Raw genomic sequence first — 60,948 nt, 5'->3', positions numbered from 1 at the left:
TATGTTCATAAGGAAGTTCCACCATGACCCTGTATATCTTCCCCCCACAAATTCTACCATAGCAGATCTATGGTATTTCGTCCCCCTCCAAATTCATAGATTCGCTTGTCTATCGGTAGGATGACGTTTTACATCAGTGTCATCAGTGTACTTTATTCCCCCGGAAATTCTACCATAGCAGACCTATGGTATTTCGTTCCCCATCCAAATTTGTAATCAAGGGATCCAGGGTTCAATATACAGTGAAGTCTCATAGTTGTTTGGATCCCACTTTAGACTCTAGGCCTAGATCCGATTACCCTATCTGTACATAAAAAGGATTTAGCAACAATATTTTCAAAGTGAGTTTTTCGCAGTGTGGTGTTTCCGGAATTGAGATAGAACGTGAACAAAACAGTTAAGTCTCACATAATTCCATCGTTTAGAAGTACTGTAATCAAGGGGTCCCGGGTTCGATAGTGGTTCGGATTCCACTTTAAACTGTAGGTCCAGTCCCGATTAGCATTACTGTGCATAAAGTAGACTTAAAACACCAAATCAATCCAATAAAATCGTTTAAACTGAATGACAATAGATAACTTCGTTCGGGCGATTCTTGAAAATGTAGGAGGGCCATTTTTCTTGTAGTGACAACACTGTTGGTATATTTTCTTTTATGCCGACATTTAGGGTTACCTCAAACCCCTACAAAACTGGAAAGAAGAACATGCAATGTTCATTCGAAAAGCTGAAATTCAGTTCAAATTTATAATTTTATTCTTTCGATCATTAGCTACATCGCAATAAATATATTATCGAAAGCTTGCAGGCTATATTTACTGAAGTTGCACTACACATAAGAAGTGAAAAAAATAAGCCGACTTGAACCATGTTTTTTGCTCGGTATGCCCCGAAGCATAGATTGAGCTGGAACTTTCTGTACCTAAAAATAAAATAAATATAAATTATATTTTTAATAAGCAGTATATATTTTTAAAAACGTTTTCAGAGTAAATGATAGTTTGAACACAGAAGGATTTGTACACACACACACACACACACACACACACACACACACACACACACACACACACACACACACACACACACACCACACACACACACACACACACACACACTTGTCGGGCTGATGTGGGTTTTTGTCCGTTTTCCCATCCTACCACACCACTCTATTCTAAAACTCATGTGAGTTAATAAATCTGCGAAGCAACATTACACATCACACTAACAACAGCCACGGCTGCAAGGCATCCCGGATTTTAAGGGACAATCCCTCATTTAAGTAATATCCCCAATGACTATATTTCCGAGGATATGAAGTGTCCTGTTTCTGAACAGATAGATCATCAACTTCATTTGACCACTTGCTTGTGACTACAGCTCAACCAAAATGACGGGTTCGAATCCCACTCGGGCTTGGTTGTTTGTGAATGTTCATTCATCAATTTCATCATTTCATCACTCATCCCCATCTTCGCAAATTAGCCAAGAGGCACAAAACGCGAAGTAAAATAAACTAACTCAATCAATCAATCAACCAAAATGAGAAGAACCAGCCCAGTCAGGCAGGTAATCTTTTTTTTTCAGTCTTAATCCTCATTAGATGGGCCACAAAAAAAAATTCTGTTTAATTTTTCGATAATGTCGGTGGTTCTGCCGTAATTTATAAAAATAATCTTCAAAAAGTGAAATTTTTCTAGTACTTTTTAAAGTTTTTGCCTTTTAACTTTTGAACAAATTAAATGACCAAGTAATTGTTTCGAACAAAAGTTGTAGCCTATTTTATAAGCTTTAAAACTATATAAGTTTTAATGTATTTTAATGAAGGGTACACCATAAAATGTGTCCCCAAATGGAGGATAGTTCCAAAAAAATGTCTCTTTATCACAATCCGGCCGTTAAGTCCGGAATCATTGACTTTTTAATAAAAGCAAGAGACTTGGTAGAATTAATTGAAGACTAAAATTGGTAAACGCTGTAAGTGCCACAATAATTCAAACATCGTTTTCCACGTTAAACTGTGAAATGTGCCATGCTTTATAATGTGATAATAGTGAAATGTGGCTGGTAGCCCTCTAAGTAGTTCAAAGGGCATGCAAAGAGGTCAATAGTGTGCAAGTTCTTACGGGCTGATGTGCGGAACGATGCGATTTCCTAACACTTTCGCTTTTGGCACTTACAACGTTTACCACTTTTAGTCCTCAATTGTAGTACCACCTAAGATATGGTTAGTCGAGTAGCCATGGTGTACCCTTCATTGAAGGCATTAGGTTCTGAGGCAATCAGTTACATACCATGTTCGTTAGCAAGATGAATTGGTCATCTATGCAGGACATATCTGTGAAAATGTACAAGAGAGATTATCAATCAGTATTGATACTATCGTATGTCTCTACAGTTAGTTATAACTAGAGTCTCTGCATATGTGTGTGTATATAATGTGTAATATTTAATAATATTTGGAGTAGATGAAACAATTATAATTGAAATTCTAATTACAACAATTATATTATTATTTACTTACACTGTCTTTATAATTCCAACTAATAAAAATCCTTAAATTATTGACATCTTAAAAATGTTGAATGACGGTCAGTAAACTAATATGTTTTCACATCTTAACTGTAAGAGTTTAAAGCACAGTGTCAGTAGCCTATGTCTTGAAATAACGTTACATTAACAAAAATTGAGGACTAAAAGTGGTAAACGTTGTAAATGCCAAAAGCGAAAGTGTTGGGAAATCGCATCGTTCTGCAAATCAGCCCATAAGAACGTGCACACTAGTGACCTCTTTACACGCCCTTTGAACTACTTAGAGGGCTACCAGCCACATTTCACGTTTACCACATCATAAAGCATGGCACATTTCACAGTTTAACGTGGAAAACGGTGTTTGAATTATTGTGGCACTTACAGCGTTTACCAATTTTAGTCTTCAATTCATTGAAGTGTGAGTCAGTGGAGAGAGTTGTTATTAGTAAACCAATGCATTCCCACAATAAGATAATTTTTTAAATCAGTAATGCAGCTGCATTCTCGTCTTTCCGAGAGTTGCAAAAGTTTGCAAGTTGAATTTTTTTAATCAGGACCCCCGGGTTCGAATTCTGGTCTGGCCATGGATGTTCTAGGTAAAAATTATGTAAAATTTTATTTTGTGGACATCAGTTTCCAATGAAAGAACATATGTAATGACTAGGGCTATGATTTTCATGACTTACCATATTTTTTTGGTGTAAGGGTGATGTGCTCCCTAAACATATAGAAATTCATATTGTGAAGAAATGAATTAAATTAAGGTGCTTTTTAAGGGAATATTTTGGCATATTTGGCCATTTCTGCGTGTTAGAGCATATTTTGATGGATTTTCGGTCATATTCAGCAAATTTTTGCATTTTCAAGAAATATACAGTCATTTTCGAAGTGTGTTCTTACTCCCGTGTTTACTCGAGAGTTGTAATCTATTTCATTTTTATTTGAAAATTTAGAGTAAGTATTCATTGTGCATTGCAACTCAGGACCCATAAAGTGAACTTAAAGAAAGTACGTATGTGAAAATATCTCAGCATTCAGATATTGATGTTTGAAACAGTCTAGTTATAAGAGCATATTTTTCAAATTATAGTGCATATTTTGTAAACTTTTAGGTCATAACCGCATATTTTATTTTGCATATTTTGGTGATTTTTAGGTCAAAAAAATCCTAGCGCTAGTAATGACCAAACAAAATTCACTTCTATTACATTAACTCTTGCATATATACGTGAAATATTTAGGCCGGAGGTTTATGTTTAAAAAATCCTAATTAGAGAAGTATGGCTAGTCTAATTCAATGATGCTTATAAATTAGTCTTACGCTCAGCCTGTGTCATAAATGTGAAAAGAACACTACTCTACTAAAACACCAATACTAACCTTGTTCATATCCCGTCCCATACACAAGGCTAGCTTTTTGGAGAACAAACAACTCTGCTCCTCGTCATCTACAAGATGATAACATAATAAGTTATAGGTATTATATCAACGATTAATCGCATGCTTACATTGACAAAGTTTCACACACCATATAGTATTGAAGTGATTTGACAAATCAAGGTCGAAGAACCTTTCTAGCCCTTTTACACCTTACTTGTAGGGCAGTCTGTAGGACTACAGAGGGTTACCCAAACTGGGGTTACCCAGAGTTCCAAAACTGAGAGGGGCAAGGACAGTTTACTTTCCCTTCCTGGATACCCCCCCCCAAATCGCCGCCACTGCCCAAAAACATGAACTTGTCCAGTCTGTGAGAAGAGGCTCTAAAAGTATCTGCGTGCTAGAGATAACGACACTCTTCAATAGTCACAATATAACAAAGCAAAAACACAAAAGCTGAGTTTAACGCAACTAGTCTATTAAGTTACTCTGCCTGGTGACGTCACCTGAAAATGAGTAACAATATGAACATGATTTGTTTCATTTTAATGTATGATCATCACCTTATTAGTGATTTGAAGTTGCCAACCCACGGCTCTGACGTCACTAGACGTTTACTTCCTTCTGTGGACAGGGAAAGGTTGCAATATCACCCTGGTCGTCGTGCAGCTAACAGACCGAGTCCGGTCAGTGAATTTTTTTTTTTACCGCTTAGCTCAGCCTACCCCTGGATCGGACCAGGTAGCACTGCTTCCACTGCACATCCTAGACTCTCTGGTTCTGAATGGTATCTAGGTTCCCCGTAACTTATGAGCGGTAATAGTTCCCTTGGAACACGATCTACAGTTGGCATCCGTCGGCTAACTGAGCTGAGTTTAAGAACCCTTTTCGAGCAAGCCTCATCTCGAGGAAGCTATCAACTCGGGTCAAGCCTCAGCACCCGACCTATTGAATGAGAACTTGTCTCCATAGCACGTCTGTATTTTGCAACGTCCTCCAGTTGGACACCAGTCGTTCCAAAGTTAGTCCGCTGCTACTTTAGTCGGGAACATGAGAACATGAGAACACTATACTGCAAATCATACTGCTGGGTAGAAAAGAAACACAACACTGTTTTCAAAGTTAAAAAAAGTTTTATAATCGCTTATATTTCCTAATCACTTACCAATAAAACACTAGAACATTCAATACTAACGTTGGGCAATTCACTCACATATAACGAACGTCAAATGACATAATTAATTGTTTACTTTGAACTTATCGGCAAAAAGAAAACTCGAAAACCAAAATCTATACTTCAATTCTCTCCGTTTCCAAGTTTTTATTATTCTTCACCTTCACCTGTTTTTCAAACTCAGCCTGTCGTCAGGTGAGGAACATTCAGGTGGGTTCACTTCCTCGGCTGAGATGAGAAAGTGACGTCAACACGAACAGATTTTGACGTATTTATAAACATATATAAAAGTTCCAACTACAACTGTATCAGTCTAACTATAACTGTCTGTGACAACTTGCACATTATTTGAAGTAACAAACATTTTAAAAATCTTAACTTCTTACAAATATAAAATCTTAAACTCTCAGGTTCGTTACAATTTGTATGACTGGAACAATAGAACATGAAGGTAGCCAACATGGGCGATAGCCCTTTACGAAGTCATTTTTGAAAGAACAGTGTGTTTTTTTTTTAGAACATTGAGTTAGATTTCTTTGTGAAGCTAGAATGTTTGTAAAAAAAATGAGTATTACCACGAGTTCCTGACTCTGCAATATCGGGAATCTGGCTTCAAAATAAACGAAATCTGATAAAGCTGTTTGGCGGTGAAGACTGTGTTGATCAAAGGATCGGTTCTGAAAATTTGCAAGTGCATCTACCAACACATGTTGGTTGCCCGTGGGAAAAAATAAGAAACGGAAAATTACACGGCCATGGCTTGATGTATCTAGTGACGAAGTTACACATACATAATCTTCCAACATCACTGATTTAAAACACATGGGGCGAGTTGGAAGGTGGTATCCGGAAATATTTTTCGGTTTCAGCATGCGTTGTCAAGTTGGTAGTTATGTAATTTTGCATTTATAAAATATCGTAACTAAGAATACAGAAGAATCGATATTGAATTCATTCTCTTGATCAGTTCCATAACAACAATTGATCATGAAATTACGTACACAATGATGGGTGTTAAATATTAGTGGTAATCGCTATTGTCTTGTATTCAAGGAGTCCCGGAGTAATTAGGCGTAACTTGTCCACCTAACGAATTTTCAGGAATAACAAGCTCATGGAATTTGTTTCATACTTAGGAAAATATTTTTGAAAAATTTAATTTTCACAAATACTGATGTTAAGCCTCTCCACCAAGGTCAGCAAACGATCTTGTGCCGCCATTGGCACAAATAACAACGACATGCTTCAGCTCACTTGGCATGCGGTGGAGTACCTACTCTATATGCTTCGCACCACTAATGATAGTCAAGTGGAAGTTTATTAATGTGTTGGGAGAAACTGTTTTCAGTTGCTCTTTGTGATAGAATTCGCTAAATACGTGTTCGTTCATTTTTATTTTCATATCATTTCAAAACTCCAGAAGTTCATCGTGCATGTGTATGTGTGTCTATTGATAACTGAAATAAAAGTGTTTGATAGAACATCCGAAAATAAATTAAGTCTTACCGTTTCTGAGCACATTGAAACATTTCTGGACTATCTTAACTGCCTCTGCTCTCGCAGCTTCGTCTTCTATGGAGTCTTGACACATTTTAACGAGCATAGATTCGTTAGGAAAGCCCAGATGATCTACCTGCACAGAAAAGAAAACCACATTTCACCGACACCTTAAATATTGTGCACTGACTGAACAAGTTGCACGAATGGGGGAGGAAGGAAGAGTTTACAGGATTCTTGTTGGGAAACCTGATGGCAAGAGACCTGTAGCAAGACCAAGACGAAGATGGAGGGATTACGTTGAGATGTACCTAAAGGAAATCGGTAAGGATGGAAAAGATTGGATTGATCTTGCCCAGGATAGGGACAGATGGAAGGCTTGTTTTGCTGCAGCCAGGCACGTAGCCAGGGAGAGGGCTAGGGGGGCTAAAGCCCCCCCGAAATCCTTCAAATGTCTAATTTAAATAGTGTATAGTGGTAATGAATTTAACTTCCTTAGGATTAAACATTAGATCGAAAAAAGTTTAGTGTATAATAGAGGAACGAGGTTATATTTATATATTCTACCAAATGGGTCCACAGCTCCCAAAATTTATAGTTTTCTTTGTAAGAGGTCACACAATATAAACTTTATGACTAAATTTTGGTCCAAACTTTTAAAGCCTTTTTTTGAACGAAATGTGTGAAAGTTAATAACAAACTACAATAACTTTGAATTTCACTACAGTAACTGAACAAAATGTAAAAAAATAATAAATAACAGCTGTGTTGGATATTCACTCATATGGTGGATCGAGTAGCGAAGTAATAATAATATTAACAACAACAACAATAAATTTGGATTAAAATTGGTTTATTTCCAATAACTTATAATAATTAGCATTGTACAATGACAATTATAACCGTGGTAATAATTATTTTTGCCTTATTATTTCTACTAATCAAGTTTTATCAGTGACCGACCCCCTCTATAAATATTTCTGGCAACGCCAGTGCAGATAAGGGATCAGCCCCCCCCCCTCGAAATAAAATCCTGGCTACGGGTCTGGCTGCAGCCATAAACCTTCGAGTTTAAGAAGGCTAGAGATATTTATTTAAATTTTTAGTCAATGTGCTAGGCAATTTCAAATACTCATATTACATGAAGAAAGATGCTTGGAAACCTTGTCACCGCAAATTGGTGAATGTAAGTAAGAAAGAAAAGTAAAAACATATAACTTTGATTTATATAAACAAATAAAAGTAAAAATAATAGTACATCTTACCGCATTAACCTTTGAGAAGATACATTGAATTGTACACTGCAAGAAATAGAAAGAAGATTAATAGCTTTCATCATGAATACACGCAATTAAGATGTTACTGCTAATCAACTCATTGTCACAAAGATTATGTAGAAAATGATATTTTAATGGATATGGTGAATGCATGAGCACATTTCTGATGCCGAAAAACGGCGCTGGGGCATATTGGCTTATCCACTGGGGCCCTGCTAAAATGGGCCATGTCAGGCCCCTACTTAAATTCCGAATTAACTGTGTGTATCAGTTAACAGTCACATATTGACACACAGTTTCAGAAAAAGATGTGAACATAAAGGAAGGCTTTTTGCTCCTTCATTTATCCAGGAAGTAGGAGCTGAACTGTTTTCGAAAGTTCATATACTGGGTGAGTCTGTTAAAAGAGGCCCCGTAGAAAATGTGCTCCTTGCATGTAGGCAACCTAAGTACACCGAAGAGAAGAGCGGGGTAGAGAACAGTCCAGGATATCGGTGCCAAGCAGTTTCGACAACATGACATAGAGGGGGATTGAAAAGAAAGTGCAGTAGTGATCTTGAGGCAGGCAGCTTTCAGGTCAGTTGAGCGGCGAGGAAAGTTGTGAGTGTGGTTCGGTGGGTCAGCATGGTGTTAACGGTGCAGCAGCGTATTTTTGTTGTAGAGACGTATGCACGCCTCGGTTCTTGGAAACAGTGTGCAGATTTGTTTACGACGGAGTTCGCGGAGAATGGAGTTCCAGCGAAGGTCCCAACCAAATCAGTAATGCAAAAACTGATTGCAAAATGGAGGGAAACTGGATCCGTGCTGAATAGGCCAAAAGTGCGTCCAAAGACTGTCCGCGCTGAGGCAAAGGCGGGCGACGCAGCGCAGCTAATGATACGCAGTCCACGAAAATCAGCTCGGCGTTTGGCACAACAGTTGTAGGTGTCCCAGTCAACCGCTATGTGGATCCTGAAGCATTACTTGAACTTGCACGCATTCAAAGTTACCGTGATGCATCAGGTGCGGGATGTGGACAAGGCATCTCGCGTGCAGTTTTGTGAGTGGTTTCTGTCCAATATTGCTCCTGAAGTGCTGCAGTATGGTTACTTGTTCATTTCCGATTAAGCATGGTTCCATCTGTCAGGCTACATAAACTCCCAGAACACGCGACACTGGTCAGGTGACAATCCACACGTGTTCATGGAGGTTCCACTGCACGCCCATAAACTCGATGTCTGGTACGCCGTGTCGTCACGCCGAATCATCCCCGTGTTCTTCCATGAGACTGTGAACTCGGCTCGTTACATCAGTAACATATTCAACGTGTTTGTTGAACAACTGACTGAGGATGAGCGAAGGAAAGCTTACTTTCAGCAGGATGGAGTCACGGCGCATACAGCATGTGCAACGATCACACGCATTGAGTCATCAGCCATGGTACGAACCAACCTTGGCCACCTCGTTCTCCAGATTTATCACCCTGTGATTTCTTCTTGTGGGGAGCTCTAAAGGGACAGGTGTATAGCAACAACCCTCACACACTCGAAGAACTCCAGAACAACATTATCACAGTCATCCAGGCCATCCCGTAGGATGTCCTCGCCCGTGCTTTTCAGAACATGTGGTATCGTCTGCGCACGTGCCTCGAGGCGAACGGAGGACATTTCCAGCACCTCCTCTAGGTAGGTTGTTGTCACACTGTATATTTACAGAAGAGATGTTTCATTTATTTACGTTTATGTCAAGTTGTCTAAACTGCTTGGCACCGATATCCTGGACTGTTCTCTACCCCGCTCTTCTCTTCGATGTATCAGGGTTGCTTACATGCAAGGGGCACATTTTCCAAGGGGCCTCTTTTAATTAACAGACTCACCCAGTATAATGAAGTGCTCGAGCAAATACTAAAGGAATTTAGATGTTAAATCCATAAAAACAGCTTTCATGTCTAACAATTTTTCAAAATGGAATAATATATGTGTATAATATATAATAATGGATGAAAAAATACTGTATATAAAAAATGAATGCAGCCAGCAGCTGAGCAGTGAATATTCAGGAAAGACATTGGGGTGAGAACATGAATGATTTGTTACGAAGTCATTAACTACTGTTTTTCTCTAGTCACAGTTAATAATAATAATGTACAGTGAAATGCAGGAATCCCCCTTCATTCCTCTCTTGAAACGCAACCTTCTAATGTAACAGGCAGAGAGACCATTTTGTCAGCTTAGCCCTTTTAGGCTTCATTTCACTTTTGTTGTCGATTTTTACTTACAGCTGGCAAATATTCTTCCGTTCCAAAAATTTGCCTGGGGATTCTGGACTTCTGAGTTATCAAATTGGAAATGATCCTGGTTCCTGTTTTCGCGTTTAACTTTTTGGAGTTGAACGTAATGCTGCCTTGACCACCAGTACTGCTGTTGTAGTGTTGATTGTTTTTGTTCTGGCTTCTTCCCATGGAGGTGGTGTTGGTGCAGTCTCTGGTGAACTTGGATCCGTCATTGTCCATCCGAGTTATTCCTCTATTTCTGGAATTGTCTGCAATTATAACACTTCTGCCTGAGAAAGGAATAGCATGTAGGCTAGGTTTACTCTTCGTCCACGGAAGAGGTGACTACCTCGAGTGGACGATACGAAACGCGAAAAGGGGAACTGATAGACGCATGCGCGAAAATACGCCGTGGGTCTCAGATGATTTGTCACTTGTATGAATTCGGTTGTTTATTTCCGCTCGTTTTTATGTGTTTTTTATAGTAGCCGTTGTTACAACTCGTAACAAACTCTTTAGAAGTGAAACAAATACGATTATCACGGAATATGCTTCCTGTCTCTGAGTTCCACTTGAAGCCAGCGCCCCTTACTTGCCACTGAACTCGTCCAGTCAGCGCTTGCGCACTTGCGTCGATGGCCATGACGAAACCAGGTTAACTGTAAATGATCAAAACGAAGCATTTAAATTGATCGGGTCATGCTAAAATGTGAGTATAGTCTCAACGAACTAAATGTTCTTTTTAACACGATATTAATAAAAAGCCAATTTGGAATAATATTTAGGAAAGCAGGACGTAGTCAGTGAGAGAATCACTTCACGAAACAACTTGCAAAGCGATGCTAAAACTTGTATACAAGACCCACCTCGATTGTCTTATCCCGATGCGTAGATTCCAGACATCTGAATCTTTCGTCAGAATCAAATTTTTACTCAGTCGTATCAGAAAACGAAAGGGTTCAGCCAGTGGAGTAAATAATACCCCCGCAACCCCCTCGGTGCGAGGGGGTGCACGAGCTTCGGGGGCGCAGTAAGAATGATAAATTAAGAAAGACCGATAGTTCACAAACATATTATATTTTTATGCCCCTACAACTGCAAACAGAAATTGTTAATCACTAGAAATGAAGAAAATGAATTACCAGATTAGAAAAACATTCATTAGCTGAATAGTTCAAGTCATCGAAGAGTAGGTGACAGGCAAGAAAATGCGCTGGCAATGCTGACTTTTAACCTGAAAACTAGATTTGCAAATAATTTTACATGTAGACTAAGACAAAATCCGATATTACCACTTCGTTTTCAATACCTTGCCTTTCTACCATTTTGCGTATAGTTTGTTCATTTCCCGTTGGTCTACTGGACGCGTTCCTCGCTTCGATTTAGAGCACATAATGTGGTTAGTAGTTTGTCATTTTTCACAAAATTTGTGTGTTCCTTAGAACGCTGCCGTGCTCTGTTTCACAGCAAAAATGACGTCACAGATGCGATCTTGGGTTGCCATCATGCAAGCAGCAAAACGGGCTTTTTTGAACGACTGTAGTGCCGAAATTGCACATCAACGACAAAAATGTTACGGATGAAAATTGTTTGTTTTGATATCCTCTATGTTTCTGTGGTCCGTGGACCCCATTAAAATGTCACCCTATATAATTTTTTACAGTTTGTTGTATTAACTTTTAGTACCAGTTTTTACATAGATTCAAATTAACGTATATTTTTTCATATTTGTATGTAAATGTAGGCGTATAGAAACGAAAGCTTTCTTTAAACGAGTAGCGGCGCACAACTGAAACTTGCGGAAGGGGAGGCCGGGGGGGGGGGGGGGGCGGGCGCAGAAGTATTGCCTACGCTACTGGATTCAGGACTAGATTAAGCAGAAATTTTATGATTATCATTATTGATAACAAGAAGTCATAATTACTTATAATTTTTGGATTTCGTTCAAAAAATGGTGAATTGTAAAACTGAATTTACTTTGTAACTAACTTTCTATAAAGAATGTTGTTCATTTATTCCGTTGACAAATAACAATGCAGGCTTCTATCCAAAAATTATTATTTAATGTGATTGGTCTTACCTAGGAACACATTTCAAATTTTCTTGTCAGCAAGAGTATGAACCGAACCTTGCGTCATGTTCAGTTTCTTTGTATTATTCCTTTGAAGAAAATGTCAATATGTTGTTAGGATCCCCATCATAACAGGACTGTTATGAATTTGGTGCAGTTTGGAATCTGGCCAATAAGTCTGACTTTGATCGCGACCAGTGATTGAAATTGCCGAGACTACAAAGTTTGCAGCTAATGTGTACAATTCTGTAAGTTAAAATTTTAAATTAATAATAAGCTTATACCAGTACGTAATTTCCTTCTGATTCTGTGTCACTTAGAATAATATTTACTATCGAAAATAGTGAACATACTCCATAACTTTTAAATAAGTCTGGTTTTCATACAGCACTAAGTGGAACACGTTGCCTAGCCTGAGAGGTTCTTGATTCTATAATGTGCCGCGTCAGTCGGAAGTTAGAATATTTTTTATTTTTTATTTATCGGCTTTTGTACATGGCGAACTTAAGGATTTAATTAATGCATTTTCTTAATATCCTCAGGTTTCGTCAAAGACAAACTAAGGGTCCCGCTTTCACAGATGATGGCATAAATTGGCACGTACCAAGCTGCAGATGGAGGGAAAACAAAAGGTTTCAGAGTCCAGAGGCCTTTGGGCTTCCCGGTTTATCGATTAAGTCATCATCTTCCACATTGACGTGCCTTATGAGGTGTTTGTGGAGATTATATCCTACACCATTGGCTCGGACTTCATTACAAAAAAGAAAGCTAGATAGGTGGAACACTAACACTGACTTAAAAAGATCCCTCTCAATATCACAGCTACGTACTTTTGCAAAATCTCTCTAGGTCATCTCCTGACATTGAATCCTGGATTCAGTACCTAACCACAGCCGGTCCCAGGTTCGAGCCCTGGGCATATTGGCGTTTCTTTATACTGTTTTTTTCTCAATCAAACTCATCCTTATCGCAGCCATTAGCCTAAAGACCATAAAGCGATGTATAATAAGAAAAATAAAATTCAAAATTGCTCGATACACCACTGATCTTCCGTCAAGGGTTTGCCGTCGTGTTCGGTTTCAGCTAACGGCTCAAACGGTTTGATATCCTCTCAAAATTGTAGTCACAGCTCGGGTTAGCCATTGCGCACTTAAAAATAAACTTTTCCTATCTTATTGACGATTCAGGGTCATAAATTTCAAGCTCTTCTGACGCCAACATTTTATTTTCCTTGCACGATCACCAGTGGCGTCTCCGTGATATTTGGTCTGGGAACTCCAGAGTAGCTCTGCTTCTGAGTTTGTTGCTACTAAGATTCTTCCTTTCTTTCGTGGGGTGTAAGGGTGAAGACATCCAAATGTCAACTTCCCTTACTTAGTACACCCTGGACTGCATTTTGCATACTATTTAGGCTCTGTCGTCTGGACTCAAAGCCAGTATAATCCCTTGGGGCTCGTCCTCATCTTCTGTTTCTCCATCTACTTTTATCTTTCAGCCTTTCTTCAGCTCTTTTTCTTTCTCCGTTTATCAATCTTTTTCTTTCTCCTCTGCTCATCTATCTCTTCTGTCACAATGTATGTATTTCTGTGATACTATTCTTGTTCTTTCTCTCTTCCCTTCATCTTCACTTTATCGTCTTCTTGTCATCATCAGCCTTTTTCCTTCATCTGTTTCTATCTCAATTCACAATATCTGTATTTATTTTTTATTTTCCTATTTCCTTGTTATTCCTTTCTTTGAATATCTCTCTCTCTGTGTGCGTGTGTGTCACTGACAATTTCTCATATAATTGGCCTAGGTTGAGCAGGGATTATTTATTTCATTGTGGGCTAGAGCTCACCCTTGCCCACTTGATGGAAATATGCCCCTGGTGGAAGATAATCTCTTTCTGCATATTTTTCTCAAATGTGCCGATTTCATTTTCCTCAGGCACAGTTCTAACATTTTCAACGATTTGTAATGCTGATAACAGTGTTTTAGTAAATATTTTTAGTTTTTTTCAAGAGAGCGGACCTTTTACTCTATTTCTGAGGAAGTTTTTAGACTACTCTTAACTTTTTGTAATGCTGTGTTTGTCCTGTGCAGGTCCCTTTAAAACTTGCATTTCTAATCTTTCTCTAGGGGCTCTTACATTATTTTTTAAAAATATTAAGGTAAAGGTTTTATACAAGGACATTTTTCCTCGTGTACTTAGGAGGGTGCAAATTAGCCGTATATTCAGAAGCACCTAAAAATTACAAATCAATCAATATTAACAATAGAACTCCGGAGTACTGAACAGTATGTGTTTGAGTGAATTGTTTGTTACTTTACCGTTCGCCCCTTTAACGGTTTGATGACCTTCGAGACTGGAGCATTCCTCGAGAGCGCTGCTGAATTTGAGTTGGGCCGTGCTGTTCACATCACATCGTAAACCCTGATGGACAGAAAAAGAACGAAAAGTTTGCACGAATCATGTAAATTCAACAACAAATTAAGATACATAGGGCTGGCATATTACTTACCTCAACGTTCTTATTAGTAACGGTTTCTGTCTGTGATTTTTGACCTGAAGAACTTTTAAAAAAATGCATTTAAGCCCCAACATTACCAAAAATATGACAAAGACTAAGAGTACAAATTAGAAATATTGTTAAAATTGAAAAGCACAAAAATTTTTCAGTCTATTACAAAATCATTAGTTCTTTTTGCAGGGAAGTGTCCTTTACAACAACGGATTTTTGTCCTGAAGGTATGCAACCACGCCGCACACTATCACAGTTGCCACAAATGAATTGACTTCAAAACGTATTCCTGTCTATAAATAATCAGGTAGATATTAGCTTTGTATGTCTGAATAAGTTGCGCTAGTGAAGTAATTTTAATGGGTAGTCATTTTAAATCATACATTAGAGTTTATTAAAATGTAGATGGTCAGTTCTCGTTCTCGCCTCGCGGTATCATCCACATGCGCCATCCTGCATTTCGCACGGTGTAGAGTGCTTACAGGAGAGAAGCTATATTACCAACTTCTTGCTGTGAACAGAATTTTCAAAGGATGTACGTACATAACTCACTCATTTCTATCAATAATTTGTGACCAAAAATTTGGTGCAATGTCATAGAAACATTTCTGAATTGGGGTGCAAAGTTCGACTTCCTGTGTGCGTGTGTGCACATACACACAATATATATATGCAGGGTCTTTCTGTGACGGTGTGACAGACTTGCAGGGATGATGGAAGTGAACGAACGCAAGAAAATGAGATAGGGAACCCTGGTCTGGAAATGCCCCAGTCAAAAGTTACGAAACAAAACCTTCGAAGAGCAGGCAACCACGCACGACGCAGGGAGGAACCATAAAAGATGTCTGGAGAAGTGGAAAACAATGACAGAATAATCACTATAGTGACTTTAATGAGTAGTAACTGCAGCCATCATTTCAGCAGCTGTTCAAGTGACACGCCCTGCCTCGATACAGGCATGACAGCGTCACAATAAGCTCTGTCGCATCCGCTGTAATAGCCCAGGAGTCGTTCGGACCAGATCACAAGAGTTCCTCTACTCTACATTGCTGACAGGTGTCTCATATACAATACTTTTGACATGGCCCCACAAAAAAAAATCAAGTGGGTCAGATCAGTTGAACAGGTAGGCCAAGCAACAGGTTTGCCTCTCCCTATCCACCGCTGAGGAAATGTCTGCGTCAGAATATCGCTACGAAGTGGGCTGGGGGCTCCATCATGCTGAAACCACTTGCGTTGACTAACGAGAAGTGGGACATGTCCAATAACTCTGGGAGGATGTCTAAAAAAGACAGTGAACACTGATCCAGTTAATCGTGGCGGTAAAGATACGGACTACAGGGCAGGGTGCATTCTTTCCCCTTTCTTTTATGGTTCGCCTCCGCGTTGTGCGTGGTTGCCTGCTCTTCGAAGGTTTTTGGCTTGCAACTTTTTACTGGAGCATTCCGGACCAGGGTTCGCTATCTGATTTTGTTGTGTTTGTTCCCTTCCATCAACCCTTCAAATCTGTAACACGGTCACAGAAATACCCTGTATATACATATATATACTTACATACACACACACCGGACCCCGTGGCCGAGTGGTTAGCACATCGCGCTGCGACACCAAGGGTCCCAGGTTCGAATCCCGCTCGGCTTGGTTGTTTGTAAATGTCCATTCATCAATTTCAACATTTCATCACTCATCCCCATCTTCGCAAATTAGCCAAGAGGCACAAAACGCGAAGTAAAATAAACTAAATCAATCAACATACACACGCAATGAATATACGTATATACTGAATGTAACAGAAAACCATACGCACATATATTGATATTGATATACGAGGGCGGGCTGAAAAGTAATGCCTCCTTTTTTTTCTTAACGGTGTAAAGACATTTTGGATTTTGAGCAACCATGCATCGTACTCTTCAGACTTTCCCCTTTTTCCATTCCAAGTTTCAAACTTCTATCACCAGGGGTTGCTGAACTAGAGCGAGGAAAATGGCAGCATGTAACCAGACTATGTCGGTGCACCAGAAACTGTGTGTGGTGACTGAGTTTCTAACTGCAGAAAATGTGTCCCCCAATTGACATTCATCAGAGAATGAAGGCTTTTTATGGCAATGAATGTGTAACGTCAGTACTGTATGATGTTGGGCTGTTCATGCTCACAATGAAAACCCCTGCCGAGGAACTCTCAACGTGTGCGACAAAGAACTTCTTGATAGTTGAGAGTTCTTCAGCAGGGGTTTTCATGTGCTTACTTTCCAGTAAGCACATAAATGTCAACCTCTCTTACTGCATTCTGGCAGACTAATGAAGCTCTGCTGTCTGGACTCATAGCCAGTATAATCCTCTGTGGGACATGTGATGTGCCTAGTTCATGTCTATTTTCGTGATTGTTCCTTCATCCATTTGATCTTGTCACAAAATATACCCATCTTCGTATTAGTCAAAAGTGGCAGGAAAGTGAAGCGAAATAAAGCAAATCAATCATATCCGTCCATCCATGTCAACAATCGGTGCCTTAGTAACTACCAGTGCTATAAAGATGAATTTTGCTGGACTGATAGACCTAACAAATAGTAGTTCACAACGCGACATATATTAACTAGATTTATTGTCTGTCTGGTCGTGAGGAACAACAATGCGAAAAATCTAAAATTTTCTCAAGCTAAAGATTCTGTAAATACTAGCTTAACACTATGTAAATTATTTCGATTACCCTGGCTGTCAGTCTATTAAAAAGAATAATTTTATTCTACATCTTGAAGTCTTTATGAATCAAGAAATTATCATAAGAATTCATGAGCACGATAACACTGAAAGATAAAAATACTGTGCGGATGAGCACGAAAATCGGATTTTGCGGATGTGCACGTATTCTTCATTTAAACTCCATGGGCCAACAGTACTAGAAGGGTCAGTGCGTACCAAGCGGCTTCTTTCATTGAGTGACGTATGGTCAGCGCATCGAGTCCCATCGCCGACGCCTTGTAGCTTTCGAGATCGGTGTCAGCTACTTCTTCTTTTTAAGTATCCCTCCCAATTGTCCTCACCGAAATTTTGCGGATTTCCACTGGCAATCGGATCCGAGACCGTTCGCACCAAACCGGAGAGCGCTAACTTTGGTCCACGTTCTTCATTTCAGGAATTTGAATCCCTATCTTTCTGATGTTATTTCAAAATTTCCCAGGGCGCACTTGTAAATTAGTTATTGCATCCCGGAGTACTGTAGCGTACATCTTAGGGAATACCAAGTTAAACTATTAAGACATGTAATGGGGACTAGTGATAACTCACCTGTGACGTAGTCAGCCAAACACTGAGAACATAGAGAAAAGTTGCACTTCCAATACCCTCCGACACTTGAAACAATTTCATACTGACGCTAATAATTTGTTGTCTAGATAAAAATACCTATATCAGTAAATATCAACAGAAATTGAAGTTTTCCATGTAGTGCAGTGCAGGATGGTCTACAACGTTTAGATTTTCGGGCAATGCATTGCTTGTTATATAAGCAGAAATCGGTTTCATTTTAGGCAGAGTATGTTTAATTCCTGTGTGCTTTTGACCTCTATAATTCGTTGAATTCCCCAACCCGTTAGCTCACGAGTTGTTTGTACAACTGATGAAAACAAGCCGCTCGGTATCGTTTGACTGATGTTGATTGACAAAATGTTCATTTAACGCAATGTTTGTGCTTCTATAGCCAGGCTCATAGCCGAAACATGAACGTTCATTTCCCAATAACAAGCATTACCATTGAAACAGCTTGAATAGGTCGCCTATCACTTGTTTCATGCGTTGGTGAGCTCTAATGGTTTTCTTCCTACTCGCCGAAACAGGAAGTTCCGTTATGTTACCGATGTCAATTCACCCTACAATTCGACAAATTGTTTGGACTGGATCCTTTTTAAAAGACTTCCGTGATTAGTTTAGTGTTGCCATTGATGTCTTCGCATGCCATACCGATGTTCAGAGAGAGAAAAAAATAGTAAAACATGGCAATGGCCTTTCGAATGTCCTTCCCTACATAAATTGGCACGTGTACTTTCCCCGTATGCCCTTGGCAATAGGGATGACACAGAGACGGTCTTGTAAAAATCGAGACGAGACCGAGACTTAGTGTTCGATTCTCTCGGTCTCGTTCGAGGGTGGTATGATATTTGGTGAATCTACCTGAACCAAAAATCCTTTACTATGCTACTTTTCATACATACCAAACGGATATCTACTTGATTATTTATAGATAAGTAATATATTTTTATAGTAATTGTAAAGTCAAGTCCACTCCGTTTTTGATAGCCGGTGAAGGTGCAAGTGGTTCGGATCCCACTTTAATCGTGAGTCCAGTCCGATTAACCTTACTGTTCATAAATTGGACTTAAAACAAAACAAAACAACACCAACAAAAAAACTCAATTCAACTCAAGGTCCACTCGTAACAATTGTAATCTTGTGTTGCGTGGTTGCATATATATATAACAGTTACTTCTTCAAATAAATTCTAATTGTAACTAAGCCCCGCGACATGTTAAGTTTGCATCAGGTATCAATCCACTCTAGAGCGGCACTCAGCATCCCCGTGCCAGTCTCACCTTAACCGCTGAGCTGTTCATATCACAGACAGTGAGAAAATCCGCAGTATTGCAGCGGAACTATTTTCTGCGCTCAAGTTTGGGTCTATATATGCGAAAAGTTGCTGCAAGGTTAACCTGTCGCGGGGCTTAGCTAACTATCAACTCGCATAACACACTCAATTTCTTGCAATGGAAGTAACGTTATTAACAGTTACTTTACAACACTAAATTGTTAAGTTGGAAATTTGTGCGTGAGGAAGAGTTCAATTTGGCAACTCTGTTTCCAACTATATGTCTTGAAAAACTCAATATGCTGACCAAGGCAGAAATTTATTTTATTATAAAACATACTAAACGTAACGTTTCAACCTTCTACTAGCAAGGTCTTCTTCGTCAGACTCTGCACCAAGTACAACATTTGTAGGAACAGTCACAAACACATATGAAAGACACAACACAATTCCTATAGAGGATTTACCTGGCTGCAGGTCTACGTGCCAGAGCCTGGTTAGCCTGCAAAAGGTAGTCCAGGGTGTACTTTCAACAAAAACTTGTACGTAACTCCATAAAACAAATTAGCCAGACAATAATATTGTACAGCGTTCATCAAACGTTTCAAGACAACGAAATTTTGTAGTAGGCAACCCAACTTACACAAGCCGATGGTGGGTTGCATATAGAGTTACTCTATTTCAGGGTTATAAATAATGTGATAAAATAGATATAAGTTCAGGGTTATAAATATGTGCAAAAACCACATATTTCTTTCTTCTCCTATTCTCCCCTTCCTTCTACTCTCTTCTTTTCTTTTATGTAGGTGCATCATTGATGATACAGTAGGAAATCTATTATATTTTCTTTAATCAGGGGCACTCTATTTCTTTCAAAAGTATTTTGTCATCTGCGATGTAATACTGAATTATTTGTATTTTTAAAAACATAATATTTATTTTATTCCTTTTGTGTATTTCCTTCACATCAAACATCTTGTGTAGGTTAGGTTGCATACTATAAAATGTCGTTGTCCTGAAACTTTTGGAGAACGGTGTACAATAGTAATAACCAAGAATTCTCATTAGTGTAAAATATGATTTGTATAGTTTTCTTCAACATTCACCGGTATTCATGAAAGAAACATTTTTAAAACAATTGTATTGCTTGCAATTGGTGAGGGAAAATATTATGACCTGATTATGTCTTAATTTACTGAAAAGTTATTCGTCCTTTCTCAGTATTAAAAGAACAAAATATTTTAATATTAAAAATTAAATTGAAATTAAATATATTTCTAAATTCCATAGAACACATTTTTAGAAGTTGGAATCAATGTGAAGGAACAAGTCATATTCATTTCAGCCCTCGACAAAACACATGAAAAATGCAATGAAAACAACTCATGATTCTGTACTGTTAAAAATTGAAGTTAAATTTATCTGCCTCTTAGCAATACCAAGGAATTCCACACAATGAGCAGCAAGCCCCCCTTAATATGCATATAAATGACCAAACATCGCAGAAACTTACCTATTAAGTCATGTGTTGGTGTTCACATTCTTGAATAATAAGTAAGTGCGATAAGTCTGCTTCTAGAACAACACACTCACTAATTCTTTCTCTCCTAATTATAACAACATTTCAACGGTTATAGTAAAATTATTGTAATATTGGCATAAATGATCCCTTCCGTGCACCATTCGAGCCAAGTGTATTTTTCAAAGTTTGGTCATGGTAGGACTTACTATGCGACTTCTTCAGACACACCAAAAGTGATATCTAACTGATTATTTTAGAAAAGTCGTGTATTTTGTTCCTAGTAATTACGAAGCTAATCCATTACTAGCAATTGTGAGCCTATGCAGGTGAATGCATAGGGGAAAAGAGCCTGTTTTTGGAGGGTTCCCTACGTCATAACAAGATGCCAAAAGAAAACAAACTTTATTAAGAAAAACAGGCCCATATGGAGGGTTGGGCTAGGGGGGCTGAAGCCTAGTTCGATTTATGAGGTTGATACAAAGTTACAGACTTATATATATATATATATTAGGGTGTATATATATATTACATATTATATATATATATTAGGGTGTATATATATATATATATATATATATATATATATATATATATATATATATACACACACACACACACACACACACACATATATATATACTTTACTTTCTGACATTCTCAACTTATTATTCTTACCCTTTTTCCCTTCTTTTACTTGTAGGCTTATATTCTGGTAACACACTTCTGGAATTTTCTGTTTTCGAAAGTAGTAGTAATAGTACCTTTTTAAAGATGTTTGTTTTTCATACGCTAAGACATAATTGAAATATTCTTAAATATGCTAAACTTTTTCTTTAATCAGAAATGCAAACTACGAATCTTATATTTTTAATGAGTTTTTCTGTTTCATAATTTCAAAATCTGTAGGATATCAATATCACAAACCATGGCATAAGAAGAAAACATCGAAGGACGCACATATGTCGGTGCTTGGAAGTGTGTGTGTGTGTGTGTGAGTGTGTGTGTGTGACTGCAAAGGGGGGGGGGGTCAAACCGCAACACTGCCTAAGGTAGCCAGCCTCAGACTACGGGCTGAGAAAATATATTTGACTAATTGCCTAAATACACTCTGATGTGTTTGTGCTCTGACACGCTCTGTGTGTTGTTTATACCATATATATCGACACTCGAGACGAAATCGAAACTTTTCCATCGAGATCGAGACTCGATTAAGTCTCGTCTCATCGGCATCTAACACGAGTGATTGATGCAACTTCACGTCACGTTTCAAAATGATATTCGGCTCCTACTTTCCTGCATAACAGTAAAGCTTGTATATTAACACTAAAAATAACATGTAATTAGTCACAGTTATTACATATATATGCATGTCTAATTTTAATGCAAACTTTTTTTACATTAAAAATAAAGTGAATATCCGTGAGCCATGGTGACCACGGACACCATGTTGGAAAACTATGATCTGAGCTATTTCCTAATCGACCATCTAATATAGTAATCAATGTCAATTTATCCCACGTGCATTTCTTCCAGACAAAAGGATAAACTGTTTCTGATACATGCAAAGGCCATGTTCGTTTTCAAAAGGATAGGCTACACTTGCGACTGCTTGAATTTGCAAGGACACAATAATCGATATTCAACCATCAACTTCCTTTCCGAAATGAGTATAGCCTTTCATCCAAGGCAACATATGCCAAAACAATCTTTGTGTAGTTTAAATGAAAGTGGTTCGACCATGTATCTGAATCTTCAATACGAATGAGGGGAGCGAGCAGGAAATCGGTGGAGTTAAATACAGGAAACCCTGTGTCCATACTTATGTCGACACACACAACTTTTATTACTAGTTACACACAAACCATTCATCAGAGTTCGACATGTGGACAACCACGCATTCCTTCATTGCACTGATAGTGATAGCTGTTGCGATTTGTGCAGATAGTAAGTATATAATTTCGACTGACTTCTGAAATCGAGACATTGTAATTTTCAGATCAGCATCGTCACGGCCGTGTAAGTTGAAGCTTTTAAGTACTTGTTTTGTGATAATCTGATAGAAGTATCCTGTACCCATGAGTGTCCGCAGGGTCAAAATCGAGAATGAATCCTCAAATGGCTACCGTGCAATCGAGTGAAGTTAGGTTTTAAATATTATCACGAATCGCGATATGTTCCGTTAGATATGAGTCCTGGGTTTAATTCGTGGATATGATTATGGTTTGATGTATTTGTTGAATCATTTATGTACACAATCATTTCCTTGACTAACATATCGGTTGATATTCTGTAAAATGAACAGAAACGATTCCATGTTTTGTTTCTGTTACTGCGAGGAAGATTCAAAAGGTTTTATTTGTAGGAAGAATGTCCCTTTGCTCTTCTGAGGGAATGATTTTTATGGGGAAATACAAGGTACTTCTTAGAAGCAATAGTGGCTAAGTTAACTTTTCTCATTTTGTCAACCAACCAAGGTCAGAAAAGAACACAAAAGTTGAGAATGAGACATAACAGATAGAAGAAAACATGTACACAATGTATACAAGAACAATCTAATCAGAATAACTTAAAATTAATATTAATATTTTTTTAGTGCAATCACGGTCGGTGATAAATGGGTGCGTTTCGTATTTTGAAATGCATGGCAAAATACTACGGTCTGTAAAATTATGACAAAATTGAGAGAGAGATCCGGGTTCGATTCCCGGGAACTATAAGGTCGGATTTTTTCCGGCCTTGTTCCCGCATAAAAGCGGCTATGGGGTTCACCCAACTTCAAATCAATGGTGCAACCTTGGGGGTATAGGCGACCGGAGCGTGGTGTTGATCACATCATCTCCAAAATGACCGAGATCGAGAATGTGTGGGGTCCTATCCCCACATCCCCTAAATGTACCTTCATGGCACGGTGCTATATGCATGGGTAACTTTACCTTTACTTTTACACCCCCTACCCCCATCAGGACAAAACATATTTTAAACCTAGTTTTGCAATGTAATCGAAGTGCAACGTAAGATAGGAAATACTATTACGTATTATTTCGTTCTCTTCGTAACTACAATTAGTTTACACCTTTCAACGAGAGAAAGGGACTGGTAACAGTGTATTTAGGCAAAGAATCAAACTTTCACGGATGTAGTTCGTGGAAGTTACTTATATCTGATAAGACATTGCGAAACAGTGCATAGCAGTCAATGTGTTTTGTCCTATTCATTACCCTGCCATAAAATATTAATGGGAATTTTCGAGGTTTCGTATTCTTTGTGTTATTATTTTAATGACTGAAAATAAAGTGAACAATATCGTTACACTTTTAAAGACTTTTATGTCAACCACAAATATTGTGAAATTTCAAAATTGTTTATGAGAACAAAACTACGAGTTAAGAAAGACTACCTACCTACTACATTTCTTCCACGTTACAGTCTAAAAGCAGTAGCAATAACTTAAGTAATAATAATAATTTTTATACGTATGAAGTAACTAATTAAAAACAATAATTAAGTACCTGATAAGCTTAACTAAGTCACTAACTCCTCTGTCACAAACCCCTCTTTCCGCAGAGGGTTAAATGATACGTCCAACCCATCTCTGGTTCTGGAGTAAACACGTTACGTGTTATTTTAATTTCTAACATATTTGCACAGGATTTTATATCACTGTATAAAAGTTTATTTATATTGATGGAATTGTGCAGATATCTAGTTCATTGTTTTTTATTATTTTCCAAAGTATGTGAAATATAGATAGAATACGTAAAAAAATAATGTTTCCTGAACATTAGGGCCGTTTGTTTTGACTTGGGCTGGGCAAAATCAGTCTACAATGCTCTACCAATGTATGAAGATGAAAAACCCAAATACTTTCGATATTTAAAAGTCCAATTTACTTGATAGGTATTCGTGAGCTCTGCAGTCTACAAAAAAGGTCAAGTTACGTACTTTTCACACCAAACACATTGACATATAGGTATACCAATGAGGCCTTTACTTCCGACGGAAGCGTAATGATGATGCCTCAGGACGACTTTTCTGCTAATTGTCCAATAATAACAAAAGTAAATGTTTCAGCCATTGCATCGGAAAGAAGGGGAAGTCTTCAAAAATTAAATATGACTTTTTTCAGTATTGTGTGGTTGGACAAATTTGCATTGAAACGGTACAGCATGTTATAAAAATCGGAGGAAAGTATTTTAATTATGAAAACTTACATCTGATACATTTCTTGAATGTAACAAAAGTTATTTTTGTAAACGCTCTTAATTTTTTTAGGATTAAAATGTGTCAGAATGAAAATCGCTCTTTAAAAATTAAAAAATATTCAGTGAATGTTGGTATACTCTTCTGAAACGTGAGAAATCAGCACACAGAACCGTAATGAAATGTTTTCCTCTTGACATGCTGATATACCATATAGTTTTAAAACGTTACATTGAGCTTTAATATGTCAAAACCAGAATTACTTTAGAAAAAAACAAATTTGTAAATTTTTATTTTGTAATTATTGACCATATACTGTCTTTTTGTAAATGTTATCTAACCTATGTAACCATGAAAATGATTGTATGATAAAAATATGCAAAATAGAATTGTGTTGCCTAATCTTCATGAAACTGTGGAAAATAAGTCAAAAACATGCATGTTGAGGGACATTAAGTGCCTAAGTGTCACAACAGCGTCTCGGTCGATAATTGTAAGTTTAAAGAAAACTTCTTATTCAAGAAGTGCTCGTGTATAATTAATCACCATTGAATTATTAATTTCTGTTCCAGTACCTTGCGCGGATTCTCCACAGTTAAACGCCGCTTGTGACAAGATATTAAATGCTGTCAACGCTAAGTTACGATCTCTTCCAGCTTCAACGGCAATTCCAGGTAGGGTTACCAGGAAATAGAGTTCCATATATTCTTTTGTTTTATTTATGAAGGTTCAGATAGTTATTAATGAATATATTTCTCTCTCTTCCGTTGCCACTAACACACCTACATAGAGCGAATGATACAGCTCTATTTGAAAATTAATGGGAGGGTGGTGAAACATTGTAGGCATGCCTGGGTGATAAAGTACAGTCACCGGGAGTAAAAATGGGACACCTAGATCCTGAAATACTCGCTTCCCTGCAAGTAGCTATGTGTGTTGCCTAACTCCAAGGCGATAAATGGATTTTAATAGCAAATTTTCAGTTGTAACTTCTACCAGCGCCGTAGAGTTAGGCAACACACATAACGTCTTGCAGGGATGGGAGTGTTTCAGGATCTAGGTGTACCATTTTTATTGTCGGTGATTATACATTGCTGTGAATGATGGGTATGTGTGAAATACCACCCACGCCTCGCTCGTAGTAGGGTAATACAGTACTCAGCTCAAATCAACATAGTTTTCTTTCTGGTAGTTCCTGTCTTACGAAACTGTTTGTCTTTCTCTCACATTCTATGAAATCTATTTCAAACAATGCACAATTAGACGTAATATACTTGGATTTCGCCAAAGCTTTCGGTGCTGTTACTCACCCTCTTCTGATTCACAAATTATGTAATAGATTCAACATTCATGGTAAATTTCTGAACCTGCTCACAAATTAGAGATCGGCAATTGATTGATTTTGGTGTTTTATGTCAACTGTATGCACAGTAAGGTTAATCGGGACTGGACCTACAGTTTAAAGTGGGATCCGAACCACTATGTGCCTCCACCGGGTATCGAACCCGTAACTCCCTTGATTACGAGTCAACGACGCTACCACTGCGCCATCGGGGAAGCTCTAGAGATTGATAAGAACGTGTAGTTCTTCCAAGAACTCTATCTAGCTTTCTTTCTGTCCTTTTTGGAGTCCCACAGGGTAGTGGTCTAGGATTTATTTTATTCATATTATTCGTCGATGGCCTTGCCGTCCATCTCAAGTTCCTTCTAGTAATTACCTTCTTTTCGCAGATGACTGTAAAATTTTCAGAGAAATCTCTACTGCCAGTGATACAGATTGTACAGTGACGAAGCCAGAGGTGGCTATTTTCACCTTTTCTAAGTTGTGTATTCTGCCTTAAATCACTTTCCCTGCTTATAATACCAACTTGACTAACAGAAAAAATTGTTTTAATATATTCAAGATTGGAACGCCATCTTGGGCATAGGTGAATCTTCATTCATTTATGTTCTGTAATCGTCGCGATTAACCTAAGTTTTAACCAGTATTAAGAACTAGAAGAAAACGTTAAATGTAGACTGAAAATAAAAACCGGGCTAAGTGCCACAACAATCGATTTCCATTTTATTGCTAAAATATGGGCTAATTTCCTATGCCAGTGCGGTAAAAACCGGGCTATGTGATATGCAGTCTGCAAGTAGTTCAAACTTTAGCCACAAGAATGCATCTTGGTCTAAGTGCCACCTGCTGTGTATCAAAATACGGGCTATGTGCCAAGCGCCATGTGACTGGTTTTGTGGTTACTTGGACGTCTTTGAGGTTGTGTGCTGCGTTTTGGCCTTAGTTCAGTGTGTTACGTGTGTTGTGGAGCTTGAATAATGGATGTACTACCTAAAAAAACACCGTAAAAGGGTAGAAGGAAGTGTTTCCCAATTTAAGAAGAAGCGGAGGTCAGAGGTGATTTGAACTATAACAAGTTGCATACAGCTTTTAGACAACTTCATCATAATTCTACTGTTCAGTACCGGTTTTACATAGGCACAGTGAGAAGTGAGAAAACACTTTCCAAATCTCAGATTTCGGAAACCGAGAAAAGATACGTGTAATACGTGCGATTTGTTACACAACAAAATACAAAATGACCAGAGGAACAAAGAACTACACCGCAACTCACTCGAAATTCACCACAGGAAAGCAGAGCGAGCCAGAGAAATGATGAAACAAGATCACGAAGAATCAGCAGCTCCCATAAGTGATACCTGTACATTTTCAGTCGACTTGCAGCAAGTGTTGTCTTTACCAACATTAACCCACTGCCAAATGTATTACTTACGACAGTTGTCTTGTTTTAATCTGGGTTTGCACATGGCTGACAACAATCGGGGATTTATGTTTGCATAAGGGTTTGAGTGGCCGGGGAGGCAACGAAATCGCCAGTTGCATATTCAGAGGCATTAAAAGTAAAATAATAAACAAAAAAAATGATCGTATGGAGTGACAACTGTGGTGGCCAAAATAAGAATAAGATGCTATTGTTTCTGTGGATATATTTGGTTTCTAAGAACTTTGTTGATGAGGTTCAACATAAGTATGTTGTCCCAGGCCACTCCTACTTAAGCTGTGACCGCGACTTTGGTCTCATAGAAAAAAGAAAAAGAGTTGAGAAATGTGAGGTTCCCGTGGATGTTGTCAGACTTCTCTCTACTGCTTCCACAAAAAAAAAATAATTCTAACAACATTTATGGATGATGACGATTTTTATGACTTCAGCGCAGCAGCTACAAATTGCCTTAATACGACAACTTTAGGAATTGCTAAGGTTGTTTGGGTCAAAATCACCAAGGAAAAGCCAGGAACTGTATACACAAAAAAAAAATCAGTGACGTTGAACAGTGGGTGAAAACAAAAGTGTTTAAAAAAGGGGTAACGAATGAAACTATCAAAAACTTTGAACTGCCACGCCTGGGAATGACATCAAGATTGACGCCTGAAAAGAAGGAAGATCTTTTAAAAAATGATTCCATACCTAAAGGAAGAAAACAAACGTTTTTACACTGAACTGACACAGTAGCCATGGTTTGCAGAACACCTTTTACGTATTAACAGTGTTAATAGTCTACAGAAAAGTACTGTACCCTACATTTTTTTCACATTAGTTATTTCAATAACATAGTTTTCAAGAACACAATACTTTTTCCTTAGGGTCTACTATGTCAGACTGAAGTACTTGTTTCTTATGTTTTATGAATAAAATTTATTAAAAAAACTATTTTCTTATCCATAACCTGTTGTTTGCTAACTCTGCACTTGTACATTTTGCCTTTCATTATGTGATACTTTAGGGCACTTAGCCCAGTTTTAATAGCACAGGAGTTGGCACATACCTCATTTCATAAAATGTTCAGACAAAAGAAATAATTACAGGTATAATATTAAATAGGTAACATTAAGCTTTCATGAGTGTTTCTATGTAAGTGCTTCTGACTTTTTTACGCTTTTTTTGGAAGCACAAACCACAAAATGTGATACAGACAATGTTTTTTCTGTTTTTCTCGGAACTTAGATTTTGGCACTTAGCTCGGTTTTTGTTTTCAGTCAACAAATGTGAATGGTTTTAAAGCATCATGGACATTCAGAGACCAATAAAACATCATATGTGATACGGGCAAATTATTCTAATAGTGGATCGTCAGTGGCAATTCTAATTAGTGAAATACCATTGAAAGGTGTTTCAAGAAAACCTATACCACATGTCAGTTATCGTGCATGCATCGAGGTATATTATCAAGTACAGTAGAGCGTCGATTATCCGAACGTCGGTCAACCGAACGACCGCTTAACCGAACTGTGTACTCGCTCACTTTCAGATATCTGTAATGAAAAAAGTACGTGACTTAGCTGCTCGTAAGCGTGTAGGCTTGCTTAGACAGACCAAAATAAAGGATTTTTTTAAACGTTAATTTTGTGTACTGTGTGTATTGTTCATGCAAAATGCGTATGTAATATGTACATATTTTTGTTTAATAAACTGTACCACATACTATATATTCCTACTAAAGTTGCCTTTGTACGTTACTTTGTAATACATACTTAAAGAGATGCCTGTTTTTATGAATAAATTTACTGTACAGTACTTATTTTTGGCAAATAAACATGTACAGTTCGATTATCCGAACAAACCAGTTTTCCGAACACCCATGTCCCCCAATTACTTCCGATAATCGACGCTCTACTGTATTTAATACCAAAATTTTATAATTTGCAAGCTATGATCGTGTAAGCCCCTATTCAGAGGCTTGCTTTTCGAGGTGAAGTTAAGTCTGAGGCAAGCATTAACAGGGAATTTCTTGAAACTCTTGACCTTAATTTCAAAATGCTCATGCTCACAATGAAAACCCCTGCCGAGGAACTCTCAAGTGTGTGACAAAGAACTTCTTGATAGTATAACTCTCTGCCCACAAATGCATTGAATGTACTGGTAACATTGCAACTGATGTCATATCTGGATTTGATTGGCTGTTATGCTCAGAGCCGCCAGGAGGAAACGAGCACGGTTTGTCTTGAGGCAACGGTCACGGGGGAAAGAGCAGGGTAGCTCTGACTGTAAACGTGTATGGTAAGTGTGGCGATATGATGGGGAATTTACGTAGTGTGGTTCCTTTAAAATTCTATAGTTTATTTGTTCATTTCTTTACCCTATATTAGGTTTTTGTTATTCTAACTTTTAATTAAATTAATATTAGTTTGGGTATTGAGGAACCTATTCTTAGAATTCTCGGTCGTATGGCCGCATTCACTATACACGCATTGACCCCTAATTATTTGTCAATTTAAGTTGTAGAATATAAATTTAAGTTGCATATCATACAGTTGTGTGATTATGGATATATAAAGAAAGGGAATATATTTACTTTTTGATTGTTACCATTCTATAAAAGTACCTTTGCACTGTTAAAATAAAAAGGAAAAGATCTAAGTTTCTGGTTTTGAATTCGTAACTAATTTCCTAGAATAATGGACTCTGATAACAGCTTGCTTTCACTGTCCCTCTGTATGGTAGATCCTGCTTTATGCAGTTGAGGTTGAGCGTGTAGAATATGAGTAAATGAGCCTTTTTTACAGCTAAGTTGCAATAGTTGAGAGTTCCTCGGCAGGGGTTTTCATTGTGAGCATGGACAGCCCAACATCATACAGTACTGACGTTACACATTCATTGCCATAAAAAGCCTTCATTCTCTGATGAATGTCAATTGGGGGACACATTTTCTGCAGTTAGAAACTCGGTCACCACACACAGTTTCAGGTGCACCGACATAGTATGGTTACATGCCGCCATTTTCCTCGCTCTAGTTCAGCAACCCCTGGTGATAGAAGTTTGAAACTTGGATTGGAAAAAGGGGAAAGTCTGAAGAGTACAATGCATGGTTGCTCAAAATCCAAAATGTCTTTAGGACCTGCCCGGTGGCGCAGTGGTAGCGTCGTCGCCTTGTAATCAAGGGGTACCGGGTTCGATACCCGGTGGAGGCACATAGTGGTTCGGATCCCACTTTAAACTGTAGGTCCAGTCCCAATTAGCCTTACTGTGCATAAAGTGGACTTAAAATACCAACTAACCGACCAAAATGTCTTTACACCGTCACAAAAAAATAGGAGGCATTACTTTTCAGCACGCTCCCGTACTATCATTACCTTCTCTATCTGAAAGCCTCATGGCTTGCTCCGTGCACGTGACTAAGCGTCATCAACTGGAGGCGAGATAACCGCCATGTTTGATTTGCTTCTTCGGAATCAATGTTGGACCTTTTTAGTGAATATGGAACTGTAATGCAAATTTAAGAACTGTAATAGAGTTTACATGACGTATAAATATGCTTAAATGTGCAAGAGTTATGGTGTATAAGTGTTATGTGCTCAATTGCAGATGCAATTATGATGAAAAAGGTAAGAGTAACGTTCACATTTCTTCAAGAAGTTGCTGAAAATGAGAAATGTTTAGGGAAATTCCATGTGATTTGGTTCCTACGAAAAGATACAAGTTAAGTAACAAAGGTTTTATGCTCATAAATAAATAAGAGTAATAGTTCAGGATGTAAACATTTCATGTGTCCGGAATAGGCATCTAATATACCTACTCTTAAATGTGGTCATGTTTTATCTCTTGTCAACAATGTTTCTTTAGAAATATCAAATAATTTACCCTGAATTACAAACATTGGTTAACGTTAAGATTATTGCTTATGATTACAAATTAATTTGTTTCAAGATTTAGTCAACGTTTAAAATATTAGCTACGTTCGTGTCTACCAAAACAGTTTGTTGCTGCACATTTTATGCAAGCATTCGATAAAATATTCATATTATTTACACAAATTTTCAGTTTCAAAATATGCTTAATGAAAGAAATCTATACAACGGGGCAAAGTTGATACATGTGTATATTTACATTCTTATTTTATCCCGCTTTATGCTTCTTTATGCTAATCGGAGGCTAATGGAAGATATGTTGTGCATTCAAATACAAGGGTGCAATGTGTAACAAAAACTTCGATCAAATATTTGTGTGTAAAACTATCCAGGAACATATTATTTATGTTTCAAATACAAATGTTTTCACACAGAAAGCATTTTGTTACCTAGCTATGTTAATATGAACTACAAATGTATTAAATTTTATAAAACTGTTTCATATGAACTGCTTTTTATTTTTTGTCTTTGTCAAGCTTCAATGTTCGTAACTTTGATTATTAAATCAGTAACTAACTAACTAACTAACTCTTTAGCCTTCTTAAACCCGAAGGTTCATGGCTGCAGCAACACAGGCCTTCCATCTTTCCCTATCTTGAGCAAGATCTATATACTCTTTTCCATCCCTACTCTTTTCCCTTAGGTCCATCTCAACGTTGTCCCTCCATCTTCGTCTTGGCCTTCCTACAGGTCTCTTACCATCAGGCTTCCCAACAAGAATCCTGTAAACTCCTCTTTCCTCTCCCATTCGTGCCACATAGCCTGCCCACCTAAGTCTTCTTGATTTAATTATTCTAATAATATCTGGACATGAATACAAATTATGTAGTTCTAAATTATGTAACCTTCTCCACTCACCTGTCTCCTCATCCCTTTTAGGTCCAAAGATTTTCCTAAGGATCTTATTTTCAAATTTATTGTTTCATAATTTATTAACATTCTTCACGATTTTATTAACAGTTTAAGGAAATATTCCAAATGTTTATTTCCCAAGTGAACTCTAAGATCGATATATTAATCTGCTTTTTTTAATGAAATTATCTTTCGTTCAATAAAGTCAATAGGATCGAAATTACAATGTGACAAATGATTTAGGTTTAGTCTTTATTAACAGATATGTAACATTGCCCTTGTACCAATTTCATTCGCTTTTGCTGAAAGGTTAAAGAAATTAAGTTTTTGTATTGAGATTGTATAGCTACGCAAAATATCTTCATTATCTGGTTGATTAATTTTGGAGAAAGTTAAAGACAATTTAATTGATTAGGTAACTTGGAAAGTTTACGGTTAACCTAACATGGGGGGTTCTGATTTAATCAATTGATTTTACATACAAAAATTCATACAAAAGCGGTTTACAAGTTTTACTGTACCTGACAAATATTCCCGATAATATTTTTCAAAGATATACAATTTTTAAAATTTTCCGCCAGGAAGTTTCTAACTATTTTCAACTCTTTCTTTGTGCTGTGGTAGGAATTTTTGTGGTGGCCATAGTGTCTTCCTGAATAAAAATTTTGGTGTAAATATTCAATATTATATTTTTTCTTCTAACTATATTCGTCTGGAGGGTAAATGTCAAAATTTAACTTCATAAAAGAAATAAATATACCTTAATTCTCTACGGTAAATTACGACAAGGGGTTTACAGCGTTAAGAAGATCGCCTCCAGATGATGACGTCTTGACTGAGCTCTGTGGCCTGAACCTCAAGATGGTCTTGGTACTATCCTTCTAAACTTACAGACTCCCTATCAGCGCAGCTTGCTGAATGCTTTCAATTATCTATGCAAACATTTTCAATGGCAAAATTAGGTGCAACACACTCCTTCAGGAATTCCACTTTCGAGTGCCTATTTTACACAGAAAAGCCTAGACTAGAAATTGAAATAAAGACCCCTCTTCTATAAACTTCCAATATAATGACCTCCCAACAAGTGTTGATATACCTTTCGATCTTCCATAAGAACAAATGCTGGTGAATAACATCAATTTATTATTGATAATCTTTTTGTGTTATTTTCTCATTTTGAACTTTGTTCTATTCATTGTTGACAATTTGATCGTAAAATGGCAATTTGTGCTCTGTGTTATTTTTTTAATAAATAAATAAGTATTATTTTTCGTATATATTTTTAAAGTTTAATAATCTTAATTGTAATGCATTCTCTTTACAGCAATATCTCGCGGTCCTTTCAGTCTATTAGGTGGTCGTGTGTCGAGAATCTCCAATCTAAGACGGGCAGAAAACTGCCACTGCAGTAAAACGGCCGATAATAATGTAAAGTTGTTTTCTATATTACTTTTAGGATTATTGTTTTTATTATATCATTAGTGATCGAATTGAGGATAAGTCGGGGAATTTTCATTGATTTCCTATCTAAATTCCTTCCCAAGCAAAGAAAGAAAAATGTCCTCTTCTCTGCAAATATATGTACTACCATAGTTATTTCATTATTATTATTATTATTCGGGTCATTCCATACGATTTCAACCCAAGATTTTCATTTCACCATTTTAAAAGATTAATTTAAACTGGTAACATTTTTTTCCTTGCTTTTGGATCTGGCGGACATTTTTAACTAGCCGAGTGCATTGATTATAGCGTTTTCAGACATTTATGAAAATTGATGTTACTTCTGTTCTGTAATTTCCAATATAATGATTCAAAAACCATTATTTTCAGAAATAAATGTACAGGTACTTAAAGGCGCGTCCCCACTATAGCTACCAGGTGGTAGCGGACTAAAGTGCGCTTCAAATCTCCTGCATATGGCCTTGAACGGCTGAACAGCACCAGCGAATCGCAGACGTGCGGCGTTGCTGTGCTCTCCTTGACAAGGCGTTTCGCTCAACCACGCTGTCTCTTTTTCCGTATGAGATTTCGACATGGCACCGCTGCAGTGCGCTGCTATTGGCTATCGCCATTTGCAGGAGATTTGACGCGCATTCTAGTAGCTGTTTCCTTCACAGGGAATCTTGCCGACGCTCGAAGCGGGGGACGCAAAGACTGGCGCCGAGCGTGTCTTGGGAAGGATTAGTTCTTGTTTCTTCAACTTTCGATCATGGAGTGGCGTGAAGGAGTGGACGGACTCGCAAGTTACAGCATTATACAGGGTGGCTCAATAAGTCACTTAACACCCTCAGTACAAGGCCACTGCAGCATGGAATTTGAAATTGGCGATGACCAATCATTGCCTGGCCAAGGGGGAACCACATTGACGCCACCCACACGGTCGGCGGCCATCTTGATGTCCGCCATCTTGAATTCAACTTCAGAATTTTAAATGGGAAGGGGGTCGTGCGACATATCAAAATGGGCTAGAATTTCAGTGTGACGCTTCAATTGAATTAAAAGTCCTTCACAGTGACAAGGCTAATGTTTATGTTCATAAGGAAGTTTATAAACAGAATATTCGATGCTTTTTATCTGATAACTAACTTTGGACAAAAACTGGTTCATAAGGTTCCCATAAGTGTTCTGGTGTTCTTCCCTATTGATAAAACTCTGTAAAAAGTACCTTCTTCCATAAGCAAGGATGAAAAAAACTGTTTATCTAACAAATCCAAGTAGCCCTAAGCATTTAAGGTTCCGTTGATGGAAAATTGACTAACCAATCGTGTTCCACACAGCACGTCACACCATTAACTTACCAACACTAACCATTCAGCTTTGATCTGTCAAAAATGGGTTATCAGATAAAAAGCATCGAATATTCTGTTTATAAACTTCCTTCTGAACATAAACATTAGCCTTGTCACTGTGAAGGACTTTTAATTCAATGGAAGCGTCACACTGTAAATTGTTCGCGACAACCATTCATAATGAGCAGCTCTTAATGGATGTATCCGATTAAAATAATGTGCAATGGCATGCGAACGTCTCTCCCTAGACGTCACTTTGATCTCGATGCATTACCGATGCGCTAAACAAATTTTAAGGCATTTTTCTAACACCTCGAAAAGGAGCTAATTGGTACAAGAATTCAGTCATAACATTTACTGGTTAAAGATACGTCGAAAAAACCTTCACCATTGCATTTTTCGTGAAATTATAGCCCATTTTGATATGTCGCACGACCCCCTTCCCATTTAAAATTCTGAAGTTGAATTCAAGATGGCTGCCGACCGTGTGGGTGGCGTCAATGTGGTTCCCCCTTGGCCTGATAAAGATTGGTCATCACCATTTTCATGTTGCGCGCTGCAGTGGCCTTGTACCGGGGGTGTTAAGTGACTTATTGAGCCACCCTGTAGAAATATAGAACAACATATAACTTATTTTAAACCTTTAAAACACGTGTCATTATTTTTTACAAATGTTTAAACGATTAAAACACATTGTTGTAGCGTTTTTTAGACTTGTTTTAAAACAATTTTGATAACTTATTTTAAACCTTTAAAATACACAACATTGATTTTTACAAATGTTTGAAACGTTTAAAATATAGTGTTGTAACTTTTTTTTAGACTTGATTAAAACACATTTTGATATTACTTGATATTTGATTCTTTGGTTATTTGCGTGTTTTGTAACTTTGTCTTTTTATACAATCCGTGTCATTTTGTTTATTGTGGCTGAAAATATATATTCAGTTACAAAGAAACATATCGTAATGAGTACCTGTGGGTCACGTTTAAAACACCTGGCTCTGTTTTCTTTTTTTTTTTTTTTTACAAGTGTTGAAAACATTTATAAAATTGAATAGTATACATATGAAACAGATTTGTCTCGCACTGGACACGCTGCACATAGCTGTTAATCAAGGGCGTACTTAGGAGGGCGGTCTAGGGGGTCCTGATCCCTACCTCTCGAAAGACTTACTAACGTAAGTACAAAAATTAAATAATGGAATAAAAAATCCCCACCTCCCGAAAGACTTACTAAGTACAAAAATGAAATATTGAAAAAAAAATAACTCAAATTAAATAATGAAAATATACTTGTTTAATCCAGGGTTATTTATTTCCGCCAAACTTATTGGAAGGCAATGATTATATTGGGATCATACGACTTTGAATTATAGTACCAAATAATATTTATGCAAGATTTATTACTACTTATAATATCATACTGTACATAAATTATTACCAAGAACTTTACTTTTCGTCAACTGGATCTAACATTTTTTATGTTCAATAAATGTTCAATTGTTTATCTATCTGACATTAATTTCCTTGTTCCTTGCCAAAGTTTTTTTTTATACATTATACATTTTTAAGCAAAACAGTGAATACGTGCTGTTTCACTATTCTTATGCTGTCCTTTTACCTATTCATGTAATAAAAATATAATATTGATTTGAATATTTGAATTAATTTAATATAATTATTTTAGTTTAAACCTTATTATTTTTATTTTGAGACACTTGCTTCGGACACTCTTACCGAAACATATTTCTAGATACGTGCCTCTAGTGTTAATGTCAGTATTTTGTTGCATTCACGATGAATGTATTTCAGAAAGCAGTGTCGCTAACGCGTGGATACTGTGGATTACTTTATCTTTCTCGAACAGCTTGCTTGTTTGATGCAATTTTTAGGGCCTCTCCTATGGTGCAGTGGTAGCGTCATTGCCTTGTAATCAAGGGGTCCCGGGTTCGATACTCGGTGGAGGCACAAGTGGTTCGGATCCCACTTTAAACTGTAGGTCCAGTCCCGATTAGCCTTACTGTGCAGAAAGTAGACTTACAACAACAACTCGAACAGCTTGCATGCGTAAATACGTATTTTAAGAAGTTAATTAAGTGTTTACTTTATAACTGGAGACAGTCATTCCTTGGATGATTAACATATTCCTTATTAATCGTCATTATTAGAAAATAAATCTTTTTAGCATTGTTTTAAAGCTTCATTTGTTTAAAACATGTTTTTGTGTGTTTGATTAAAACATGTTTAATACAAAAAACTGTTTTATTTATTTCCTTTTAACGGAGTATTTTACGTGAGCTGCCAACAAGCCGTCCATCCAGACTGATGCACGTCTCTACACCGCAGTGCTGTGGGGACGTGTATAGAGTTCGGCAGCAGAACGACCTTTGCGCACGGCCTTGCCAGCTGGCATAGTGGGGATGCGCCTTAAGGTACTTACAACTGCGATGGGTGGAATTGTGGATGGACTGATAACATACCGCTAATCGGCACCGTGAAAATAAATAATAATATTTGTGTGTTCACAAATAAATCATGTGACTCCCACTTACCGTTTTTTACTGTTTTCATTACATTATGGTTCATATAATTTCATTGTTAGACTAAATTATTTTTCACTATTGAGTTACAGTCTCCATAGACTAGCTGATTGGTTTCTTTGTTATCATTCAAGGCCCAGTGAACACACGGGATTTACTTTTAAAATTAATTTGATTTGATATAATACATTTTACATAATTAATTTACATTGCAGGCCAGATTGTCGCTACTAGCGAAGACAGCAGATCTTCCTGTAAACGTGAAAGTAGACTACCAGGGAAGAAGCGCTGACGTCAAGGGTAGAATGGCAGATAACAAAATCGGAATGTCCATGGTTGTTGACAGTCGGACAGGTTATCTCAGAGATGGACAGTGCAGCTTTCTAAACGCGAGTAAGTGGTTTCTTATAGGTCATAACGGAGTATTAAGGTAATCCTGTCGTAATTGTACAATGTGGAAGCTTTCTTACGATTTTTTCTCCCTGTTGTTATACGTGTGCACACTCTCATAAGAAAGAATAGTTTATATACTTCACTACAAAAGGTTGTGGTTGCACACTGAGACTGTCCCTATTCTCAAACTGTGATGTTCAATGTTAATGTTACTTATGTTATTAATGTTGCTTTAACTTATGCATGTTTGTTTTTATATATATTGTTATATTGCTCCTATCGCGCTGTATAAAGACTTTGTATCTGAAAAGAAAAAAAGAAGAAAACAAATTGTTGAAACCATAGCAACGAAGATCAATAAGTACTAAAATGGTGATGGAAGTGGTGAGATTTCCTGCGCCTGTATTATATTTGTTATAAATATAACGATTATCGTTATTTACCGCAATTTTATTTGCATTGGTAATCGTTCTGCAAGTTTAAACGCAGCGGCGGTTATCAAAAGTGGCGACCCAGAAGCCAGGATTATTAAAAAAGAGTGCAATTTTCTGACAGTGGTAAGAATGTCTGTTGCAACGGAACAGAATTTTTGTCATGTGCTGAAGTAAGACTTACATCACAATCTTCAGTGTGCCTTGTGTAACATATGTGTGAAGTTCATATTGAAAAGGTAAAACAAAGTAAATCTAAATCATCGCGTAAGGAAACAAACATTCAGTCTAATACAATGACTACTTACTTTGATGCTGGTAAACATGTAGTCGCTTCCAGTATTACGAATATCACAGAACATGATATTTGTGCTTCAAAACCTGACAAATTAGCTTGTTGCAATTATCCTCATAAGGATTTGAGGTATGTTCAATGTACACAGTGCTCGTCATGGCATCATACGAGCTTGTCTTAAACTTAGAGTCACTCACTGGACAATCTATTCGACTACACTGGAAAATTATTATTGTAAAAGTTGCAAGCCAGATTATTATCCTTTTAGTTTGCCAGCCTATCTAGAACTTCTTAACCCGAATTTTGGTGATTTATTAAGTACTTTAAGAGTATTCAATTACTTATGGTTGCTTCTAATGAAGATATGAAGTCCCAGTTAGAACAGTCTAATGCTGAAGAATCTATAAAATCTCAGTTAGAACAGACTAATGAGGAATTAAAATCACGAATGGATCTTACTAAACAGGATATGAAATTACAGTTAGATCAATCAAAGCAAGAATTTTCACAATTTAACAAGGATATTAAATCTCAGTTTGAGCAATTCATAGTAACCTAACTTCGAAATTTGAATTGTTTCATCAAGAAATTAATGCTGTTAACCAAAGCTTGGATAATTTGACTTCTGATGTTAAATCACATATAGATTCAATAGCTTCTGAATGTGTTAAGAAAAACGAACATTTGGAAAGTATTTTTAATAGCAACATTTCTCAAGTTTGTGCAGAACAAGAAGTGCAAGGGCAACAAATTTTAACAAATAAATATTTGATTATACAGTAGATACAAGAGACAAGGTTAGTGATCACGATAAATCTATCACAGAATTTTCATTCCAAATAACGGATCATATTTGTAAGTTGCTGGTAGTGAAAATGTACATTTCGGAACGTATATTACTGATTATCATAACAGGTTGCAACATATAGAATCTCGTGTTGACGTTTTACAAACTAATTATGCAAATTTTCAACGCAACACAAAAAAAAAGCTGAAACCTCCCCTTGCACATAATATTTCTCAAATTAAGACATCACATGAAAAGGCTAGAAATGCAGTTGACTCGGGAGTGACTAGTTCATCTAGTTATTCTGCTGGTGAATCTTCAACAACACATGTGAAAACAATGTTTGAAGAACCCAATGTTCGAAATCGTGTTAGTTGGAAGCGAAACAAAAGATTTCTTTCAACCTGCAATAAGGAACCTTATCGAAATAATGCGCGTGTCACCTAATAGTGTATGGTTTAGAGACACAAATAATCATGCGATTAACATGCAGACAACTTCTAGACTGGATTCTACTGTTACAAATTTTTGATAAACATTCTAATGTTCAACAATGTTGTACTGTTGATCGTGAAAATAGTTACATGAACCAGATGTGTACATGCTCTCGAGAACCTAACCATCCTGTTGATCATCTTAATGTTCCTGGCGAAACGTGCGGATTTTCTCATATTTCTTCCTTGCAGAATGAGACCTGCAGACCATGGTTCCAAGTTGAAAGACCTGATGTAATTAATGACTGGCACAAGTTGTCGAAATGCTGAAATTGGTGTTAATGAGGCAAATACAAATAACAATTACGTACTGTGATAATCCACAAAGTCAGTGTGATCGTTGTATTTCTCCAACGTCTTTACCTGTAATTACTGTTTGGGATAGAGGAAGCAGATATTTGAAGATAAATGAACTGTCTCATTTACCCAAAGTTTCTGGGAAAATAGAAGACCAATCGTCTCGAGAATATCTAGAACACCTTAATTCTATGCTTGATCTTATGGACATTACAATTAACAAAAGGCTACAGAGTATTCTGCAGTTTCACCAATCGAGCTGCATACTGGTATAGAACTCAGAAGCGTATGTTTTCTTGATATGATCATTTTCAACGGGAATTCATGAAACAGTTTGCAAGTCCGGAAATAATACAGTCTCAGTTGTCAGTATTAAGGCACAGGAAATATCGGGTGGGCTGAAAAGTTCGTAGGCTGACTCATAGATGGCGTTACTAGAATTAAATCCATGTGATTTTTACTTAGTACTAACCTTCAAAAGATACGTGTATAAATTTCACAGCTGCCGGATAATTAGTTCGTGAGATATAGCATTGTGAGTGAAGCAGCTTTTGTTATTGTGAAAAAATGGATAAAAAAGAATTTCGTGTGTTAATAAAGCATTGCTTTTTGTCGAAAAAAATACTGTTGAAGCCAAGGCTTGGCTTGATAAACATTATTCGGACTCTGCACCAGGAAAATCAACCGTTGAGAAGTGGTTTGCTAAATTTAAACGAGGCGAAATGAGCATCGAAGACGATGCACGCAGTGGACGCCCCAAAGAGGCTGTTACCGACGAAAACATCAAAAAAGTCCACAAAATAATTTTAAATGATCGTAAAGTGAAGTTGATCGAGATAACTGAGACTTTAAAAATATCAAAGGAACGTGTTGGACATATTGTGCATGAATATTTGAACATGCGAAAGCTGTGTGCAAAATGGGTGCCGCGCGTGCTCACAATCGATCAAAAGCAACAACGTTTTGATGATTCGGAGCAATGTTTAGCGATATTCAACCGTAATAAACACGAATTTTTCCGTCGATATATTACAGTGGATGAAACATGGCTCCATAACTACACTCCAGAGTCCAATCGACAGTCAGCCGAGTGGACTGCACGTGATGAACCGAATCCAAAGCGTGGAAAGACGCAACAGTCGGCTGGCAAGGTTATGGCATCAGTATTCTGGGATGCTCATGGAATTATATTCATCGATTACCTCAAAAAGGGCCAGACCATCAACAGCGATTATTACATAGCGTTGTTGGAGCGTTTAAAGGATGAAATCACGAAAAAACGGCCCCATTTGAAGAAGAAAAAAGTGCTGTTTCATCAAGACAATGCACCGTGTCACAAATCAATGAAAACGATGACAAAATTATATGAATTAGACTACGAATTGCTTCCCCATCCACCATATTCTCCAGATCTGGCCCCCAGTGACTTTTTCCTGTTTGCAGACCTTAAGAGAATGCTCGCTGGAAAGAAATTTAGCACTGATGAAGAGGTAATCGCCGAAACTGAGGCCTATTTTGAGGCTAAAGAGAAATCGTACTATAAAAATTGCATCGAAAAATTGTATGACCGCTATAATCGTTGTATCGCCCTCGAAGGCAACTATATTGAATAATAAAATCGAATTTTGTCAAAAAAATATTTTTTACTATGTTAGCCTACGAACTTTTCAGCCCAACTGTTATGATCGTGCAGTACATGGTGATTTAGAAAGTTTCGCGTTGAAAACATATTCCAATTATTGCAATTTAGTTGAGAACCCAAACGAATTGGATATTATTAAATTAGTTATTAGCCAGTTACGAAATAATAAAGCTAATAACATAACTCGTCATGAGATACGTTCTATGGACCAGTTCACAACTATGTTAAGGAGATTTGATGTTGTCCGAACTAGCAGAAGAGAATTTATTTTCCTACCAGAAGAAACTGATAATAATAATAAGGTTAATAAACACAACAAGAATTCTGAAATTATGATATCAAATTTTTTGTCAAGCAAATAAATGTTATACACAACAAAAAAACTTGCTCGTCTTCTACTTATACTTCGTCGATGGATGATCAAGTACCCTTTACTAATGAATTTGGCAATACTAACTCAAGATATGGGCGGTTTAGAGATAGCAATGGAGGTTTTAGAGGACGTACAAATAATCGAGGTTATTCAGGATTTTCATACAATAACAGAAATAATTTCAGATTCCAAAGAAATAATGCATATTCTGGTATGTCCGGTTGCATTACAAAACAGGAATTATAATCAGGATTAACTTCTCAGTTACGTACCTAATAGTACGTAGGATTTTCTACAATAGGCAAGCGCAATATTCAAGTGAGCCTGCTGTCGCTTCTACTTACAGTCAACCTGTTAATGTGACTTCATTACAACCACAAAATGCATCTACGACTTCTGGAATATCAAATTCTCCTTCTGGAAATGTATCAAGAAGCACGACAATCTGGTATTGGAACATCTTCCCAATCAACAACTAATTTAAATTAAGGGAGCGGATGGAAGTGCCTTGTTCTCTCTGCTTTCTTTCAGAGGGGCCAATCACGAAGCCTTTCAATGTCAATACAGACGGTTCTATGGAAAGACTCAACTGAATATTCTGAAGAAGGACAACGTATAATTTAATACGTTAGCAGATCTGTTAAAGTCAATGAGTTATCATACAATACTGACGAGATTGAAGGCTTAGCAATATTATTCGCTTTTGAAAAATTCTACATTTATATGGCTGGAACTGAGGTGAAATTGCTTACTGATCATCAATCCTTATCTTGGCTAGAATCTACTAAAACTTTGAATCCACGATTAAATCGTTGGTGTTTGAAATTACAAATGTTTGATTATACTGTACATCACGTGCCGGGAAAATCTAATGAAGCTGCAGATACTTTAAGTAGATATCCTGATTTATGTACAGGTTTTCCAACTCTATCAGAACTACAGGGTGTCTGATAAGTATTAGCGCAAACTGACACAGGTGAAAGTACACGATAATAGAAGCAAAAAAAGTGTCAGTAAACATGGCTCTGCAAACGAGCCGTTTTTGAGATAGTCGCGAATGTGTGATTACAAGCCGCCACTGACTTCAAGTTGGTAACATGCTAATAATGTGTGCGAATGTGTGGTTACAAGCCGTCATTGATTGTATTTTGTAAACACCGAGTGCTTTACTCCTTGCGCGGTCCGAGGTTTGCTCTTTGTTTACAAATCAGAACGTTTCCCAGATGTGGCGTTGTAATCAAACAGAACATTTCCGAGAAGTGGCGTTGCAATCAAACAGAACATTTCCGAGAGGTGACGTTGAATGGGTACAATCAGTACACTGTCTAATCGTACTGTGGGAGTCACGTCAGTTGTGCTGGACTGCATAGTGAAAATGGAACCTTACAGCAACGAAGAGTATGCGGATATGCATTTTGTGCATGGTTAGGCTAACGGGAATACACGGGAGGCTGCACGCTTGTACCAAGAAAAATTCCCTGCTCGAAGGCACCCCGAGAGTCGCACATTTACTAGGGTACATCAGCGCCTCAAATAACATGGGAGCTTCGAACATGGTAGGAGAGCAGGTAGACCTGCACGCATTACGCCTGACGTTGAGGATATGGGGTTGGAAGCAGTAGAAAGAACACTCTCCAGGAAACTCGACGAGGAGAATTGCCGCATAAGTGCATGTAAGCCGCAGTAGTGTATGGAGAATTTTACATCGCAATTCACACTACCCTTACCACCTCCAACGAGTTCAGTGTCTCAGTGATACGGATTGTGTTACTAGAGTGACGTTTTGTTAGTGGATGCAACAACAGGTTGTACTCAACCCTCGTTTTGCAAGTAACATTTTATTTACAGACGAAGCGGGGTTCACACGCGATGGTATTTTTAATTTTCATAATTCTCATTTTTGGAGTGTACTAAACCCACATGCTGTTCATGAGGCACCACATCAGCAACGTTTCTCATTGAATGATGTGTGGTTCACACATTCTTCCAAGAAGACTCAATGGACCGAGGTACCTTCGGTTTTTGCGGCATGATCTTCCAGGATTGCTTGAGGATGTTCAACTTGATCCACGTCAGAGTATGTGGTACATGCATGATGGAGCACCGGCACATTTTTCTGCTGCTGTGAGACGACATCTAACACACAGATATCATCAAAGATAGATAGGTCGAGGCGGGCCTGTACCGTGGCCTCCAAGGTCACCGAATCTAAATCCTTTGGATTCTTGTGTCTGGGGTCACCTCAAAAGCGTAGTGTACAACACTCCCGTTGACACGGTTGAAGAACTGGAACAGAGAATTGTACATGCTTGTGACCAATTCCGAAATGATCCGGGGGTGTTCGAAAGAATTCGAAACTCAATAAGGAATAGCGTACAGTATTGCATCCAGATGGAAGGACGACACTTTGAACACCTCCTTTAACAGGTCCGAGTGTACAGTAATTGTAACGTAGAACATACTAAAGTAGTGCTGTATTCCTTGTTAAAGTAAGTAGAATGTTCAATAAAAGCAATGAGATCTCCTGATTTTTCATACTGTATTAATGGTATTTTACCAACTAGGACGACGTTTATAAACACTGAAGTCAGTGACGACTTGTACCCACACATTCGCACACATTATTAGCATTTTACCAACTAGGACGACGTTTACAAACAATGAAGTCAGTGGCGGCTTGTAATCACACATTCGCAATTATCTCGAAAACATCTCGTTTGCAGAGCCATGTTTACTGAGACTTTTTTGCTTATATTATCGTCTACTTTCACCTGTGTCAGTTTGCGCTATTACTTTTGAGACGCCCTGTATATGTAAATAACATAAGTCTTGATTTTCTTGACGAAGCACATTTTGGCAAGAAAGTCAAAATTCGGATTTTTATTGCAGTGCCATTGTACAAAAGTTACAAAGTGAGAATTTGTCAAGGAATATAAAAAGGCAATATTCGATTCAAAATAATATATTATTCTTGAAGCATTTGAAAGAGGATAATTGGAAACTTGTAGTGCTTACGGTTGTTGTGCCCAAAATTCCTTATAAATTACATGACTCACAAGGTCATTTTGGATACTACAAACTATTTAATAAGTGCAGGAGTTTATACTTATTATTGGCCTAAATGAAAGCTAAAGTGTAAATCACCAACCCTGAGACCTTCTGTAAACAAACCGTCTCACCGATTCGATGTATCACTCCGCGTCAGCTGATTCATGACCGCTGACTACCGCATAGAACTCGCCATGTTGAAAGTGGCACTACTTCTTTGCTGTTCACATAATTATTTTTAGAAAATAACCAATGTTATAAAATATCATTATGTACACAAATCTCTAAGCTCATTGAAAGTTACAATGCATATTCCTACAAAATGTTCACACTTATCTTGCCTTGCCATGTCACCAAGTTATTTTACGAAGTGCACTATATTTGGCGGAACAAAAATCGTTATTAGGATGCTTGTCAAAGTTTCCAACCGCAATAAATTTACGAACTTCCTTTGTCTTGTTTTGATCATTATCATCAATATATTTATTGGACTTACAGCATTGCATACGGCTGTTTATGCCCATTATATATTTTATTTACATAAGATACAATTTACATGAAATCTACAAACAAATTTCAAATACACTCCTATCTACATATATCAAACCTTAGAAATATACATTACCATGTTATATCATTTTGTCTAAAGAAATGCAAGTAAAATATATTCAATTTGCATGCAAGAAAGAAGCCAAATTTATGGGAAATGATTACTGGTGCAAAGAGTTAACCACAAAAGTTAAGCAATAAGTACAAAAGAAAGAGCATAGGCTTTAAAGTGAGACGTCATTTGCGGCAGCGTATCCCATACTACAAATTGGCCGTTGTTTTACCTTACGTAATGAATCCTGTAACAACGCTGGATTTTCGTGTGGATTATTTTACTTCTATGAGTTTGCAATGCTTTCTGCATGCAGGTGGTTTTGTTTACAGAAGGTCTCAGGGTTGGTGATTTGAACTTTAGTATCAAGCAGTTTTTGAACGACTGTTTATCATGCGCGTAAATTAAACAAGCTTACACAGAAATTAATAAGGCTGAATTGCATGTATATTCTACTACTCCTTGTTGGACCGTTACCCAATTCACAAGGATATAGTTACATATTAACATTATTTGACACGATGTCCAAATTTTTAATGGCATATCCGTTAAGGAAGGCAACGTCACGTGAAATAATTAACAAATTCAAGCTCCAATATTTTTATCACTATCCGGCATGTAAGGTTATATTGTCAGACAACGGTTCCCAATTTAAATCGCAAGAGTGGAAGTTATATATGGATGATAGTAACATAAAACATATCACCACATCAGTTTATTCGCCTTTCGCAAATCCTGTGGAAAGGTACAACAAAGAGTTAATACGATTGTTGCGATTATATACTTCTCAAAATCATCAGGACTGGGAAAAATAGTTGAATCATGTAACAGGACTTCTAAATAATTCAGTTTCGGAAATAAAAGGTTTCACACCTAATGAACGTTTCCTCCATCATGAATTAAGGATTTTATTATCAATAAAATTAACTGGCCAGATGATTTAAAGTTAGTGCCCTGGAAACATAAGTGTTTTATCGCCAAAGCACGTATTAAGGAAAGATATAAGTCCAAACGTAGTGAATGTGATGCAAATATATTGACGGGGGAGGCACATAGTTGTTTAGTATACATACAGTACAGTATATACAGTAATTTACAATGTATTTCGTTCTATGGCTACAACAAAATGGGGAAGTCATCCTAGTACCATGATGAATTTTTACAAAAACTATTACAAACCAACAATAGAATACGGGATTATAGTCTTTAATACAATTTCGGAACATGTATTTCGACCTTTGGAAGTAATGCAGAGGAAAGTTCTACGAAAGTGTCTAGGACTGATGAAGAGTACTCGCAATGTTGCTGTATACATGGAAGCATGCGAATGGAACTTAAGTTATAGGAAAAGAGAAATGTCTATTAAATATCTGTTAAAAACAATGTCAGAAGTTAATCATCCGTTTAACGACATTCTATTCGACTTGGTTGAATTATATGATACAGGCAAAATTAATAACTGCGAAGATATAGGATGGGTGCAATTATATAATGAGTACTATGAGGATCATCAAAAATTATTGAAAGTAAGGAGTAAGCCCATATATACTCTAGATTTTCCCGTTTGTGAATATAGATATATTTATTTTCCTGAACAATATACAAAATATGATTACATGGAAAGATGGAAAGATTATTACTTTATATATACAGACGGTTCAAAAAGTAGTCAAAATGTAGGATGTGCTGTTTATGATGTACAGAAGAAGGAATCAATTATGATACATTTACCGGAAGATTTTTCCATTTTTACAGCTGAAGCTTATGCAGTTTACCAAGCACTAATTTATACATATAAATTGGAAGAAAAAATATATTAATATTAACGGATTCCAAAAGTGTATTATATTCAATTCAGTCCAATTATGATTTATTATTTAAATGCTCCCCATACATTATAAACTGTGTAAAAACTTTACAAAATTTAAGGAGCAGGGGAAAGATAATTCATTTAACCTGGGTTAAAGCACATTGTCAAAATTTAGGAAATGATATGGCAGATTTGTATGCTAAACAAGCTAGGGTAATTCAACCTGTACTGGAGCTGAAAACCTGGTACACAGACCTTCTACCGAGGGTGAAGAAAAAGTTGAAGGAATACTGGACGGAATGGTGCAAAGGTGAATTCCAAAATGCAGGCAGATTTTATCAGAGGATAGCTAATTTCAATAGACTGAGGCCTTGGTTTACAAAAGTTCAAGGTTCACGGAATGTGATAGTATTACTAAATCGTATTAGGTCAGGACATACAACTACTAAAAGTCATTTACAAAAAATCCGGATTGTACAAAACCCAAACTGTACATGTGGCAACAAGGAAGATATACACCATATCATATTTGAGTGTAATAGATACACACAAGAAAGAGAGACATTCTATAAAACTCTTATAAACTGTGAAATTCCATTTCCTCAGTGTTTGGAATCTTTGATTTGTGAACCTAACCTTACAGTTAGATATATATTGTTATCTTTTTTTAGAAAATGTGGCTTAACTATTTAGTAGAAAAAAAATTGTTCATAGTATCTTTTAATAATAATATACTAAAAATGTAAGTTTATGTACAGTACATATGTAGATATGGGAAAAACTGCTTAGCGGTAACTCCCAAGTAAAATGTAAATAAATAAAAAAAATCAAGAAATTTAATTGTCCTGAAGAATTGCTTAAACTAATGTAATTGTTATGAAGTGATGCATAAGTAGATGTAAATTCGGACACTAAGATGACATTTTCAGAACTTTAGTAAAAAGAGTATTGAAAATTTGTGAATTGGTTCATTATGTTAAGTGAACTTTCTCATTATCCTGTCGAGTGTATATTAAAAAGAGGACTCAAAACTTAGGTATTTAAAAAAAATGTTATGTTCACTTTTTTACCAGGAGAAGGAGAGAGATTAAGACTGTCCCTATTCTCAAACTGTGATGTTCAATGTTAATGTTATTTATATTATTAATGTTGCTTTAACTTATGCATGTTTGTTTTTATATATATTGTTATATTGCTCCTATCGCGCTTTATAAAAGACTTTGTATCTAAAAAGGAAAAAGAAGAAAACAAATTGTTGTAACCATAGCAACGAAAATCAATAAGTACTAAAAATGGTGATGGAAGTGGTGAGATTTCCTGCGCCTGTATTATATATGTTATAAATATAACGATTGCATTGGTAACCGTTCTGCAAGTTTAAGCGTAGCGGCGGTTATCAACACATAATCTATATATACATACAAGGTGCTTTTTTATGGCAGTACACAACGGTACGCCGTACGGCACCTTTTTACAGGTGAGAATAAGACTAATAACTTATTTATTTTGATTTTTTGATTTGGTGTTTCAAGTCCACTTTATGAACAGTAAGGCTAATCGGGACTGGACCTACAGTTTAAAGTAGGATCCGAACCACTTGTGCCTCCACCAGGTATCGAACAAAACTAATAACATTTTATATTAAAGAAAAATGTATGTATGTGTAATTGGATGCTCTATCATTTATGAGCATACGACAATATATTGAATAGTTCTTACCATGAACACAGTAAGGGAACTTTCAGACCGACGCGACACGCGACAAGTGTCGCTTAGAAATTAACCCTCAGAAATAAATGCAACTTTTCGTACCGAAGCGACACAACAATATGCCCTTGTAGCTTGCCTATATTGTTCATGCTGGGCCATTTTCTCAATATCGTGAGTGCATCGTGTCGCCACGATTTGGTGGTAGCGAGTGCGCAGTGAATGATTTTCAGCAGACTTCATGTTTCTTGTCTCTTGTTACTTAAGGTGTTATATCACCATGTCGCCTGTCGCTTCATACTGAAGGCTCCCTTACGCACCATTGGCTTAACTGTGACTGAAAGATGGATTAACTTTAAGGGTGATCCTGATCCTGATCCTTGCTAAAGCTTCGGTGGTAACAAACATCCAGGTGATCTGAAGAAAACCACGGAAAAAACATAATCCAAGGCCACTGATAGATTAGTAAGGGAAATTCATCTTTGGACATAAACGTTATGCAATTCAGAATTTTAGTTGCAGTTTGAAATAAGCGATGACATTTTTAAGTTCACAAAACGCATTTTTAGGGTCTCGAGAATACCAAGAAGAAGAAACAACAAACGGCTTTGATTCAAATTCTGATTGATAAAAATTGTTTAACGGAAGAATCGATACCGAAAAAAGATTTTGAAATCAGGAACCGAAAAACTGATTTTATGATATGTCAATAACTTTATGACAGCAATAAAGTAAGTCTTGGACGACATAATCCATTTCTCTCACGAGCAAGATCTGAGCTTGGTTCACTATTTTTTTTTTCTTTAACCGTATAATTTCCTCACGAAACAACGTAAAACTCAACTCTATAACAATTCACGTAAATTGTCAGATCACATTAAGACAGAAAAATCCCCCCCACCCCAAAAAAAAAAAATCGTGAGACTTGAAGATTTCGGAGACTTAGGATGGAAATTTTTCAAAATAAGTGTTAAAACTAAAGCCAGTGGTACCGACTTTTCAAAACGCTAGAAGATGCTGACACTTGAGGAGTACCTTGGCCAGAATTTTTTTATTGCCTTAGCCAACGCAATTTTCTAACAGATGTAATCCAATGTGGACACTATTGTATTTAGGTACATTTTACATTGTCATTGTAGATAATTAATTACTCTGATTTATTGAACTTCTGTTTTGTTCATTTAGGTCCAGTTCAGCTTGACGTTGCCCTGCTGGAGCCAATAATCCAGGTAGTGGACACAACAGTCAACAGCGTAATTCGCGATCTGGCGAAGACCGTGGCCGACGCTGCAGGGTACGCCGTCCTCATCCCGGCAACCGAAATAGCATGCGAGGCTCTCACCACCATCCCAGGACCTAAAATCATCATCAAATTCTGAGCCACAAGGACATATGATTTTCATATGTTGTAGTGATAACTTGATATATGTTGAAATAAATTTGTTTATTGTGAGATTGTTTAATGAAAAGTAATTCATTATGTTGCAATTCCATTGCAAAAATTCTATCCATATTGCATACGCTGTATGTGATTATGATGGGTGTCTATTCGTATGTGTGTCATAAGAAGCATGGACGTTGCTAAAAAAATTTGTAAGGGGGGAAAGGATCAGGCACATGGTATAAAATTGATTAGTGGATATAATCAAATAGCAATTACTTTTATTTTATTGTTAATTATTATTATTATTATTACAATTCTTATATAATTACATCATTGAAGATACACTTCTATTCGATACACCAGAGGACTAAATTTCCGTACCAATTTCTTTCTTCTTCTTCTTCCTCTCTATATCTCTGTTTTTAAACATTTCGTGCCGTTAGGGAAATGCATAGTTATACGAGTTACACACCTCGCTCAACAAAATTGTTTGAAATTAGATGAAATTTTAATTACTAAGTTTAAGTTGCGTGACTTCTCGCATAAAAATCTAATTGTTAAAAATTTGAAAACTCATGATTTCGTTTATAAAATCAGTAGCAGAATATGAATCTATAGCTTGGTTCCTGCAGTTTACACCCAATTTTTAAAGGAAACTATCTTTTTCGTTTGATTTTTCTACTATTTCTACACAAAGTGTGTGAAAATCATTATATGCACAGCCAGTATACTACTACTTAGGGAAATAAAAAGTTAAATCTAAGTATCATCCTTATCAGGAATTTGATATTAACATACATAATTCTTTCTTTACAGTTCTTAGTATTTTATTATGCGAGAAATTGTAACAAAGAGTTTAGAGTATGTATCATGTAGGGGTGAGTTGACTCATACACCACTGTGTCTAAGTATTAATTGCATAACATGTAAATTGATTTCTGCGTATTTGTCCTGGATTTGATTCCAGGAGTGCAAATTTAATTACTCATATCGTACTTTTAACCTCAAGTCCAGTACCATATCTCACTTCTTCAATAACTACATGTTTTGGTTAAACCCTGTATATACTGTAGATAGCTGTAATTTCCCACTCCCTATCACATAACAGTTTCTGTTTAATGTATAGGAAATACACATAGTGACTAAGCACAACATATGCTACTTTACATCAATGTACTAAGTATAAGTATCAAGAATGCCCTTGCTTAGGCTCGGACTCGAACACCCCATCACGCTGAGCTTACCGCTGATCAATATCACATTAAAGTACCCACAACTTTGTACTAAAATTAAGAATCTATTTTTTAAGTTCAATATTTGTACACTTCAATATTTTATTTATCAAGCATGTGTCTAATGACTGAAAGTGTGCAATAGAACACTAGCTGAATGTGAGATAAACAACTACGAAAGCGAGTTACCTTTGAAACCTGCCACCAGGATACGCTAGGAGCGCACCGTTTACAAACTGTTTAATTCTTGGACATACTACGAGAAGTTGACTATCTTTCTGATTTTACAAGCTGGTCTGGTCTGGCCTTTGTTACAACAAAGGTAATACCAGCCCTGGCCCATATCCATGGTAACGGTTGAAGTTTTTGCGTGCGATGACGTGTAACCGGCCAAGTGAATACATCACTTCAATGTAAAGTCACGTGAAATGACAGAACGGCAGTGCTGCAGTATGCAGATATTACACATCAGAACAAGTAATGCATTCAAACTCTCCTGGCCTGTTGTGGAATTGTAATGATGTTACATGATGTCTATCATATCACAGCTCACTATAAGTTTTTTCCACGGAATCGGAAACTACACGCTGAAGTAAATATTCCCCCATTTTAATGAACTAAAACATGGCACACAAGCCTGGATACTTTAGAGAATTTTCCAAAAAGGGGAGGGGAGTCAAAATAAAAAAAGTTCTGTTTCATTAGTGGCATATACCTAGGAATATTGAAAATTGTGTGATGGCTTTTCGGGCTATCGATAACGTTCCAAGAGTTTATTCGAAGGCCTATTTTATTCTCCGATAGGCTAATCAGGACTGAACTGCATAACGTGGGATGTGTCACCTTCAGTAAATGTACGAGGCAGCAGTGACACTATCGAGAAGACGGGTCATCGTAAAATAAAAACGTTTTAGGAGAGACAAAGGTAAAAAAAACGTTTGTGAAAGAGAGAGAAAGGAAGAATAATAAAAGGAAAATAAAATAGAGACAGGCAGAAACAAATTAAGCTTAAGAAAAAGAAAGGGACAGAAATAAAGGAAAAAAACGAGATGGAAAATGGAAGAGAGAGAGAGAGAGAGAGAGAGAAATTGAAAAATATGTAAGGAATGTTGGAAGGGGAGGGAGAATATTGGCATAATATAGCAGTTCATGGTTGGATTTGTGTATACAGAAATTAATTGACGATACTGCTGCATAACACAATATGTATTTCAAAATCATGTAGCAATTTAAGCTAAGAGATTACTGTTACATAATACATTCCTACAATAAACTTGTTCTTTGACAGTAACACTTAAAGTAGGAAGGCTATTATCCTTCCTCGCAGGCGCGGCTCGTGCATTATTTTCCTGGGGGTTCACTGAAGTCATATGACACATATTCAGTTTGTGCGAATATACTTTCTTTCATAGTGGGGATGTGCGAATAAATTTAGGACTGAAACTAACTACAATAAATTGTGCCTTTATGAAATAAATTTGGGGTTTCATTGGAAAATCAAGGACGTCGCCAGGATTTGTTCCAGGGATCGGAAGCAAGATAATGTTTTCCCAGGGGACAAACGAGGCACATTTTCCCTTGTAATAGTGTTATTTCCTAAAAAAAAATCCTTCAATTTGAACTTAGGCATGTCCCTGCAACGCCTTTATAATAATTACCATAAATTACTGTGACTGAAATGAAATTATATTTGTGTAATAAATAGTTTAGGTTTACAAAAATTTTCCAGGGGGAGAAATGCCACCCCTTTTCCCCTTCTGGACGTCCCTGCCTGCAATTAAAAAACGACTAATCAGGGAAATGACAACAAATGGCATGTGCATACTGGAAATCGAACTTGAGACCCTTTCATTGAAACGTGATAGTTTTTTTTTTTCACAAATTTGGAGTTGATCGACCAGCACACGCTTTATCTCTAATTTTGTTTCAACGGACGAGAAAGTTTGTATACGTTAATTTTATGCATTTTTAACTGTCATTTCTTACCTGCGCAGACAGCAACACCTATACTGCATTAAACGACGTAACATATTTTAATTCATCGTATCTATAGAGCGACCACAAACAAAATAACCTTCGACTATAATTCTTCGCGCACCTTCTCCTCGATCCGTTCAGCTCGGGCCATAAGGAAGCATGGTTCACCCTGTCCCAATCCTCCTCGTGGGAGTACGGTGTACAGGAGTCGCGGGTCTGCGCAGGCTTTTTTGCCTGTGGTTACACTATAATTCCAGCTTTCATTCATTTCTACTCATCCTTCTCTGCCCCAATTTTGCATTTACTCCAAGAAGCTCGGCACAAGAATTATACAAAGATAAGATTGAATATGTAATGAATGCTCTTCAAACTTCAACCTCACAGGGCAAACCTGGAAGGGAGGAACCAGCGAGTGGGTCTCACTCCAAGCGAGGACGTTAGCTACTGCTCGGCTTCTGTGAAAGCACGAACTGCGCATGTCCGTTTTTCGGAGATGAGGCTACTGCTGTGCATGTATTTTTGCCCATAAGCAAGGATCGAGCTTCTGCCTGCCACCCGATGCGTTGATAATCTTTGCTTTGACTGTGGCAGGAGTTGTCCTGTGGAGGTTCAACTGAGAAACTGCACCAGGGTGGCAAACTCGCGGTTTCTCCTTCTCAGCAAAAGAATTTGCCGTGCTACGGACACAAATACATGACTCATTGTGTAGAAATTTTAGCGAAAAATTGTCAAAACGTAAAGACATTGTTTATTGTTCATTCTCCAGGTATATTACTAGGAGTTCACTGATCCTGTGCGCTATAGGGCCAACCGCGCCTGCTTCCTCGTTAAAATAAAACATGGTCATTTATTATTATTATTTTATTGAGGGCTGGTCCACCTTGGCCAGGTGAAAATTTTATCTTGTGCCGCCCCTGGCTTCAATCTCTTAACTAAAAACTTTCTGGTTGCCCTTATACACCCAAGCACACGCACACACATACACACACAGAGAGAGAGAGAGAGAGAGAGAGACGAAAAGAATTTTGAGAAATCCTTATTTGAAAACAACAAACAAGTGCAAATTCAGAGTAAAGTATGAATGTTTGTTTATGACTGTCCTCCATCATTTTCATGAGTGAGTTAGCTATTTGTATCGACGCGATTCAATTTCGGAAACCAGTAAAGTGATGTGAAATGGTAAATATGCAAATTGGCACATTCTTATTTTGCCTCTTGTTCACTTTTCACTGGAATATTATTGCACTACAAATTACGATACACACTTCTTACACACACATATTTACACATCCGATTGTTATGCTTATCAGAATATATTGATTAGCTCTCTTGCTTTTGCCAAGAAATTAGTAGGTAAAACGAAAAAGAGAGAGTTTTTTAATATTATAATTACCTTCCTTACTGAAAAAAAATGATGTTTCGAGTAATTTTTCAGCACAAAAAGTACACACTTTCCCTTTTCATAAATAATAAGGCTTGACGCCATGTAAATGTATCGTACTATTACACATAAATATAACCCCTTGATCAAACTCAAAAAAGTTGTCATTATTGTAATTAGCATGAAAAGTACTATAAGTATACCGAATTTCATCAAAATCGGAGATGGTGGGTGACATGGCCTGGATGATTTGACGTGGAATAACCCAAGTGTAAAATTTTCTGTGGAAATATTATAATTACTCCCAGGTTTTCCAAACGAAATTGAAGTGAATGAAGATAATCAATCCTCTATCAGTCCCTATTGGTAATAGACTGGACTCAAACCACAGCCCTTTAACCTTATAGCGAATTCAAGACGAGGTGTGTGGAGAAGTAGAACTGAAAATCTTTAGCCTTCCCTTCAGCGGCAGTCACTACCTTAAACCGGCCAGGATGTCGAAAAGGCTGCTAGAGTAGCTCTTTCTACTAAGCGTGAATTGAATAATTAATACCCTCACGTTTATATTTTCCAATCATTCACTGTTCCATCCCTTCGTTTGGTATATTCATTTTTCATTTTTGATTACTTCTTATTGAATTTTTACTACATTAGTTGTTTACTTGTTCTACAACAAATTCAGTTGTTATTATTGTTGTTATAGTATCAATATTTATATTAACACCTGTTGGACCTTTAGATATGAACTTCCAAACCAGTACAACTCCGTCTTCATGAGGAAAATTTTCAAGTGAAATGACGAAACAAAAACTTTGAAATAGTGCCATTCTTCCATCCTGTGAAGTTTTTGCATTAAATTTATGAATAGCCAACAAAACGAAAACATTTTCATAATAATAAACAGGTCACTTACTGTCAACTTCGCAATATGTTGTCGACCATTACACAATAATGGCATTTGAGAAATCGAAAGGATTTTTGGCTTTATCAACAAGTTTACATTTAGGGAACATTCGTTTTAGAAAGAGCCATTTGTAATGTTGGGGAATCTATTTGTCTCTGGTAAGAATGATTGATTGATTTAGTTTATTTTACTTCGCGTTTTGTGCCTCTTGCTAATTTGCTAATTTGCGAAGATGGGGATGAGTGATGAAATGATGAAATTGATGAATGGACATTCACAAACAACCAAGCCCGAGCGGGATTCGAACCCGGACCCCTTGGCGTCGCAGCGCGATGTCTGGCAAGAATGATATGTATTACTTTTCGTTTGGTCTTGTGGAAAGACCCCTGACATTTCCCGTTAAGTCGTATCCTGCTTGCAGTAAGTTATCCACACCCCCAAACACCTCGCACTTCCTAAATCGCGCTACGACTCCAGGGGTCCCGGGTTCGAATCCCGGCCTGGGCATGGATGTTTGTGAGTATCCATTCATCAATTTAATCATATCATCATTCGTCTCCATCTTCGCAATTAGCCAAAAGTATAATAAAAACGAAGTAATATAAAGCAAATCAATCAAACCTCCCACTTCCAATTTTCGCGTAATGCCCACCAACACTTTTTAACAAGGGCTAAAATTAAATTTGGGGTTAGTTTACACCTACATGTATCTAAAAACGAACTTACACCTCCTGCCATGGGAGATCCAAGATAAGCCTCCGACTGAGGTCTTAAGTTCGAATCATGTGCACTGGCGTACGCAGAGAGGAAAGGCTAAATTGTGATGAGGGCTCTAAATACTTTGACAACTGTACAGTAAAACTAAAAACATTTTCACAGATAAAGAGTACAATTAAGAAAGTCCCCGTTTTCAACTGCGGCTAGAAGATCACTTGCTTGGTTCACTCGGACAGCCCCACTTAACTGACAAGGTTGAAGAAATTTAACAAAAATATGAAGTGAATCATTTTTTCTAGAAATCGAGTTTCAAACTCTGAAAATAGTTTGTTTTTACTGTCTGGTACATAATGCAATATATGACTCACGGCCAATATACTTCTCTGTGGGGCACGTGTTGTGTCTTGTCCTTGGGTGTTTGTGAATGTTCTTTCATCAATTTTATGTTATTGCGATTAGCCCAAAGTGGCAGAAAAACGACGTAAAATAAACGGGTCAATGATATTCGCCGTTGTGTTTAACCAACGTGTAGGAAAGAGACGTAAAATAATAATAAATATCCTTGAAAGTGCATGCAAGTGTTTTCCTTATTACCTTCTAGATGGCAGCACATTCGGTGTGGAAGGCTGCACCCTGGTTAATCATTCAAGAACTACGTTCATCTCGTAACCAGTCGCGTTCTGTAAAATCCATTTGCCTTGTATCACAAATGGAAGGCATATAAATCGGGAAAATCTAATTTCTAATTTATTGTTGTTATAAGCAAGTAAATACGTTTTTTGTTTTTACATTTCGGAAGAACTCACTCTCCTTTCTTTGTACACTTATTTGCAATTTTATCAAATAAGAACTAAATAATAATAATAATAATAATAATACTATTTTTAAAAAATCAGCGTAATTTGACGGACGTGAAGTTAGAGATTCTACGTTCCAATTTCTGATGAGTGTGTGTTTCTTTGGCTTTGTTCACATCATCCCGATTAACTTTCATTACTCATGGCCGTGTGCACGAACGAAGATCAAATTTTAAACTCGGATCGGGAAAGGATCACTGGAAAATTCCATTGCACGAAGACGGTTCAACACTTGATCGCGATCTAGGAACATCAAAACGAGTTTATCTTCTGAACGGCCATTCGCCACCGTTTTGGTGGCCGATCATGGTTCACGATACTGACGCTTCGACTGCAGGCAGTTGTTTTTTAATATAAAAAGAGCGGAAAGTGATATCGAGGGCGTGCAAACGCTAGAGATGTTGGGTGTACAATGCTGATAATTCGAGAGTTGTGTAAAGTAAACTAAAAACTGCCAAAATAATAATAATAATTTGTGGTTCTGTGGTGCAAAGTCGAAATGTTTCTAAATACTGTACTTTCTATCCCAGAACACAAAACATGTGCAAGTGCAAGGTAAATTAGAACAGAGCAATGTTACGATATTGCTACATGCTGTTGCTACACATGACAATATAAATATATAAGAATTAAGAAATTAAAAATTCAAATACTTACCACAATACAGTAATAATAATAATAAAATATCTTTATTGAGCGGGCGAGTTTCAGCGTACGCTGTTCTCTCGCGAATGCATTTCGTAAGGCATTGAAGTCCCGTAGAAGAAGGTTCCATGCTTTCTCCTTATTCTTTTGTCTTATGCCGTCAGTTCTTTTTTAAGATTATTATTTCTTTACACCCTACTACATCCTTGTACTCGTCGACAAGGTTGATCAGTACATTTCTCAAATTCAGATAAGTTTGCGGCCCGAATTACTTTCTTCTCCTACACGTTGATACTTTAACTATTCGGTGGGGTTCTTGATTGTCATTTGTTTTAGCCAACCAATCAGGTATAGCCATACAAATTAATCTCGGATCATTTGAACGGAATCTCTTGAACGTCGTTTTTCGTTGGTGCAATGCAAATCTTTAAACCAAGTTCATTTAGAGTGGATCAAAAATGATCCCGCTCATCTGAACTTCGAAATAATCGGCGTTGGTGCACTCGGCCATCAGTGCTAGAATTAGGTCGTGGCCCAGACCCAGTGGACCAGCTCCAAGAAGCGCATGAATTTGGCTCTGCAAAATTTCTCCATCGTAACGCCATTCAACATTTAACAACAACAAAATGCCCTCCCCGGAATTCGAACCCGGGACCCCTGGCGTCGTAGGGCGATGTGCTAACCACTCCGCCACGGTGGCCGGCAATGTGAATGTAGGACCATGCCTGTTGTCGGTCAGGGAGTTCATCGGACCTGGCCGGAAGGACAAGCAGATCCATCGAACTTACCCATATCCGCCAACCGTGGGAGAAACGTTAATGTTGCTTCCCTCACAAAATATCCTCTCTCCTCTCCACTCTGCCTTCCTATTCATTTTTTCTCTGGTGCCAATATCAACTTCACAACTATAGACTGTCTGTAAGATGTTGAATGAGAGAAAAGTGTGGTTAGATTTCCGCTGGAAGAAATCAATTTTTCGACAAGGAATAAATAAACTAATGAATGAATACATGATTCAATTCATATATTGTCTATGAAGGCAAGCAAGTAGCGAACTCCCTTTTAATAAACTTTCTATGTTCTTGTGTTGCCACAATGTCGTACACTTCGGCACTTGTCAGAACTAACAGTCAGTGTTATGGCAATTCCCAGACCTGTCAGTATATTTCTTCCTATTCATTCTGGAAAACGACCTCTCCACAGAAGCTTCAGCAGTCATGTCATTTATGTCCACAAAACAAATAAAAGGAATTCTTCTCGAACACAGTCGGATCGCGAAATAATCGAATGGACAGTGAAATACTCTTCCGTTCACAATATATTAGAAGTTTTTTCGGCTCCAGTCACTGGGATCTTTAATCTCAAAAACTTCCTTCTCCATCAGTTCACCTTACAAGTTCATCACTTCGCTTTGAATAACTAAACTTTACTTTGTGTATTATCCTTAAGTGCGTTGCCCATTGCCTACACACAAAACCTTAACAGGGCCCAAAATTTTCCCTCCTTATGATTTCGATCTTAGAAAGTCGGTGGATCACTGTCATCAACATCTTGAACCCAGCAGCTCATTTTGAACACTAAATCAGAGGCATCAATGAATGGTAATTGTTGCTCTTGTTAAAGTACTGTCACAATACTTTATTTCACACTTGAGAAACCACAAATCTCCAATGTAAAACGAGGAATTTCAGAGGGTACTCGAGCCCCCTGAGCCCGGGTGCAACCCCCCCCCCTCTTTGTTCAGTAAAATTACCAGATTACTTGTTCTATCCGCTATGCGCAGATACTTGTTCGTAAAAATGTCTTCTGACATATTTTTTTCTCATAAATTACAAGCGTATAGAACGGGATACGGATGAGAAAGAAATTAATTCCACACACCAGATGGGCCTGCAAAGTAAATGTCTGCAATTTCCTGATAGTTTCGGAATTTCTCTGGAAAATACTCAGAAAACTCCTGACATTTCACAAATTCTATAATGCCACATGTAATTTCTCCCCGAAGCAGCTGCTTGTGAACTCATAGCGCGAACATTATGATTTCATTAGAAGTTCCCGATATGGTTTGTTACCATTCAAGATTTAAGTATTCCTCAGGTTCTAATTTTTTGATA

The 60,948-nt window shown here is 37.3% G+C and overlaps 2 protein-coding genes across 3 annotated transcripts; one reads left to right on the top strand and one right to left on the bottom strand.

Annotated features, from left to right (window-relative positions):
- Positions 1–810: 810 nt before the first annotated feature.
- Positions 811–10,363, bottom strand: LOC145991360 (uncharacterized). 2 transcript variants are annotated; one of them, XM_083127362.1, is made up of 6 exons: positions 10,115–10,363; positions 7,846–7,881; positions 6,590–6,716; positions 3,913–3,980; positions 2,295–2,338; positions 817–922 (listed from the first exon to the last, which is right to left on the bottom strand). In XM_083127362.1, the coding sequence occupies exons 1-5, from the start codon at positions 10,346–10,348 to the stop codon at positions 2,324–2,326; spliced, it is 480 nt and encodes a 159-aa protein (XP_082983488.1). In that variant the 5' UTR covers positions 10,349–10,363; the 3' UTR covers positions 817–922; positions 2,295–2,323. The 2 variants fall into 2 exon arrangements, with proteins under 2 accessions (XP_082983484.1, XP_082983488.1); XM_083127358.1 differs by lacking the exon at positions 2,295–2,338 and having other exon boundaries at positions 811–922.
- A 12,297-nt stretch (positions 10,364–22,660) lies between these two features.
- LOC145988514 (uncharacterized) lies at positions 22,661–51,116 on the top strand. Its single transcript, XM_083123403.1, has 5 exons — positions 22,661–22,731; positions 25,560–25,661; positions 33,849–33,952; positions 38,075–38,252; positions 50,923–51,116. Exons 1-5 carry the CDS (start codon positions 22,668–22,670, stop codon positions 51,114–51,116), a joined length of 642 nt encoding a protein of 213 aa, XP_082979529.1. The 5' UTR covers positions 22,661–22,667.
- Positions 51,117–60,948: the final 9,832 nt, after the last annotated feature.

The sequence above is a fragment of the Lepisma saccharinum genome, chromosome 1, assembly GCF_977018435.1.
Source record: "Lepisma saccharinum chromosome 1, izLepSacc3.1, whole genome shotgun sequence".
NCBI lineage: Eukaryota > Metazoa > Arthropoda > Insecta > Zygentoma > Lepismatidae > Lepisma > Lepisma saccharinum.
The sequence above is the reverse complement of the archived record's forward strand: the minus strand, read 5'-3'. Positions and strand labels throughout refer to the sequence as shown.

Coding starts and splice junctions, on each gene's coding strand:
- LOC145991360 (XM_083127358.1), bottom strand. CDS start 10,348: ATGGACAATGACGGATCCAAGTTCACCAGAGACTGCACCAACACCACC. Junction 7,882..10,114: donor CGGAAGAATATTTGCCAGCT/GTAAGTAAAAAT, acceptor TATTTCTTGCAG/TGTACAATTCAATGTATCTT. Junction 6,717..7,845: donor TCTTCTCAAAGGTTAATGCG/GTAAGATGTACT, acceptor TTTTCTGTGCAG/GTAGATCATCTGGGCTTTCC.
- LOC145988514 (XM_083123403.1), top strand. CDS start 22,668: ATGTGGACAACCACGCATTCCTTCATTGCACTGATAGTGATAGCTGTT. Junction 25,662..33,848: donor AGCTTCAACGGCAATTCCAG/GTAGGGTTACCA, acceptor TTCTCTTTACAG/CAATATCTCGCGGTCCTTTC. Junction 33,953..38,074: donor GTAAAACGGCCGATAATAAT/GTAAAGTTGTTT, acceptor TTTACATTGCAG/GCCAGATTGTCGCTACTAGC.